This window comes from Haliotis rufescens, unplaced genomic scaffold (genome assembly GCF_023055435.1).
Source record: "Haliotis rufescens isolate VD_foot unplaced genomic scaffold, xgHalRufe1.0.p SCAF_6, whole genome shotgun sequence".
Lineage (NCBI taxonomy): Eukaryota > Metazoa > Mollusca > Gastropoda > Lepetellida > Haliotidae > Haliotis > Haliotis rufescens.
In genome coordinates, this window is record NW_025964334.1 from 35,094,378 (window position 1) to 35,166,466 (window position 72,089).

The following is a 72,089-nucleotide window of genomic DNA, read 5'->3' on the forward strand; positions in this document are numbered from 1 at the left end:
TTTCCTGAAGTATAACGACCGAGCGATACAGCGACATTTCCTGAAGTATAACGACCGAGCGATACAGCGACATTTCCTGAAGTATAACGACCGAGCGATAAAGCGACAATTTGTGAAGTATAACGACCGAGCGATACAGTGACATTTCCTGAAGTATAACGACCGAGCGATACAGCGACATTTCCTGAAGTATAACGATCGAGCGATACAGCGACAGTTTGTAAAATCTTTTGACCGTAGCGAAACAGCGACAATTTGTGAAGTACATCGACCGCAGCGATACAGCGACAATTCGTGAAGTCTTTTGACCGTAGCGATACAGAGACAAATCGTGAAGTATAACATCCGAGAGATATAGCGATAATTTGTGAAGTATAACGACCGAGCGATACAGCGGCAATTTGCGAAGTATTACGACCGTAGTAATAGACTGACATTTCGTGAAGTCTAGCGACCGAGCGATACAGCGACAATTCGTGAAGTCTAGCGACCGAGCGATACAGCAACAATTCGTGAAGTCTAGCGACCGAGCGATACAGCGACAATTCGTGAAGTCTAGCGACCGAGCGTTACAGCGACAATTCGTGAAGTCTAGCGACCGAGCGATACAGCGACAATTCGTGAAGTCTAGCGACCGAGCGTTACAGCGACAATCCGTGAAGTCTAGCGACCGAACGATACGGCGACAATTCGTGTAGTATAGCGACCGAGCAATACAGTGGCAATTTGTGAAATATAACGACCGAGCGTTACAGCGACAATTTGTGAAGTATAACGACCGTAGTGATACAGCGACAATTCGTGAAGCAAAGCGACCGAGCGATACAGTAAACATTTGTGAAGTATAACGACCGAGCGAAGCAGCAAACATTTGTGAAGTAAAGCGACCGAGCGATACAGCGAACAGTTGTGAAGTATAACGACCGTAGTGACAGACTGACATGTATGAATGTATGTAGTTACTTCATGGACTATAAGGTGACAATACAGATATATTCGTGGAGTATAACGATCTTATATCACTAGATGTTTCATGACGGAGTTATCTATCTTATACCAGCAAATGTTTCATGACAGAGTTATCTATATTATACAACTAGATGTTTCATGACACAGTTGCTTACCTTATATCACTAGATGTTTCATGACGGAGTTATCTATCTTATACAAATTTACTAGATGTTTCATGACACAGTTGCTTACCTTATATCACTAGATGTTTCATGACGGAGTTATCTATTTTATACAACTAGATGTTTCATGACATAGTTATCTATCTTGTATCACTAGATGTTTCATGACGCAGTTATTTATCTTATATCACTAGATGTTTCATGACGGAGTTTTCTATCTTATACCAATAGATGTTTCATGACGGAGTTATCTATTTTATACCACTAGATGTTTCATGATGGAGGTTTATATTTTATACGTCAACTAGATGTTTCATGACGGAGTTATCTATTTTATACCACTAGATGTTTCATGCAGAGTTTTCTATTTTATACCACTAGATGTTTCATGACAGTGTTATCTATCTTATACCACCATATGTTTCATGATGGAGTCATCTATCTTATATCACTAGATGTTCCCTGATGAAGTTGTCTATCCTACATCACTAGAATTTTCATGACATCTAATACAGAACTTCAAACCTATCCGGATGTACTTATAAGACTAAATGTAGTTATAGGATATCGCAGAGGATAATACGGAGTAATGTTAGAACCAAGGTCGGTATATACTTTTTCATTGATTGGTGAAGCAGCGATAAGCGAGCTCGATGCTTGGTAGATATGAAATACCACACCCGGAAATATATAACAGAATGAATTTTTTATTGAAATCTTCATGTATTTTTCAGAATAATGGATAAAACAGGAGACAAGTATGAAGGAAGTATGTCTATTTATGATAAATTTGAACGGCAGATATCACGATAATTTGCATATTTCATCATATATTGCTTTGAGCAGATAAAACGGAACTGAAAAGTTCTTCATCTAGATCAAAGTCAAAGACGTGTCTGTATAGATATTTCTGAGACACGCTTTTGATTTACAAATATAAGATAGCTAGCTATACGATGAATTCCAAAGAACAAAGAGCGAAGCGTGGTTCATTGCACGATAAAGAATTGTTCTTTCATGACGTCATTTCTGGAGATTCGAAAAAGCGCTCAAAACTTGATGACGTCGTCAATCGGACGACGTTAATTTTGAGAGGGAAGTGTCAAGTGAGTTAGTCAGCAGAGGTGTCGCTGGGCAACGCAGATAAACGCAATGACCGAACGATCGCATTCAAAAGTGAGAACGATATGACAATCTGCGTTTGAAAAAAGGTACAGATCATTAATCGACGTGATAAATAAGAGGATATCGGGGAAACACCAAACGTAACCCCCCTGTTCATAAAATAGACTTGTCCGACCTTACCGAGGTCGGATTGTATTCAGGGAGTCATCATTATTTAAATACGGGTAAATATATTTAAAGCTTGTACATCTCATTTACATCCTTAAAAAGAAATACACGATTCGTGGTCGTTGTTTATCGTACAATAAACACTGCAGGGAGAATAAACAAGTCGGGGCTGCGCCCCTCATGGTTTATTCTCCATGCCGTGTCTTATTGTACGATAAACAACTCCCACTCGCTGTGTATTTCTTATATGAGATGTGGGGCGGTCGGATAGCCTAGCAGTTAAAGCGTTCGCTCGTCACGCCGAAGACCCGGGTTCGATTCCCGACATGGGTACAATGTGTGAAGCCCATTTCACACCGTGAATTTGCCGTGATATTGCTGGAATATTGCTAAAGCGGCGTAAAACCATACTCACTCACTATATGAGATGTCAACATTTTGTTATGTAGAATAACATCCGCTTGTGTTATTACAGCAACATGCGATTTACAAATAATGGAATTAAGTCCTGTGTTTGATACAGAAGTGAGTGAGTGAGTTTGAGTGAGTAAGTTTGATTTAAAACCGCTGTGAAGTTTATTTCAGTTATGTGACAAGGTGTGAACTCGTTGCGAGGGGACAGCATGAGGCTATGCAGGTTTACACGTTACCATTTTAGAGATACCAACGAGCACGGCTGTGGTGCTGACAAACCGATAAGTGAGTGAGTGAGTTATTATTTAACGTCACATGGGCAATATTTCAGCCATATCGTGACGAGAAGTTACATTTATGATACATTTATGATACATTTATGATACAATTATGATACATATATTTAAACTGAATTAAAAGCTGTCAACGAAGGACAGTAGAATAACTAGAATATCACAGACTTGATTTAAAACTAGTTGAGAATATTAAAAGGCAGTAAGCATTAATGAACACCACAATATAAAAATGGGCTAGAAATCGTCAGCAACTGGAGGGAGATCACCATACTGGGGACCATGGGGACTTACAGTACTTTTGCTTCCTGCATGGACACAAACCGATAAGCATAATCAAGATGAATGGTGGATTCGAACATACGATCAATGGTTTCGTGTAGGCCAAAGACACCAACTGTGCATAGCGTGGAATTTCAGATCCTCCTCGATTCCGATTCTTGATCCTACTTTAGCCCTGACACTAGATTCACTAACATGGTAAAAGGGATACTTTGTGCTTCTCCCGCACGGTGTAGTTAGCTCCGTGACATAACGGGAACATTGTTAACTTCTGAGAAAAATCAATGCCCCTCAACCACGAATTAAAGAAAAATAAACTCATCTGAGCTCAGTGTCCAAAGCAGACTCTAAATCAGCTCTGTCAGACCATATCCGTGACAACCCCAGCCACAGCATCCATTGGGACAAATTCAAAACCTTACAACCAACCTTGAAGACTTTATGATTAGAACATTCCAAGAAGAAATCCACATTTAAAGACTCCAACCATCAATGATCCGTGATCAAGGCTGTTACATATCTCATGACAAGCTCGATCTCCTGAAGTTAATGTGTTGTGGTTCCTCCTAAAATTGTTTGCGTTTTCCTTTCAGATTGTTTGTCTTGTAACCAGTACCAGCTGTAGTTACCTGATACAAATTCCAGCAACTGCACCCAGCCCCAGAATATTAAACTATTCTATAACACAAAATAGATCTAAACAAATTCAAAATCTATTAATATTATGACTAATCTCTAATGACCACACACACAAAAAGCAATCTTACTCTACCCATAACCATAATACTGAAGTGTTTAATACATTTGAATATGATATATTTGAATATCAATATATTAATTGGTTGACTATGATTTTTAATAAATTTGATCGAAATAAACGAATTCAAAATCGACTAATATTATGACTAGTGTCTAATTATAATGGCCACACACACAAATCTATCGGACTCTTCCCACCACAAGGTAATTGGTTCACTATGACACTGATATTTTAAATAAATTTGATCCATCTTAACAAATTCAAAATAGATTAATATATTATGACGAGTGTCTAATGACCACAAAAAACAACAACAACAAAACAATCGGACTCTACCCACCACAAGGTAATTGGTTGACTATGATACTGATGTTTTTAATAAACGTACTTTGTACGTAATATCTTAGCAGACACTTTGTTAAAATAAGTCAATATTTGTTGCGGTACCAGGTATCATTGTACAACGATTGGCACTGTCGTCAAAATACACCATGATTGAAATAATAAATCATCATCGGAATTAACCATCGATCTGAGTTTCAAGTCTTATTTGACTTCGCTTGTATATAATAATTAAGCTTATTGTAATTTTACCAAGGTAAATGATTATTCATGTACCATATGGCAAAAGCCGCTTTCTCGGCAGCTTAATTATAATAAAGACTGATTTAATAATAATAATAATAATAATAATAATAATAATAATAATAATAATAATAATAATAATAATAATCATCATCATCATCATCATCATCATCATCATCATCATCATTATCATAATCATTATCATAATAATAATCATAATAATGTCCATTTGTATGGCGCCAAACATAGTACAAGGGTAATACAAGAAATGTTTTTAGTCCAGCCTTAAAGACAGATAGGGTCTCTGCAGTTTTTGTTTTGTTTCTGGGAGTGTATTCCACAGCATAGTGCTTGACAGGAGAATGATCTGAAGCCATGTCCCTTTAATCTCCATCTTGGAACACTACACAAAAGCCGGGATTGTGATCGCAGTGATCTGGTAGGCTGGTGCACTTGAATGAGGTCACATAGGTATCTTGGTGCTGTGCCTGAGATACACTGGTAGGTAAATCTTGTACTGTGAAACGATCAAATACTTAAGACATTTTAGTATATATGGCTAAACGCGTGAAAATGAACTTTAAGGTAAAATCTTACTATCCATGACCCAAGATGCATCTTTCAACTTAGGGACAACCTATGAAAATAACCTATATTCACTTTGTGTTGACAACGTCCAAACCGTGTAAATGTAACGTCAGCAAGGGCTTAGTCGCATTCACGTGAACACATGTGATAATCTTAATTACGATTTCTAAAAGTTGTGCTCCATTCTCAAGTTACGGAGGTTCCGTAAATAAGGGGCCCTCATCAAACCTTGTCCAATGAGAACAATAAGTCAAAACTTGTTCTTGTTAGTACAGAAAGCAAACATGTATGCACTGTTACGGAAGCCTTTTAGGGCCATTTTTTTCGATACTATCTTGAAATTTCAAAATACTAAGTTGAAATTTCAAGATACTATCTTGAAATTTCAACTAAGTTTCTTGCAATTTCAACTTAGTATCTTGAAATTTCAAGATAGTATCGAAAAAAAACCCCCAAAACCAAATGGCCCTTAAAGACTTCCGTACACTGTAGCTACCACTGAGAACAGCGAAGCTAACAATACGTATGACTGAAAGCTGTTTGGAAATAATGTTTTAAGGGTGACAGAATAGAACACACGTTGATGTACATGTACTTAAATATTTATACCTGCTTTGTTTGACGGATAAATCCAAAATGATTTACATATAATCGATCGAGTGTTCTGATTTATTCATTCCCTATGAATAAACGATGATGCTTCGGTTTAAATTGACAATGGGTATTGCAATTTTTTGGATACCTTTTAATGTCAGAGAGAGAGAGAGAGAGAGAGAGAGAGAGAGAGAGAGAGAGAGAGAGGGGGGGGGGTATGCAAATTTTCGAGTGTTATGGAGTATTCGATGCATAATCAACGTTCCGTTAATCATATGTGCAAGAACGCCCTCACATCTGAAACACATGATGCTTCAATGCAATGTCAAACGTATAATGTCCTGTACAGATTTATATTTAGCATGTTTACTGTTCAGGATTTAGTGAGTGAGTGAATATAGCTTTGCGCCGCTTTAAACGGTATTCCAGCAATATCAGGACAGGAGAGGCCAGAAAAGGGCTTCGCACATTTACCCATGTGGGGAATCGAACCCGGGTCTATGGCGTGACTTTAACCACTAGGCTACCCCACCGCCCTTTTCAGGTTTTAAGTATTGACTACATTAATTGTATGTATTCACAAAATTCTGCCATGTCATTTTCCAATTTTAATTTCAGTATTACCATTATTTCGTTAAAGTAAATTCCGAACACATGAGTGACTGAGTTAAAATTAAACGAGACGTAGGTAACATTTCAGCCATATCACGAGGAGAAGGTGTACATAAATGCTAAATATATATATTTAAACTGAATAGAAACCGGTCATTGATGGGCAGTATAATGAAAAGATTATCACAAGATTCAACATAAAACTCGTTGAGAACACTTAAAAGAATAAATTATTAGTCAACAACAATATAAAAATTGGCTACAGATAGTAGCAGTTACAAACAAAAACTGAAGGTACATCACCATACGAGAGGCCATGGGGACTCACAATATTGTTTGCCCAGAATATGACAGGGAAATGTATTTAAGTCCACATGACGAAATCAGTTCTCAATCCCATCCAACTCTCGCAACCTTATTTGTGTATGACTGTTTTGCGTTTCAAGAACGCGAAAAATTGGTAACGAAAATACAGTCAAAGTGATACTAAATGAAACACGATGCGTCTTGGCAATTATTTTGTCGGTAATTATTTACACTAGTCGTTGATGCTTTGTCATCGTGACGGGTCAATCGTTAGGACAATACGTGTGAAATAACATCTGGATTGCTTCATATTTTATTACTCGTACTTGTTTCTCTGCAACGTTCTTAATCGCTATGTGGATGGCCACTGCATGCGGTCCCAATTTAGTCACAATATATAGGGTGATTACGAATTAAATTGTGTTTCTTATAAGAATGTCACCTGCAATTTTATGGAGATTGTCGATAAGCAAGGCGGAGTTCCTTCCCCTTGTGAAGTATCGATTCGGTACCCATAAATTGGAACAACTACACTATGACTGACAGATAATATTTAGCCTCGTCAACACTGTGACCAATTGTGATCAATATATCCAACGTATCAATGAATAATATAATACCATACACGTACATGTATCGGAAATGAGAGAGAGAGTGTGTGTGTGAGTGCGGTGGGGGCGGGGTGGAGGTATGTGTACCAGAAACACCTGACAAGAGAGAGCGAGGGGTGGAGGTATGTGTACCAGAGACACCTGACAAGAGAGAGCGAGGGGTGGGGGTGTGTACCAGAGACACCTGACAAGAGAGAGCGAGGGGTGGAGGTATGTGTACCAGAGACACCTGACAAGAGAGAGCGAGGGGTGGGGGTATGTGTACCAGAAACACCTGACAAGAGAAAGCGAGGGGTGGAGGTATGTGTACCAGAAACACCTGACAAGAGAAAGCGAGGGGTGGGGGTATGTGTACCAGAAACACCTGACAAGAGAGAGCGAGGGGTGGAGGTATGTGTACCAGAGACACCTGACAAGAGAGAGCGAGGGGTGGAGGTATGTTTACCAGAAACACTAGACATGAGAGAGAGCGAGGGGTGGGTGTGTGTACCAGAGACACCTGACAAGAGAGAGCGAGGGGTGGAGGTATGTTTACCAGAAACACTAGACATGAGAGAGAGCGAGGGGTGGGTGTGTGTACCAGAGACACCTGACAAGAGAGAGCGAGGGGTGGGGGTATGTTTACCAGAAACACTAGACATGAGAGAGAGCGAGGGGTGGGGGTGTGTACCAGAGATACCTGACAAGAGAGAGCGAGGGGTGGGGGTATGTTTACCAGAAACACTAGACATGAGAGAGAGCGAGGGGTGGGTGTGTGTACCAGAGACACCTGACAAGAGAGAGCGAGGGGTGGGGGTATGTTTACCAGAAACACTAGACATGAGAGAGAGCGAGGGGTGGGGGTGTGTACCAGAGACACCTGACAAGAGAGAGCGAGGGGTGGGGGTATGTTTACCAGAAACACTAGACATGAGAGAGAGCGAGGGGTGGGTGTGTGTACCAGAGACACCTGACAAGAGAGAGCGAGGGGTGGAGGTATGTGTACCAGAAACACTAGACATGAGAGAGAGCGAGGGGTGGAGGTATGTGTACCAGAAACACTAGACATGAGAGAGAGCGAGGGGTGGAGGTATGTGTACCAGAAACACTAGACATGAGAGAGAGCGAGGGGTGGGGGTGTGTACCAGAGACACTAGACGTGATAGAGAGCGAGGGGTGGAGGTATGTGTACCAGAGACACTAGACGTGAGAGAGAGCGAGGGGTGGGGGTATGTGTACCAGAGACACTAGACGTGAGAGAGAGCGAGGGGTGTAGGTATGTGTACCAGAGACACTAGACATGATAGAGAGCGAGGGGTGGGGGTATGTGTACCAGAGACACTAGACGTGAGAGAGAGCGAGGGGTGGAGGTATGTGTACCAGAAACACGTGACATGAGAGAGAGAGCGAGGGGTGGGGGTATGTGTACCAGAGACACTAGACGTAAGAGAGAGCGAGGGGTGGGGGTATGTGTACCAGATACACTAGACGTGAGAGAGAGCGAGGGGTGGAGGTATGTGTACCAGATACACCAGACATGATTGAGAGCGAGAGAGAGAGCGAGGGGTGGAGGTATGTGTACCAGATACACCAGACATGATTGAGAGCGAGAGAGAGAGAGAGAGAGAGAGAGAGAGAGAGAGAGAGAGAGAGAGAGAGAGAGAGAGAGAGAGAGAGAGAGAGAGAGAGCGAGGGGTGGAGGTATGTGTACCAGATACAGTAGACATGATAGAGAGCGAGGGGTGGGGGTATGTGTACCAGAGACACCTAGACATGAAAGAGAGCGAGGGTTGGTGGAATGTGTACCAGATACAGTAGACATGATAGAGAGCGAGGGGTGGAGGTATGTGTACCAGAGACACTAGACGTAAGAGAGAGCGAGGGGTGGGGGTATGTGTACCAGAAACACGTGACATGAGAGAGAGCGAGGGGTGGAGGTATATGTACCAGAGACACTAGACATGATAGAGAGCGAGGGGTGGAGGTACATGCATGTGTACAAGAGACACTAGACGTGAGAGAGAGAGCGAGGGTTGGTGGAATGTGTACCAGATACAGTAGACGTGATAGAGAGCGAGGGGTGGAGGTATATGTACTAGATACACTAGACATGAGAGAGAGCGAGGGGTGGAGGTATGTATACCAGAGACACTAGACTTAAGAGAGAGCGAGGGGTGGAGGTATATGTACCAGATACACTAGACGTGAGAGAGAGCGAGGGGTGGAGGTATATGTACCAGAGACACTAGACGTGAGAGAGAGCGAGGGGTGGATGTATGTATACCAGAGACACTAGACGTAAGAGAGAGCGAGGAGTGGAGGTGTGTGTACCAGATACAGTAGACGTGAGAGAGAGCGAGGGGTGGATGTATTTGTACCAGAGACACTAGACATGAGGGAGAGCGGTACGTGCACCAAAAGAACAATTAATTGTTTAGATTTTACCCAATAGAAAGTAAAAATAATCTAGGTTAAAATGCCAAAAACACCCACCAGTTGCACACATATGATAAAATAACTGTTCTCAATTTACCCCAATAAACCGTTGTTGCAAACAATATTATATTTCATTAAAATACTGTCTAAATCTGTTCTTGACATTTTCTTTAATCTGATCGTGATGAAATAGGAGCGCTTCAGCTGGGCTTGAAATATTGTATATCTTTTATCTATGGTGTTTACAGTGAGGTCGTTTTTACCACACCGACAGAGTCGACATCACAGGGACGACGGGCCACGATAAGCCAAGCCTTGAGGAGTTATCTCCCTTTGATAGAGTCAGCCTCAGTCGGCTCACAATTCATCTCGGCCATCATGGAAAGGAATCCAAACTGGCAATGGAATCGCTGTAGTTTCAGTCGTTCGCGTGACTATCGCTTTTGACACAATCAGGCGCAGTCGAAAGCCTTATATGTATATAAATGTTGCTCCACGTCACATGGTATTTCTATTAACTACGGAAAACACTTTGTCGAGCTCTTTCGTGGGTTACAGAATAAGCCGAGTGAACCCGAATGCCTCTACAACTGAAATAAATTTACTCACACAGCAACTGGAGCCACATGTCCTGCTTTTTCTCATGTTAAACACATCAACACTCTTCTTCCCGAGGCACGGGGGATAACTAACTATAAAAGCCCAGTTTCCACCCTTGCCGAACTAGGCTGGAATTATATGGAGTTTATGGCTGGATTAACGTGTCTATGCATAGTCCAATCAATATCGCGTAACACAACTGACACTCCGATTCGTAAACTGCCGTGCAGATTTCGGTCGATTGAAGGATTGGCAAAGCATGTGAACCGACAACTTAGCGTCAACATGTATTTTCCAAATCTTTTCATGTTTTAATCAAGGTGCTCACGTGATTTGATGCACTTCGTGGAGTCAGTCCCGTTTTATCACAATGTGGATTTTGATTATCGACCAGATCGTCCTCAATGGGCGTCGCCATATCATTTGAAGCAAATACAAGTGATATGAGAGGTGGAATCTGATTGGTCAGTAGGATGGATATAGAAGGGACATAACGTGTAATAACCACTGGTGGCGCTGCGACCGAGCCCAGAAATTCCAGCCTAGTTCGGCAAGGGTGGAAACTACTACTACTACTACTACTACTACTACGAGTACTGTAACTACTACTGCTGCTCATACTACTACTACTACTACTTCTACTCCTACTACTACTCACCAGTGAAGATCCGGGTTAGAATAGGTCTTAAGCAACCCATGCTTGCCGTAAAAGGCGACTAACGGATTCGGGTGGTCAGGCTCGCTGACTTGGTTGATGATGCATGTCGTCGTATCCCAATTGCCTAGATCGATGTGATAATGGCCCCGATTTGGATTCTCGGTTAAAAAGAAATGAAAACATGGAAAATAAAGAAAAAAACCCGATTTTTTGTTTGGTAGCATTATACCCGTACCCCTTGGTTCCACAAAAGTGGTCAGCATCTTCGACCTTCATCCTTCTGGCCTTACTGTTCCTAAAGCTGACACGCCGTCTTAGTACTATATATAGTACTTAGTACTTAGTACTATCAATACGTTAGTTAGTACTTCAAACTCCTCAGTCAAGAGGCGACCAACGGGATCGGGTGGTCAGGCTCGCTGACTTGATTGATGCATGTGATCGTATCCCAATTTCCTAGATCGATGCTCATTAATTCAATCACTGGATTGTCTGGTCAAGACTCGATTATTTACAGACCACCGCCATTTAGCTGGAATATTGCTGAGTGCGGCGTTAAACAACAAACAAACAAACAAAACATTGTAACCAACATTTTGACCTTAGTCGTACTTATGGAGATCCCGAACCTTTTCATTCACTTAATCAAGGTTTGTTTTAGGGCGCATTTGATCCTTCATAAAACGTCTTCATAAAATGCCTTGGGTTTGGTTAACTTCCGATTTCCTGGATGAGGTCACTGGCCGGTGTGAAAGTTTGAACCATCGTCCCTGTGTAGTCAGTGCAACATATATCCATTCATTTGGGAACTTTTAGTTCCTTTAATGACATATTAACAACTAGCCAAATTGTCCCTCCATAGACGTAAGGCTTGGGTCATAGTGCATGCGTATGTTAAGGCTAAAAATGACGTCTGAACAACATAGAAACCGTTACCAGGAGAAGAGCTCGTCCACGACCCCTTTTATTATCCCAATGGCGGAAGGTATCCGGGATGCTGCAATCAAACCCTTTCACTTAAATATTAATCAAACACAATACAAGACAAGTTTATTCAGTATATAGGCCATATGGCCAAAAGTACAGATGCAAAACACTACAAATGTCAGCTTCCAGCTGGGTTGCGGGAATACAGTCTAAAACACAGTAGGTATAGTTACAGTAAGAGCTGGTTCATGTTCAGTAAACAACATTTATAACGAACACGCTTATAACGAACTGACCGATATAACGAACTTATTTTTTAGTCCCGGCTATTTGTTGTATATATTATATATATATATATATATATATATATATGCTTATAACGAACTATGGTTATTACAAATTAAAATTGGTGGTTCCTTTGTGTTCGTTATAACCGTAGTTTACTGTATTTAAACATGCCTTGGTATTCAGTTCTAAAATATCTCTCTCTCTCTCTCTCTCTCTCTCTCTCTCTCTTTCCCTTTCTCTCTCTCTCATTAACGTGATGTACGGGTTATTTAAGGTCTTCCCACTTTAAGCGCTCGTAGAATAATCATGAGAAGTTGTATCCCTTGAAGCAATCATAAAATGCCTATTTGAAACTTCACATCTGAAATACAAATTTCATGAACAGAGCCATTTGATTAGGTCTACATTGTTTGATTTCAAAATATAATATGTTTGCACTGGATAATTTTGAAAAATGTTCGCTTATGTTTTGTTTCGTAACAAAGATTGTTACTTACAATTGAATAGAACATGGCGTTCATCTTCAATTTCTCCAAGATTACAGTTAGTACAAACAAAGTTTTGGACTTCATTTTATCTTTTGTACAGATTTATCTTTAAGTTAAGGAGTGATATTCTTAATTACATAGTGCTCTAATTAATGATCTATCCTGTAGTTCAACGATATATAATTCTGGGTGCAAGTGTGACTTTAAATCAGCATGATTACTTAAAAACTTTGATGTATTTTTTTATTCATGTCACAATTGAGAACAATATCCATTAAACTTTATTCAAATTAATACAAAAAATTGGTTTTATTACCGACCCGTCTAAGCAAAAAAACATTAAATATCTGACATCAGACACTCAAGTTCCTATATTTGTCCATACTTATCATCCCAACTTTTAAGAATCACATAACATTGATATGGGTAACGATGGGGATCCATTCCCATTAGCAACATTATCCAATATTTAACAACTTATTACTGGCATAGAACATATGTACTATGACGGCTGTTTTCTCAAGTACTGCTTTATTTGACGCAAATTTACCAATTCCAAGCATTTTGTCAGATATAAAGTCTGAATTCTGTCTATGGCACTATAATACTTGATACCCCAATTTTTTTATCCATAAAGAAGAATAGGAACAAATTTTCCATCAAACAAAGGTAGAGCGGTTTTAAAATGAAATATATTTGTTTGGCCTCAAAAGAGACAAAATAGGGATTGTGGCTTTAAACGCTTGGCCGTCAAGTGCTGAACAAGCTTTTAACCACTTTAAACTTGATGAAAACATTGTCCCATGTATTGCATGTAATTTATTTATACCTACTTCTTCTGCATTATATGTCTGATGAAACATCTAATGACAGGTTTATAATCACTGTAGGATTTAAGAAGTGGTGTCACCGATTTGTTGAGTGCTGCTTTTGCAGAAGCATCAGCCATTTTAGCAACAATTCCAACATGGCTGGGTAACCAGCAAAAGACGATGTCGTGTTGGCCAGTAGCAAGGTTATTATGAAGTTCTATGATATCGAGTAAAATTGGATGCTGACACGAAGAATTTTTAATAGCCCGAAGACAAGAGATAGGTTCTGAAAAAATTATGAATTCCTTATGCTTAGTCTGTTTATTATTATATTCTGAAGCAGTTAAAAAGACCTTTGATTCAGCTGTGAAAATGGATGAGTTATCAGGTAATCGAATTGATAAGATTCTGGATCCAATGATAGTGGCGCTGGCAACAGATAGATTTGTAAGTATCATATTCACTTCTTAACTGATTATATTCTTGTTGATATTGTCGTTGATAAGTGTCAGATTTCTTAAGTCTGGATAAGGTAAGATCCACCTGTGGCTTTACCAATTGCCAAGGAGAAGAGAAAATGAGGCGGAAAGGAGATATATTTTCAAGTTTAATATCGGCAGCAGAAATAAAAGGTTTTATTCTTCTTCCGAGAGGCTGAATAAGAGAGGACGTCTTTCTATACAGGTCCTCATAAAGAAGATTAAATACACAGTTGTATGGAGGGTTAGACTGATAAGAATATAACTTTGTGATGTACTGTAAAGATAGTTTAGTACGGCGCATTTTATGTGGCGCCTTATCGGCCTCAACGTAGACTGTCAATGGGAGAAGTTCTGAAAGATCCAAGACAAAGTCTTGGACCCTGGTGATGTATGGGATCGAGTAATTTATGGTTACTTTTACACGCTCCACCGCAGATGATGGAGCCATAGTCGGTCTAGGAACGGACAAATGATCTATATAAGTGAAGGAGGGTCGTTTGATCTACTCCCTACTTGGAATTAGAAACAACCTTTAATAGGTCTAGTGCCTTTAGCTTTCAAATATTTGATATGTGGTAAAAACGTAAGGTGATAATCAAAAATTATTCCTAAAAATGTAGCTTCTTTTACAACTTTAATCGGAGTTCCAGCTATATGTACATCTGGGTCCCTATGTGGTTTATATTTTCGACAGAAATGAATGCAATTTGTTTTAGAATTAGAAAACTTGAATCCGTTCTGCTCTGCCCAAACATTGATTTTATTAAGACAAAGCTGCAGCTGTCTCTCAATCGTGTGCACATTTTTACCTCGACATAATACATTAAAATCATCAACGAACAAAGACCCATCAACAGCGTCATTTAAAACCTTGGATAAACTATTTATTTTTATGCTAAACAACGTTACTGATAATATGCTACCTTGTGGGACACCTTGATCTTGATCGTAAAAATCAGACATGGTGGATCCCACACGAACCAGGAAATTTCTATCTGTTAAAAACTGAGATACAAAATGAGGCAAACGCCCTCTCATTCCCATTTCATAAAGATCTTTTAAAATTACGTTTCCAGGTGGTATCGTACGCTTTTTCTAAATCGAAAAATATTGATACCGCATGTTGTTTATTAATGATAGCATTTTTCACAAAAGTTTCCAGTCTAGCCAAATGGTCAACGGTACTTCTATTTTTTTTCTAAAACCACATTGAATATTTGTTAAAAGATTATTTGTTTCTAAATACCATATAAGTCGGTTGTTCACCATTCTTTCCATGGTCTTGCATACACAGCTAGTAAGCGATATCGGCCTATAATTAGAAGGATCAGTATGATCACGGCCATGTTTCGGTATAGGTATTACAACAGCATTTCTCCATGATGAAGGGACATTACCCGTTGTCCAGATATGATCGAACATATTTAATAATGTTTCTAAGCAGGACTCGGGTGAATGTTTGAGTTACTGATAATGAATATTATCAGCACCCATGGCTGTATCATGAGCTTGCCCTAGGGCGGTATGCAGCTCATGGATGGAAAACAAAATTCGTTATATTCCTCACCATTGTCAGAAGTAAAATTAATTAATTTAAAAAAAAAATTTTTTTGGGGGGGGTCTTTAAATTTTTGAAATTTTGGTGTATAATTTGATGAGGAAGAATGTTTAGCTAAAGTTTCCCAGTTTGTTTGCTATGTCACATTTATCGGTTCATCGAGTGTCACCCTCCTTAAGATGGTGAACACTAGATTTTGATCGTTTACCCTTTATCCTTTGTACCATATTCCTAAACCTTAGATATTGGTGTACGGGAATTTATTTCAGAGACATAGCTTTGGCATAATTGGCGTTTATTTTGTTTAAATGCACGACGAGCTTTTGCATTTAACATTTTAAATTTATCCAAATTGATGACAGTTGGGTGGCGTCGAAAATATTTCTCTGCCTTTTTCCATGCTTTTCTAGCTTGTTTACATTCGGTGTTAAACCATGGTTTACGTATATATGTGGAACTGTAGAGGATTTAGGTATACATTCGTCAGCAATTCCATTTAAAACGTCAGAACAAATAATGACTGTTATCGGACACATCCATGTCTACTAAGAATCCAAACTTATTGAACAGTTGGATCTGGCTGTCCCCTTTTGAGGATCTGCTCGTTTTGATATTTTTTGGATGATTCTGGTCTGGGGTTGATTTTGCTTTTTGCAGTTTGTTTCACATTTGTTTCTGATTTGGGTGCTTGAGCTAATTTAACTGGTTGTTTCTGAGATAGAGACGAATCAGTATCACCAGATGTCTGTGATTGATTGAGGATTGAAGATGTAGAGGTTGTTTGTGAGCTAGAGGTCTCTTGTGGGGGCCTCATCTGGACTGCTGCAGACAGCAAGGCAGGGACAGATGTCGTAGCCCACGTGTAGTCGGTCTGGCAACCAACAGAATGACATGAAACATGTTTGGTCTTTGATGACTGCAGAGAAGCAGAAACTGCAGAAGCAAAAGATGGTCCTGGTTGTTCCTGAGCAAGAACAACCTTCTTTGTTTCGAAGAAAGAGATGTTTTGTTCATGCCTTACTCTTGAAATTTTGGATTGTAGTTTCCAGGTTGGGCATTCCTTTGAAGAAGATTGATGCCTGCCAGAGCAGTTAACACAGAGAGGAGGTTTATCACAGAAATCACTGTCTGCACATGTCCCAGCACATCGATGGCATGCGACTGGTACATGGTATGACTTTGATCCGTGGCCGTATTATTGGCATGTTTTTCACCTTAAGGGATTTGGTATAAATGTATCCACCAATAAGCTGCAATAACCAGCTTTAAGGGATTCTGTGCGCACCGGAAGACAAAATGTGAATAGATAAGTACTATTATTTGTTTCAGTGACTTCATTGTTCTTTTTAGCTGTGAAGCGTTTGACAGCGGTAACTCCTTGGGAGTGCAACTCTGTCACAATGTCACTTTCATTCAGACCCGTGAAGATTACGGGATAGAATAGGTCTTCAGCAGCCCATGCTTGCCGTAAAAGGTGACTATGCTTGAAATAAATGGCGACTAACGGCATCGGGTGGTCAAGCTCGCTGACTTGATTGATGCATGTCATCGATTCCAATTGCGTGGATCGATGCTCATGATATTAATCGCTGGATTGTCTGGTCCAGACTCGATTATTTACAGACTGCCGCCACATTGCTGAGTGCGTTAAACAACAAACCATCCAACCAACCAACCAACTTTCATTCATGCCTGAAACGCAACGTCCGATGTCACGAACAGTGCCTTTACTGCTGTTCAATGTCCTGTGAGGAGAAACCTCAACAGGAACATTTGCCTGTGATTTGCTTGATAAAAGAATTTGGGATTGTATTGGCTTTCTACATTCAATTAATAGCGAACCAGATCTTAGTTTTTTAACTTCCTTCACGTCGCCAGCCAAACCTTCTATTCCCTTTGCTGTGGCAAACGGATTAAGTTTGTGAGGACCCCCATCTGGAGCAGACAGAATGAGAAATCGAGACCAGTAATGAGGATTGATGAGAGGTTTAGTAGAATCTTCATCCTCAGAAGAAAACGAATCATCAGATTCGTGTGAACGTTTTCGTTTGTGTGGGGGTGCCATGGTAGTAGTAAATGTGATTCAACCTCCTACCTCCCCACCCACAATGGAGTGTCTGCGTGGACCATGCCACACGTCTGTGGATCTCCAACAGGCGGCACCAAGGATACCAGGAGGGTATACTCAAGCAGTATTACTAATCAAAGATTAATACATCTTCCGGATTGGCCGTTGAGCCACCGCCTTCTGGCACTGGCATCTAGGCAAATTTTGTATTCATCATACATTCGATCATTTCTGTCACAGACTTCCAAGCCAAAAACATGAAAAGAGCAAGAAAAGTGCTCAGGGCTTGGCATGACCAGCCGATTGATAGAATCGGGCCCATTCTACCACCCGTCTTGGCAAAGTTAGGGCCAAAGTGATGTGTTTGGCTAAGGAACACTATTGCCAGCTCCGGCACCCTCAACCACCAGAGAAGAATAGGTCTTCAGCAACCCATGCTTGTCGTCAAAGGCGACCAACGGGATCGGGTGGTCAGGCTCGCTGACTTGGTCGATCCATGTCATCGATCCCAATTGCGTGGATCGGTGCTTATGATATTAATCACTGGATTGTTTGGTCGAGACTCGATTATTTACAGACCGCCGTCATATAACTGGAATATTGCTGAGTGCGGCGTTAAACAACAAACCAAACAACCAACCAACCATCAACCACCAGACTACCTTTCTCTGCCGACACAGGGACGCAACCCACGGCAAACAGGCTGTCCAATTTGGTCGCCTTTTACGACCAGCAATGGGGTGCTGATGTCAGATTCTACCCCGGGTCCACACGGGGGAAGAGCTATTAGCGTTACCCAGCACTCACCACGGGGAGGTTGCTCTTCACGAGTGCCTAGGGACATCCAGCATGTACGCAGAACCATAATTTCTTTTGAACCGGAGCTAAAATATTCGCCCGTTTTTATCTGGAACATCCCACTTAAATGTTCCAAAGTTAAATATCTACAAAACATACCGGCGCTTCACTTTCCAAGCAGTAACTGGAGGGCGTACATATACAAGAAGACAATTGTTATTGTGCAGCGTTAAAGCTATTATCCCTAAAGGTATTCATGAGGAAAGTTGGTTCAAAATAATATAAAAAACTTTGATGCGAGGCATCGAAACGGCGTCAAAGACTTTGTGATATTTTTTCCAAAAATATTTAATCAACAGAGGCCGGTTTAGAACAACATGAATTATATTGTTTCCAATTCATTCTGTTTTACATCCTTCTCCATGTTTTTGACTACTATGCGATTACCTACCCTACACACTGAATTTGATAAAAACGGTCTTTCCACGGCAATGGAACGCTGTAGCATATTCAGGTCGGAACAGGGTCAAGCCGCATTCTGCTTGTTATGATGAACTGGCACCGTCTCCCTTTGATTTTTGCTGTAAACTTTCCAACAAATGGCAAGCATTTCAGGGTTAAAATAGAAAAAGAAATTAACAACTGACAACATATTGGGAATTTTAGGAACACGCAGACCAAATATAACCCATGTTATGCAACCCAAGCTGGCTGTGAGGCACTAGAAGGTGAACAGTCACATCACCTTCTCATCCTACCGGGTACCCATTCACTGCTCTGTTAACAGTATCATATTTCGAACAAAGTCGCTTGTCTAAGGAGACACCACATGTAGTGCATGTGCTGTGCAGGACCGAACACGGTCACCAACACAACCACTCCCTGTGACCAACGTCGCTAAACTTCGCTTGATTTGTGACCTGCGCACTGTGCACAGGACCAAATGCCACCACGATTGACTTGCCGCTGCACGTGTTGGTGACTGGTGCCACTGGTGCCACTGGTGGGGCACCTGGTGATTAATGAACGCATAGTCGGAATCATACAATGAACCCTCACTTTTATTTGACTATATCTCGGAATATTTCTCATACCATTTGTTGATACAGGGGCGGTTAGATAACCTAGTGGATAAAACATGTTTGTTTCCCAAAAGTAGTTAAAAAATGACAATGTCATACATAATGCATCGCAACCCAGTATTTGTGTCTTAATGTCGAAGGGGCAGTCGGGTAGCGTAGTTGTTAAAGCTTTCGCTCGTCACGCCGAAGACCCGGGTTCGATTCCCGACATGGGTACAATGTGTGAAGCCTATTTCTGGTGTCCCCACCGTGATATTGCTGGAATATTGCTAAACTTGGCATGACACCCAACTCACCCTTGCAAATGTACTGCCGACATTGATTTGTTTGACCGATCACCACAGATTTTGAGGATGAACCTATTTAATGAAGACGTACTACATCGTTAATTTAATTTCCATCCAGTAAATATAACAACAGCGTAAATCGACGAACGAACCGAACATTAATCAAGTTACGTCCAGAAGAACACAGAAACCACATCTTAGTTGATTCTGTTAACTTAAACCCTGGAGAGATCCTTGCAGGAGCACGCACTGATTAACTGAGATGTACAATGTCCAGGTTCCGGAGCCGATATAGATCATGTCTTGTTGGTAGACGCACCGCCTACTCAGGGCTGCCGGAACTTGCACCGGAGAAACGTCTCTCTAAAATACACAGTGAAGGACTTCGGTCATACGGGACAAACACTATAGCTAAACGGCAGCATTGGATCTGATTGGATTAATCGTTAGAATCAAACATCATTGGAACTGTGCCAGCGTAAATGTCACGAGGTTGCTCAGCGAACAGACTCAGCTTGCCTGAAGTGATGGCATTAACAAAGCTGGGGTATCTCACAAGTAGAAAAGTCCTCAATGTCCAAGCATGGTGGCCTAATTTTGGTTTTTGGTGATGTAATTTGTTTATCAATCTTTAAATGCACTCCAACTAGTTTTAACTTTTCTGGTTGTTTGAATGTCCTGTGCAGAATTAAACTGATGTAAGTCCATTCATTCGAAGCACAATATGGCTGAAGTGCAATATATACAATATATTTGTAAAATGTGATTGAGTGAGTATGATTTTTCGCCGCTTTGAGGAAACATTCAAACAATACCACGGCGGGGGACACCAGCAATGGGCTTCACACATTGTACCTATGTCGGGAATATATGTTTACATATCTGGCTTATCAAAAAGACTTTTCATTATTCTTGACTGCTACGAAGTAACCCTTCACTGTAAGGCAGACTGTGACCAAGCTGCACTTCACCGTCAAGCAGTCTGCAGCACAGTAACCCTTCACAGCCAAGCAGGCTGCAGCATAGTAACCCTTGACCACAAAGCAGGCTGTAACAAAGTAAACCTTCACCACCAAGCATGCAGCATAGCAGACCTTCACCACCAAGCAGGCTGCAGCATAGTAGACCTTATACACCAAGCAGGCTGCAGCATAGTAGACCTTATACACCAAGCAGGCTGCAGCATAGTAGACCTTATACACCAAGCAGGCTGCAGCATAGTAGACCTTATACACCAAGCAGGCTGCAGCATAGTAGACCTTATACACCAAGCAGGCTGCAGCATAGTAGACCTTATACACCAAGCAGGCTGCAGCATAGTAGCCCTTCACCACCAAGCAGGCTGCAGCATAGTAGACCTTATACACCAAGCAGGCTGCAGCATAGTAGACCTTATACACCAAGCAGGCTGCAGCATAGTAGACCTTCACCATCAAGCAGGCTGCAGCATAGAAGACCTTCACCACCAAGCATGCAGCATAGTAGACCTTCACCACCAAGCAGGCTGCAGCATAGTAGACCTTCACCACCAAGCAGGCTGCAGCATGGTAACCCTTCACCACCAAGCAGGCTGCAGCATGGTAACCCTTCACCACCAAGCAGGCTGCAGCATAGTAACCCTTCACAGCCAAACAGACTGTGGGATATTTACGCTTTTCTCCCGTCACAGCCAACTATCACCACCCAGCAGGCAGCAACACTTCGTCATCGAGGTGGTCAGGTCAAAATATATTTGACTTTACTTTGTCTTTAGTTACGTCTCGTAGAGAATTGTAAAACCGGGCGACATTTACTGTATGACCTTTGAAAACAGGCTTGATATTTAACAGAAAGGGGAGAGTGAATAAAACAGTAGTAACTTTTAATGAAGCTGCTTGAAAAACATAATTGAACTATGAAAAGTGACTGCAAGAGAACAATTCCTGTCTAATATCATTTTCAGAAGGATCAACTGTCAATTCAATGAAGGCAAATACACGCCGCAATCCTGTAAATACCTTTGAAATTGTTTTTTTATGAGCCATATCGTGTACAACAATATTCAGCAAAAACACAATCAATCAGGCATCATATAACTCAAAGTGAAATTAATCAATACCACTCATTCACTCACGTCATATTGTACATCAGTTGATGAGGTATAACGGTATGTGAGTGTGGTTGCTTGTACTTGTCCGGACTTATGTTTTGTAGTGCTAGCACAATGAGAAATATTTGACAGTTTAACATGGACACCCAACCCAGACATACAGACTCCGAGCCGACCATGTTATATCATCACCCCCAAAGGCAGGGTAATATCAAAGACCACCTTTAAACGTATTTTGGTATGAAACGGACGGGGTTTCGAACTAACGACCTTCCGCTCTCCGGGCAGATCCTACATCAGCTAGACCAAGCTTTCGCAGTTTACCAAGGACTTTGCTCTCGTTAATGTTGTCCGTTATGTGTTTTCCACCAGAAACAATCTGATGTTCATCTGACTATAGATATTGGTATAATCGATAAATGAACGTGTACTTTTATCAGCTTACACTTTTCTCTTATATTCGTAGCGAGGTTAAGAAGAACACAGAACTGAAATATTAGTAAGTGAGTGAGTTGGCTTTAACGCCGTTTTGAACAGTATCCAAGTGATATCACGTCGTGTCAGCATAATGTGGGAGAAACACCCGAAGTGCTGTAGGTCTCAGACATGTACCACTTTGGTGATTTGACTCCACGATGGTAGGCTTTTGGCTTGCCCAATAACGCAACACTACACAGCAAATTGTAGCGCCTAAGACGACTGGGCCACCCATGACCCAAGAACATCATTCAACAGACAATCAAATCATTATATCAAGATAGTCATATTGCATTATCATTTAGAGATTTAACGGTGGCACGGGTGGCCCAGTCGTCTTAGGCGCCGCGATTCGCGGTGCAGAGTTGCGTCCCTTGGGTAAGCCAGAAACCTAATATGATTGTGGGTTCGAATCCCGGTTCGCCCCGATTATGTTTCAAGGTTTGTCAGCACAATACCCGTGCTCATGGGTTTCACCGAAGTTGTAAACGTCTGAGACCTGCATCACCTCGGGCTTTCCTCCCACATTAAGCTGACACTCCGCGATATAACTTGAATAATGTTAAAAGCGGCGTTAACCCAACTCACTCACTCACTCAGAGATTTAGCACCGGATGTTACAATCTTGGACAACAACATTATAAAATCCCTTTTGGCAAAACAGCATTACTTAAGGGGATTGGATGGTAAGGTTCGCTGACTTGGTTGATGCATGACATCGTATCCCAATTTTGTAGATCGATGCTTATCTTGTCAATCACTGAATCGTCTTGTCGAGACGCGATTAAATACAGACCGACGCCATATTGCTGGTATTGAGTATCGACCAGACAATGCAGTGATCGAGATCATGAGCATAAATCTACGTGATTGGGAAATGATGACATGCATCAGCGAGCCTGACCACCCGATCCCGATAGTCGTTTTTGTCTGTATGACGTAAATAAATTTCAAGCGTAATTACTTATATATTTATAATTACGTATGGTAATCATAAACCACCAACACATCCCAAATCACTGATCCCATATTTAGTATTTATATCACCTCAGTGGAAACAATGTTATTTAATTTATTCATGTTTTTTAATGATTCACCTTTGTAGTTTAGCTTCAATGCGTTATTGATAACCAACGAAATATGGTGAGGTGAAGTTTAACGTCGCGTTAAAAAATATTGCACTAATATAGCGTGCAATATCTGTAAATAATCGAGTCTGGATCAGACAATCCAGTGATTGACATCATGCGCATCGATCCGAGCAATTGGCATACGATGACGTGCATCAACCAAGTCAGCGAGCCTGACCACCACATCTCGTTAGTCGCCTTTTACGGCAAGCATGGGTTGCTGAAGACCTATTCCAACCCGGATCTTCGCGGGTCTATTGTAAATGTACACCTCAACGATAGCTACATTCATACGTTCCCTTATTTTGTTGGTAGTATATATGATAATACAAAAAACGCAGATGAATAAAGTAATAAGCAAAAACTACTCATCTCGACCTGTATACACTTGAGTAATGGAAATGTTCTCGGGCATCGGCGCTTCACATTAAATCCTGCGCGTCAGTCATTTTTATTACCATACTCTGTTAGGCATAAAATGACATGCTTGACAACCGACATTACATTCAAAAGCAGAGTTCAATATGTGCTGTGTTTTTTCTCAGTGGGGTAAATATGAAATGTGTTCTTCTCACTTCTCCCCAGAGGCGGTGAGGTAGCCTAGTGGTTAAAGCGTTCGCCCGTCACGCGGAAGACCCGGGTTCAATTCCCCACATGGGTACAATGTGTGAAGCCCATTTCTGGTGTCCCCCCACGGTAATATTGCTGCAATATTTCTAAAAGCGGCGTAATACAATATTCACTCACTCACTTTCTTCCCTCCAAACCCCCTTCTCACTTTTGAAAAAATGGTGTCTTGGAAACATTAATTTTTGTGTGCAGCATTAAAAAACATCATCTTGAACTAGCCAGCTTTTGACATTTGCCCGTGAAACACACAATCGTTAAGCGTCGCCCCCGGAGATTTCCGTGCGCTGATAATACAACGGCATCTTTGTCCCCAGTCCTCTATCAGTGTTGTCATAGATCATTTTGAACTCTCTGACCTTCCAGCAGTATATTCGAGTACAATTAGTATCGTTATATTTGATTACGCCAAGTGTGTGCGAGTCAGTTCCACTGAAAGGCAAATCCAGTTGTACGACGACTCTCTCTCTCTGCACAGAAGGTGTCCAACTCCTCGACGGGGGTTGCGGGTTAGAGTTGATCCCCAGAGACCATTGCTGGTCGAAAGGCGACATCAATTAATTGATCAGCTGGTCAGGCTAAGTGACCTGGTTGATAAAGAACTGCTAGAAAAAAAGCGTTTTACCCGTTAAAAAGGATACAATTTTTCACAGACTGTTGCTATTGAAATATCGAGTAACTGCCGATCTACCTACCTGTGGTTTGAAGTATTTCAGTCACAAGGAGATATAGCGACAATTTTACAGGAGAAAAATTCGAACGAAAACAGCAAGTTCAGATTTGTTCTACAAATAATGAGGGAAGTCTGAAACTGTAATGAAGTATTCATAAAACATCTAATCCAGAAAAAACAAGTGAAAAAATACAAGTGTATACAAGTTGAAATAATTATCGATTTGACGCTGCATTTGTTTAGTCAACACTACTTCCATGATGCATGTTGCATTACACATGCATCGCCATAGCCATGCCACTTGAGAGCAAAAACATTTATTAGTTTAAATAGGGTGTATTACCGAACTGCCTGCGGTCTGCGGTATGATAAATAAAGCAACGACGGCAGGGGTCGTCTCAAAAACAAAAGCGGGACGTAAAGGGATATGAGTGAGTGAGTGAGTGAGTTGGGTTTTACGCCGCTTTTAACAGTATTCCAGTTGTATCACGGCGTGTCAGCTTAATGTGGGAGGAACGCCCCAAGTGATGCGGGTCTCCGACGTTTACAATATCGTTGAAACATACGAGCACGGGTATGATGCTGAAAAACCGAGAAACATAATCGGGACGAACCGGGATTCGAACCCACAATCATAGGTTTCTGGCGTGCCCAAGGGACGCAACTCTGCACAGCGAATCGCGGCGCCTTAGACGACTTGGCCATCCGTGCCCCCTCGGGATATGAAACAGCTTTGATACAGTCGTAGTGTGTACAAGCTTTATGAACAATAGGTACCCTCGACTTGTAGTAGAATTCGGGAGGAAGTTAAAGACACAATCACTGTTTCTCGGACTACATTAGTTATTGCTCTCCACGAGATGGGATTTCGATACACCGTACATGGCGATGGCCGAGTAGTAGGGGGAATATATTCCATCCTGCATATGTGGTCACATTATCTCCGCATCATTCATGACTATCGCAGTCAGGGCTTCCACGCCATTTGCCTTGATAAAACCTGGGTGAATAGGTGAGGTGAGGTGAAATGGGGTTTAACGTCGCGTCCAAGATTATTGCACTTATATAGCGACGTGTGTGTATGTGTGTGTGTGTGTGTGTGTCTGTGTGTGTGTGTGTGTGTGGCTGCTTGTACTAGTCCGGACTGATGCCGATTTATAGTGCTAGCACACTGAGATACCATGCTGCAGTTTAACATGAATACCCCACTCAGACACAGTATACTGACTCCGAGCCGACCAGTCCTTGTTTTAGCCCCTTAATGCCGAGCGCCAGACAGGGTAACAGCAAGTACCATCTTTTAACGTTTTTTGGTATGACGCGGCTAGGGATCGAGCCCCGGACCTTCCGCTCTCCGGGCGGACGCTCTACCATTAGACCACGGATGCGGTCTCCTGGGTGAATAAGAATCATTAAACTGACTACATAACATGTGGCTAACGCAAGACTGACGAAATTTAAACGCACCAATGGCACCATCAGGTAAAGGTAATCGTGTCATTGTTTTGTTCGCCGGAACCCGTGATATGTGGCGTATTGATGTGAGATGTTTTCGAGGTGATTATCTGGTGATTATCATGAGGAAATAGATAGTGACGTGTTCATAGCTTGGTTGGAACATCAGCTCCTGCCCTGTCTAAACAACATCGTTGTCATTGTCATGGATAACACCAGTTATCATAACGCCCGGGAACCAGATACTGTCGCGACAACCATGAGTTGTCTGAAGGATTTATTGAATGAATATAAGAGACATCTTGCAATGACGATTTCAGACAATCTGAAACGAAAGTTCAACTCATGGAGAAAATTTGCTCGTAAATGAAACCAGTAAAGTACAAGACAGATGTCCTGGCGGCACAACACGGTCACTGTGTCTTACGTACGCCAGTCAGACATTGTGAGCTCAACCCTATTTACCGTATGTGGGCTAACTGTGAAGGGTTCGTGGCAAGACATAACACAACATTCAAACTCACACACGACAAAGGGTTGATCAACGCAGCCTTCGCTAGAATAACAGAGGGACGGTAAAAGGCTGAAAACCACTTTTGAAATAGAACGTCAGTGCTGCCAACGGCGAAGATATCAACCTTGTTGTACTAGTTACCATACATTTGAATGAGTGAGTGAGTGAGGTAATGCTTTACGTCACATCGGCAATATTTCAGCCGTATCGTGACGAGAAGTTAGACATGAAATATACAAATATTTAAACTTGATAAAAATCTGTCATCGAAGGACAGTATGAGAACTAGAATATCACAGATAAGATTTAAAACTAGTTGCGGAACATTTAAAAGCAGTAAGTATTAAGGAACAACACAATATTAAAATGGGCTAGAGATCGTCAGTAACTAAAGGGAGATCACCACACCAGGGACCATGGGGACTTACAGTACCTTTGCTTCCTGCATGGACACATTTGAATGAATGATATAATAATTACAGATTCAGACACGTCATCAGCTGAGTCAGATGCCGGCTACAGATATCATCTGTAGAACAACAAATACTTCATGATTCCAAAGCCCCTGCCTTCCAGTACTCATCCCGTTTAATAGCTGTTAACTATTCCAACATATTTCCAAGCGAATATAATGCAGTATATATCTTAATTGATATCCGGTCAACGCATATCTAAAAAGAAAAGTACGACCGCCCGGATCGATCCCCGGCCGCGTCATCAATAATGTTTTTTTTATGGCTAATCACAGTTTCAGATTCTTATTTATTAAATGATGCCAGATCATGAAAGTGACAGTCGGAATGTGTTTTCTAATCATGCAGCCTCGAAAACGTTAACACGGGGTATTCCGAACGACAGTTACGGCCCCTACTGACGAGGGAAGCACTCCCATTTAATCGCAACCATATATCAAACATTCTGAAATGTTCGTTTGTTCAGTTTTCAAAATTTTAATCGAGAACCTTGTCAACATAGTTTTCAAGCGTGGTCTGAAATGGAAGTCGCCAGGAGTGAAACAAGTGCCGTAAGGCTCGAGAAAGGTGCTTTCCAATTAGCTGATGTCGACTTCTTGTTCGTCGTTTCTGTGGTCGGTCAAAGTTCGCTATAGGTCGTACGGACGTGTCCTCAGATCTTTGTTTAGCGGCAGCGAGAGCTAAGATCTGATTTTAATGAGATTGGAAATATTGCTGAGTGCGGCACTATAGGAGCTAGTATGTAAGACTCAAATCTCCTCAGAGGGAATGAGGCGTTTGACCCGCTAAATATCGAAGTAAACGAATGAAGGTAATTATCAAGCAGAGATTATCCTTAGAAGTGAGTGAGTTGGGTTTAACGCCATTTATTCAAGTTATATCACAGCGGGTCAGCTTGATGTGGGAGGAAAGCCGAAGTGATGCATGTCTGAGATGGTTATCACTTTGGTGAAAGCCAAGACCACAGGTATGGTGCTGACAAACTCTGAAACATAATCGGGTTGAACAGGGATTCGAACCAATGATCATAGGTTTCTGATGGGCCCAGGCACGCATATCTGCACAGCGCATTGCAGTACCTTAGACGACAGGGCCACTCGTGCCCCCTAATCCCCAAATTTCTCACGTTATGGTAAAATCTTTAGCGTGACTTTTTCGTTCTAACTATAAGTCCTAATTGGTAGCACGGACTTGTATGGTTATATAGGTCCGTGTTGGTAGTAATAGCAGTGTTCTCGGTGAAAAAGAAAGGGAATTCTATTGTGAGGTATTTATGTATTTAAGCATCACTCAACTCAACGTTTATTGTTGTCCTATCCGGCGTAGAATACCCCCCTGTTCCAATGCTTGTCGTGACTAAAACGAATCAGGTGATTGCACTCGTCGCAAGTGTTTGCGTGTCATCGTTCACTTACGGCATGTTAAGGGAATGATTATTGCTTAACGCCGCATCAGGAATCTTGCAGCTATTCGAGGCGCCTGGGGCATGGGCCGTTACTAATGGTATAAACCACTGATTGTTCTGCTCAGATCGCAGTTATTTACAGGCCGCCGTAAAATCGCTGCGAAGCGACAAAAGAAAAATACTTCTTTCACTCGAAGTCGTTTCCCACGAACATCGACATCAACTACATGCCCGTGTTGCTTGATATGTCTGTAGAAGTTGATTGTGCACCGCCTCCTTGAACAAGTATGTTTATTGTTGAACGTCGCACTCAGCGATATTACAGCTATATGACGGCGGTCTGTAAATAATCGAGTCTGGACCAGACAGTCTAGTGATTGACATTATGAGCATCGATACACACAATTGGGATACGATGACATGCATCAAAAAGTCAGCGAGCCTGACCACCCGATCCCGTTAGTCGCCTTTTACGACAAGCATGGGTTGCTGAAGACCTATTGTTACCCGGATCTTCACTGGTCCCTTGATCAAGTGGATAGAGCATCTGCCTGGAGATAGGTCGATGGCTCGATCCCCGGCCGCCTCACTCACTCACTCACTCACGCACGCACGCACGCACGCACGCACGCAATCTGTAAATTAACCGGTGGTTACACAATTTACACCAAGCATCTGGCACTGGAGACATGCTTGGTTAAAAATCCCCATTCAAGATCATACTTCAAATACATCACCTTTAATTGTGCACACGCTAAATCACGGTGAACCGGTGATAGTTCGGTCTGGCATCGACTTCGTGCTTATGAGACAGAACACATCGCCTTGATGAACACGCAATGACCTTCATCAGCAAATTGAACAACCGCGAGTTGGTAATTGAATACCCCACGGGCCAACAATTACCAACTTGTCTCATTTACTAACTGTAATCCCTCTGTATAATGATGTAATTTGAGAAAAAAACTTTACTGGGCTCAGTGATTCGTGGTGTAATGTTACGCCCCAAGATCACGGGATCAGATAATTCCAGATTCGACTGATTGTGATTCTTTGTTTGTCAGCACCATACCCGTGCTCGTGGGTTTCACCAAAGTGGTAAAAATACCTGCACCGCTTCTGGCTTTCCTTTCACATTAAGCTGACAGGCCGTGATACAACTGAAATACTGTTGAATGCGGCGTTAATGGCAGTTTTGCTCCGTTCTTTGCAGCGATGCCTATTTTCAAACCTAGGATTAAAATATGTCATGAGGTTCGTACTGACTGGTTCAATTAAACATCATTATTTTTATATGTTAGGATGATAAGTGCCACAAAACAACATTAAAACGCTTGTGACTAATTATAAGACGATGAACTTAAGTAAAGACTAACTACAACACGCAGGTAGCTTAACGAACGGAAAATTGTTACTATCCTGTTTATAAGGTGAGGTGAAATTGGGTTTAACGTCGCGTCCAAGATTATTGCACTTATATAGCGACGTGCATGCACGTGTATGTGTGTGTGTGGCTGCTTGTACTAGTCCGGACTGATGCCGATTTATAGTGCTAGCTCACTGAGATACCATGCCGCAGTTTAACATGAATACCCCACTCAGACACAGTATACTGACTCCGAGCCGACCAGTCCTTGTTTTAGCCCCTTATACCGAGCGCCAGACAGGGTAACAACAAGTACAATCTGTTAACGTCTTTTTGTATGACGCGGCCCGGCATCGAACCCTGGACCTTCCGCTCTCCGGGCGGACGCTCTACCACAAGACCACGGAGGCTGTTTATAAAGTAGTATAAATGTTATGCTATTGAAAAAAACAACATAATATGTGGTCATTCTTCTGATCAATGTTTTCTCGAAACAAATTCAATGACATTACTCACACCTGGTAACAGGAGACGGAGAGATATGCCCTGAAGAGGTGTGGTGTAACAACTGACTTAACAATATCGGATGTGATTGGCCCAACTGAGCTAGTGTTACTGGCTGGTTCTGTTCCTGGAGTTGCGTCAGTTGAACACGCCAGAAACCTATGATTGTGGGTTCGAATCCCGGTTCGCCCCGATTATGTTTCTAGATTTGTCAGCACAATACCCGTGCTCGTGGGTTTCACCGAAGTGGTAAACGTCTGAGACCTGCATCACTTCGGGCTTTTCTCCCACATTGAGCTGACACGCCGTGATATAACTGGAATACTGTTAAAAGCGGCGTTAAACACAACTCACTCACTCACTATCATGCAATTATCTTGAACTATTTCACCTCACCTTCTTCAAATACTCGAGATTTGAAGTCATATTTGTTTACAGAAACTTCCACGCATCTGGTATCTATGCATAGCGGGAATGTTATTAGTAAAGATTGCTTGACATAAAAGTAAAGTTGATTATTGGAAAGTTGTGATAAGAAACTATGATAAGAAACTAAAATTAAGATTTCCTAATGTGCAAACATTCGTAAATGCTTCCTGAAAATAACAGAAATCAGCCATTTTGACGCAATTTGTTCTGTTATATCAAGTCCTTATGCATGCCTTCAAATAACATTTAAACACTTCTTGAGCAAGACATACTGATTTGTTGTTGTTGTTGTTGTTGTTTGTTTGTTGCTTAATGCCGCACTCAGCGTTATGCCAGCTTTAGGACGGCGGTCTATAGATAAATGAAACTTTGCACGCCCATGGGAGAAGTATTTAAATAACGCTAAAAATAATTCGAATTTAAAATGAATTAACTTAGACACTCGTTCAATTTGAAATTTATTTTTGGTAATTTATATATTATTAGATAATAAAGGGTTGTTGATGTGTTACTTGGGTTGATGCTTGAGCTCTAACTTCAATTTCTGACACTGGCTTTGGTGTGTCTCTCACTGCTCACGACAGATCTGATGTAACCGTTCTAACTATATTTACAACAGAAGCATAAGAATGTCCGGTTGTGTCCGGTGCGACTAATTTTGCTTGTTCTCCTGGCATAGGCGAAGCTAATTTTTTCCTCACATACAATGAATTGAAACAATCAGTTGAAGATGACATATGATCACCTTGAGAGTTTCATAGGTTTAGTGCATGTATTTCCATCAATTTTTACCACATCTTAAGCAAGTTCTCACACCTGTACATGAATTCTGCCCATGTCCAAACTCCTTGCACTTGAAACAGCGAGTAGGTTGTGGGATGTAGAGGTCCACTGGCATAGATAAACAACCAACTTTAATAGAACTTGGAGGAAATTAAGGGTCTTGTGTGTGAACAGCTAAGGGAAATATCAGCCAATTTTTGTTGAAGTCATCAAATGTTTTTTTTTGTTTTCCTTGTACATTCTGTCATAAAAGCGCCAGATCGAATGTTTTACATCCTTGACGTACGTTTGAGTCAATTTCCCAAAAGAAATGGTGAATATGAAGCTAGTGTACGGCCACCCTTAGCTTCCATGACAATGAACCGTGGTCAAGTTTACATTTGGAATTTGGAAAAACAAAATTTGGCCAAGACTAAAACAAATTATTTTTAACATTTTGACAAACTTATTCAAAGCAATAATGACGCACAGGGCTTGGCATAACCAGCCCACTGATAGACCATCCTACCACCCGTCTGGGCAAAATAACTGTCAAAGTGGTGTGTTGGATGAAGGAACACTATTGCCGGCTCCGGTGTCCTCAACCACCAAGCTCTCTTCGAAAGCTGACAGGGACGCAACCCACAGCAATAAGTTGCCCAATTCGGTCGCCTTTTACAACCAGCCATGGGGTGCTGCAGCTGGGGACAAACAATGGTAAAGGAAGAAAAGAGTAAAATCATTTGTACTTTAACGAATTTCGCCAACACGTACGCGTCAGTATAGCTTTATGTCAACATGGTTTCATCATTTGTAGTAGAATTTCTAGAATGACATTGATAACAAACAACATGATATGAAAACAACTTTGACCATGTTGGTTTGAATCAAACATTTCGCCTCAAACACCTTTCTGCACTTCGAGGAACAATAATGTTTCATATCCAGAATTTGACTATATACAATACTGTTGCTTTCGGAAGAAACCTCCCATTTTAACGACGTTCAAACAAAGACCTGTCATTGAAGATGACTTTCTGACGGAAGTTCTTCCATCTCCACATGATCAGTATAATGTCTTCTCTCGTTGAAGTGCCAAAGCCAGGTGTAGCATCGATATCAGAAGGACACAGCTGTCTTGGCGGACACATGATAATTGATACCCACATTGACTCTGTGAATATTCACTGAAAATGAAAGGTATGACGAGCAGTACAACCGTAATGCTTTTCATGATTCATTCTTCATCATTGCAACGTTTGTGATTTAAGTGGAGTGGTCATTAGTGGAGGTGTCTATTTCTCGCTTTGAGAACGTTTTCAGAAAATGTACTCGCACGCAATGACAAATAATTGTAAGGGAAAGGAAGGACGTTGCAAGTGGAAATAAATGAGAGAGAGAGAGAGAGATATTTTATATGTTGCAAGAATGTCAGGTGGCGGTCAAAAATAACTTGGCCTCCTCAACTACTTTGATGGGTGTGCCAGATAGAAATAGTTCTGGGTCTTTGTGCTGTATAACCTTTTTTCCAGAAGTGTATACAATTAGTTTTAGTTTGAGAAAGTTTGAAGCCGTCAACAAGCGACCATTTGTGGATTTTATTGAGACACAATTGCAGTTGTCGCTCAATAGTGTGCATGTTTTTACCGCGACAAGAAATGTTAAAATCGTCCACCAAACTAATCTATTATTTACCATCAATCCCATGGTTTTACACACGCAACTGGTTAAAGATATAGGTCGATAATTCGATGGATCTGTTTGATCCCGGCCAGGTTTTGGTATTGGGACTACAATGGCATTATGCCACGAAGGAGGAAAATTCCCTGAAGTCCATATTTGATCACATATATCCAAAAGTGTCTCCAGACATGATTCAGGTAAATGTTTTAAAAGCTGGTAGTGTATGTTATCAGCTCCCGTTGCTGTGTCACGAGCTTGCCCAAGGGCAGTATGTAGCTCATGTAATGAGAAGACTTCATTATCGTCCTCACCATTGTCAGAAGTGAAATTTACCTTTTTCTTTTCCGGTTGCTTCTGATAATTTGAAACTCCGGGACATAAATAGACGTTGAAAAGTGTTTTGCTAATGTTTCTCCAAGCTTATTGGCAATATCAGTTTGATCGGTTAATAGCGTGTCACCTTCCTTTAGATGGTGAACAGATGATTTTGAACCCTTGCCTTTCATTTTTGTATCATATTCCACACCTTGGATATGGGTGTGCGGGAAATTATTTTGGAGACATAGTTCCTCCAAGGCTGACGCTTATGTTGTTTAAAAGCACGTCATGCCTTGGCATTTGTAATTTTAACCTTATCTAAATTATGGACTGCAGGATGTCGCCGGAAATGTTTTCCCGCTTTCTTCCTACATTTTCGTGCTTGTTTGCAGTCATTGTTAAACCACAGTTTACGAATATGTGGATTTGCAGAGGACTTGAAAATTGTTTCATCAGCAATGTCATTCAGCAGGTCCGAAAATATCTGTATCGGATCTTGAACATGTTTAAAAAATGTCAGGTCATTATATAAATTATCATGTACTGAAAAAATAAAACCTATCAGCCTTTGTAAAATTCCACCTGGTTGATGGTGGATCGTCAGTAGGGTTGACAGTTTTAAGAATAATCGGGAAGTGGTCACTCCCACAGAGGTCATCATGAACTGACCATTCAAATTCGTTGTAAAGGTTTGAATTTGTGATTGAAAGATCAAGTGTTGAATATGTTCCTTTGGCAGGATGAAAATAAGTGTTTGAGTCATCATTAGATATACACAAATTATTGTCAGAAATAAAATCTTCAAGGATTTCCCCTTATTGTTTGTATTTGAACTTCCCCACAAAGGGTTATGCAAAAGGTGCAGAATATGTAACTGCCACAGAAAAATTGATATGTAATTGATTAGTGGATTGTTTGGTGAACAGCTTTCTTGCATCTGCATAAGAAATGTTGTCAATTTACTGATTTTTGATTCCAGTTGCCAAACAGGACATTACCTAGAAGACAAATGTTGGCCACCACAGTTAACACAAACGATGTCCTCCTCACATTCTCTGCCTTCATGGCTGCCAGCACAACGATGGCATTTGACAGGTTTATCACATGATTTTGAACCATGGCCAAATGTTTGTCATTTATAAGATCGGAGTAAATTTGGGATATACATATCCAGCTTTGAGTGATTGCGATAATGAGGAACGCGCAAAAGTGAACAGACACGTATTTGTATTGCTGACAACTCCTTCTTTGATTTTGGTCAAACGTTTTACAAACGTAAAACCTTGATCATCTAGTTCAGCAACACTTTCCCGTTCCAACATATCTGACAGGCATCGAGCTCTGTCCCGAACAATTCCCCGACACGAGTTCAGTGTTCTGTGTACGGACACAGCAACAGCAACAACAACAATGGCAAACTGAGTAATTGATAAAAGATTCAGAGATTGTTGTCTCCGTGCACATTCCACAAGTAGGGAGCCAGACCGAAGACGGGTTGCATTTTTGACTGCACAAGGGATTCCAGAAACAGGTTTTGAAAAGGCAAAAGGCCTAGGGTGAAGTTTTAATGGTTGATAATCAGCAGCCTCGATCACCAGGAAGCGAGCCCAAGAATCAGTGTTTTGAAACACATTTTCAGTTCCTATCTTTTTTTCATGACGAGTTGAACCAGATAGTTGTTGCGCCTAAATAAAATTTATTCAGCACCTCTGTTCCCCACACGCGATCGAGTGTAAAAAAAGGACGATGCTGCAGAGGAAGCCAGCATACAACACCAGGGCTACAGGGGTGGGTATACTCCAGCAAACACAACACGAAAAGTTGCATTTGTCTACCAAAGCGAAATGCTCAGCTGGTTCGGCCAATGACAGAAGATTGGAGACATATAGAATTCGGAGGTTGACATCAACAGATTGGCCCATGAGCCACCACCTTCTGGCATAAGTCTGTTTAACATATTTCATCATCATAAATTGTTTGATATGATGTTTCTAAAGTGACACTTTTACCATGCACAGGGCATGGCGTCACCAGCCGATTGAAAGAATCGGACCCATTCCACCACCCGTCTAGGTGAAGTAAGACCCAGAGTGGTGTGTTGGGCAAAAGGAACACCGGTTCCTGGCTCCAGTGCCCTCAACTACCAGAATCCCGTCCTCCACAGACACGGGCGCAACTCACGGCAAACAGGTTGCCAAATTTAGTCGTCTCGTACGACTAGTAATGGGGTGCTGAGGACACATTCTTTCCCGGGTCAACACGGGGGAAGAGAGATTCGCCTTACCCAGCACTCACCACGTGGAGGTTGCTCTTCATGAGTGCAAATTCATATATGAAGCACATAAAGTCATGCAATTAAAGTTGAAATATATTAATGCCTTTTCACAATAATAACATGAAACAAGGTTTTCCAATATAAACATGTCAATGTCTTATTACAATATTTTTAAACATGACACTGACATATTTACAAACATTATTGAAATGGCTACATGCACATAGAACATCTTGCGAAATGTCGACATTGAAGATTAACTGTATGCATATATCAGTAAATAAGGTTTTCAATTAAACTTACATAAATATCAATTTCAAATATCAATATCAAAAAAAAAATCTATTTAGATAATCATTTTTTATAAGACCTGGAACTATTTACATAATGTATCACAAATCAACTATATGCACAATAGAGAATCTTGCGAAATGTCGAACGTCAAAATTAACTATGCATATATTAATAAAAAATTTAATGACACACTTCCATAAATATGAGCATATTTAGATAATACATTTTCAATATGCCCTGGAACTATTTACAAAATGTATCACAAATCAGCTATATGCACAATAGAGCATCTTGCATCTTTTTTATGACAACACCCTTATACGTCAATGTACATGTATTTACACAATAATTCCATATGACACTGAACTATTTACACAATTTATCAAATCAACTGTATGCAGAATACGGCATCAAATTCAAGATTAACTGTATACATGTTGGTAAACAAGGTTTTGAATGACACACGTACACATATAAATGTATTTATGCAATACTTTTACCAATTTACCATTGGAGCAAACTAAAGGCTTTTCATTCAACTTTGTGTTTGAATTTATGTACACCCTAATAGATAATATTTTGGTAGTGATTTCTCATAAATCGAATAGTAACATTAAAATAGCTACAGTTGAATAAAAGAAAATGCATAGAAATGCTTTGCTGTCAACAATCCATATCAAATCGTAAGCTTCAGGGTGCTTTTGGTTTCAGATATTTTGGATTGCTATACAGCTATTCTGTCCTCCTTTTCCTTTGGACGGATACCTGAAATATTGAACGATATATCATCACAACGGGGATCAGTCAAGACCCATGCGTACACGTATATCAGCAGCATCAGATGTAAAATTTATTGTGAGATATTACGGAAAATCCTTCGAAGCCGTGAAAGCAATATGTCTGATGTGTTGGTAAGGATCAGAAATTGGAACAAAGGTTGTATTACTTCACTATGAGGAAACAACACATGCAGAACAATGATACAATTGATTTGTTCAGTACAGTTTCAATGGATGAACGAGGACCCATCACATAAGCTTTATGTCTTAATGAACTTAAATATAACATTCAAGCTATTTATTGAATTAAGATACATGTATAACATCATAATAAGTGCATAATGCATATAACATTGTATTCACGTACCTTGTACTTCCTGGTTATTTTCTTTGACTTTTCTGAAGTGCTGCCATCAGATTTTCAGGTAGTCGTCCGTCCATCTTCTATTGGTGCAGCATTGTAGTTTTCAAAGTCGTTGAATTCTGTTGTAGACAATAAGTAGCGTTCCCAGTCATTTGTCTCAGAAGGCTAAGGGGGAGCTGAATCTTTCCATTTGGGAACATTGCTGTTCTGATGTCATTTATCGTGGTTCACATTGGCCTTAGAACAACCAGTTGTGGGTTCATACCGGTCAAGTTCATCGGAATTTCCCTGTTCACTTCACTGGGTAGAGGCCAGTCTTTGTAGGCCAAAGTTCGCTGGTTGCCTTTCATGTAGATTTTGAACACATGGAATGTCCTTTTAATGCATCGCATCCCGAAAACATTGCCCTGAAGTCCCAGGCAGAACGGAGAAGTTCTGAAATGGGGTTCCCTGGCCGATAGGCAGATTTCACGACGTCCCACAACTTATCTACAGTTGGAGCAGACGTGTTGTGGAGGGCCAAGGAAAAGTTGGAAAACATCAGGTCTATGTCTTCATGTCCCACCATTAGGAAGTTCAACTTTGCCTTAAATGAATAAAATTATTAATTTTAGTGATAAGTTACAAATATCACTTGCTTTACATGTCAGCTGTGCTACATAAAGTATACAAAACCTCAATGCAAGAGAATAAGCTTGCACGCATGCATATGCTTTACTGCTACTTCCAAAATGTCTCAACTTCTTGACCAATTTTAGCTTCACAAGACACCCGAGGTAATAAAGCACTGTCACGTTTTTGTTATCCTTTGGACTGTTGTCCCCTTGTAAGTCGAGCACTTCTGGTAGTCGACCTCCATTTCTCTATGGAAAAACATATTTTAGTGAATTGCACATGAAGTGAGTGATCATTGTGAGCACTACGATTAAGCTATAGTATTCATTAATGGATGCAGACTCTCATGGGAAAAGGCTACAAGGATTAGTGAGACACAAGGAGACAGCACTGAAATTAGTTTTGGTGTTGAATTCACCACCCTTCGTTGTGTGTTCAATTTGTTTTCCATAACGAATTGTTTAAATTATGCACATATAGTGTACTGGTAAACTGATATGCTGAAAAAAGTTTATCATGTGGTTTATTTTAAGGAAGATGTTATTCTTTAATGAACATGACATGCTTGTTATGTTTCATGATGAGTATGCAAGTTCCATTTAATAGATATCCGTTAATCTTTCTTTACAAATAAGTAACCAATTTTCATAAAGACAATTCAGAACTGTGAGAAGGACGGTTCAGGTCACATTACTGTCTCCAGGTAGTGCAGCGTTCCACACATACGCATACGACTTGTCATTACCATGGTCCAGTACGCCTGTCACATGATGCTTCATTCTGAGTAACCCAACATCAGTCTGAGGGGTAAATGTGGATTTACTGTTAAATTAAATTGTGAAGTACTTTTTTATTAATTCCTTTTGAAGACCCTCGATAATATCATTTCATTAGACTGTTTGTTCATTGTACCCCCGCAACGAGATTGTAAAATGGAATCAACGTGTCAGCCTGTGTGTCGGTCTGTCCGCAGAAAATAACTTCTGTCAATTCCTTCTGAACTAATTGACTGATTTTAATTAAACATTGTACACGTGGCCACTTCAACATGTTTGTTTCGTTTGTTGTTTAACGCCGCACTCAGCAATATTCCAGCTATATGACGGCGGTCTGTAAATAATCGAGTCTGGACCAGATAATGCAGTGATTGATATCATGAGCATCGAACCACGTACGCGTCAGTATAGCTTTATGTCAACATGGTTTCATCATTTGTAGTAGAATTTCTAGAATGACATTGATAACAAACAACATGATATGAAAACAACTTTGACTATGTTGGTTTGAATCAAACATATTGCCTCAAACACCTTTCTGCACTTCGGGGAACAATAATGTTTCATATCCAGAATTAGCCGATATACAATACTGTTGCTTTCGGAAGAAACCTCCCATTTTAACGACGTTCAAACAAAGACCTTTCATTGAAGATGACTTTCTGATGGAAGTTCACAGGGGTGGTGTACTCCAGCAAACACAACACGAAAAGTTGCATTTGTCTACCAAAACGAAATGCCCAGCTGGTTCGGCCCATGACAAGATTGGAGACATATAGAATTCGGAGGTTGACATCAACAGATTGGCGCATGAGCCACCGCCTTCTGGCATAAGTCTGTTTAACATATTTCATCATCATAAATTGTTTGATATGATGTTTCTAAAGTGACACTTTTACCATGCACAGGGCATGGCGTCACCAGAAAGAATCGGACCCATTCCACCACCCGTCTAGGTGAAGTAAGACCCGTAGTGGTGTGTTGGGCAAAAGGAACACCGGTTCCTGGCTCCAGTGCCCTCAACTTCCAGAATCCCGTCCTCCACCACCAGAATCCCGTCCTCCACCGACACAGGGGCGCAACTCACGGCAAACAGGTTGCCAAATTTAGTCGTCTCGTACGACTAGCAATGGGGTGCTGAGGACACATTCTTCCCCGGGTCAACACGGGGGAAGAGAGATTCGCCTTACCCATGCCAGCACTCACCACGTGGAGGTTGCTCTTCATGAGTGCAAATTCATATATGAAGCACATAAAGTCATGCAATTAAAGTTGAGATATATTAATGCTTTTACACAATAATAACATGAAACAAGGTTTTCCAATATAAACATGTCAATGTCTTTATACAATATTTTTAAACATGACACTGACATATTTACCAACATTATTGAAACGGCTACATGCACATAGAACATCTTGCGAAATGTCGACATTGAAGATTAACTGTATGCATATATCAGTAAATAAGGTTTTCAATGAAACTTACATAAATATCAATCTATTTAGATAATATTTTTTTATAAGACCTGGAACTATTTACAAAATGTATCACAAATCAACTATATGCACAATAGAGCATCTTGCATCATTTTGATGACAACCCCTTCATACGTCAATGTACATGTATTTACACAATAATTCCATATGACACTGAACTATTTACACAATTTATCAAATCAACTGTATGCAGAATACAGCATCAAATTCAAGATTTACTGTATACACATTGGTAAACAAGGTTTTGAATGACACACGTACACATATAAATGTATTTATGCAATACTTTTACCAATTTACCATTGGAGCAAAATAAAGGCTTTTCATTCAACTTTGTGTTTGAATTTATGTACACCCTAATAGGTAATATTTTGGTAGTGATTTCTCATAGATCGAGTAGTGACATTAAAATAGCTACAGTTGAATACAAGAAAATACATAGAAATGCTTTGCTGTCAACAAACCATATCAAATCGTAAGCTTCAGGGTGCTTTTGGTTTCAGATATTTTGGATTGCTATACAGCTATTCTGTCCACCTTTTCGTTTGGACGGATACCTGAAACATTGAACGATATATCATCACAACGGGGATCAGTCAAGACCCATGCGTACACGTATATCAGCAGCATCAGATGTAAAGTTTATTGTGAGATGTTACGGAAAATCCTTCGAAGCTGTGAAAGCAATATGTCTGATGTGTTGGTAAGGATCAGAAATTGGAACAAAGGTTGTATTACTTCACTGTGAGGAAACAACACATGCAGAACAATGATACAATTGATTTGTTCAGTACAGTTTCAATGGATGAACGAGGACCCATCACATAAGCTTTATGTCTTAATGAACTTAAATATAACATTCAAGCTATTTATTGAATTAAGATATAACATCATAATAAGTGCATAATGCATATAACATTGTATTCACGTACCTTGTACTTCCTGGTTATTTTCTTTGACTTTTCTGAAGTGCTGCCATCAAATTTTCAGGTAGTCGTCCGTCCATCTTCTATTGGTGCAGCATTGTAGTTTTCAAAGTCGTTGAATTCTGTTGTAGACAATAAGTTGCGTTCCCAGTCATCTGTCTCAGAAGGCTAAGGGGGAGCTGAATCTTTCCATTTGGGAACATTGCTGTTCTGATGTCATTTATCGTGGTTCACGTTGGCCTTACAACAACCAGTTGTGGGTTCATACCGGTCAAGTTCATCGGAATTTCCCTGTACACTTCACTGGGTAGAGGCCAGTCTTTGTAGGCCAGACCGCCTCCGTGGTCCTGTGGTAGAGCGTCCGCCCGGAGAACGGAAGGTCCGGGGTTCGATTCCCGGCCGCGTCATACCAAAAGACGTTAAAAGATGGTACTTGTTGTTACCCTGTCTGGCGCTCGGCATTAAGGGGCTAAAACAAGGACTGGTCGGCTCGGAGTCAGTATATTGTGTCTGAGTGGGGTATTCATGTTAAAACTGCGGCATGGTATCTCAGTGAGCTAGCACTATAAATCGGCATCAGTCCGGACTAGAACAAGCAGCCACACAAACACATACTCGTACATGCACGTCGCTATATAAGCGCAATAATCTTGAACGCGACGTTAAACCCCATTTCACCTCACCTTTGTAGGCCAAAGTTCGCTGGTTGCCTTTCATGTAGATTTTGAACACATGGGGAATGGAATGTCCTTTTAATGCATCGCATCCCGAAAACATTGCCCTGAAGTCCCAGGCAGAACGGAGAAGTTCTGAAATGGGGTTCCCTGGCCGATAGGCAGATTTCAAAACGCCCAACAACTTATCTACAGTTGGAGCAGACGTGTTGTGGAGGGCCAAGGAAAAGTTGGAAAACATCAGGTCTATGTCTTCATGTGCCACCATTAGGATGTTAAACTTTGCCTTAAATGAATAAAATTATTAATTTTAGTGATAAGTTACAAATCTCACCTGCTTTTCATGTCAGCTGTGCTACGTAAAGTATACATAAAACCTCAATGCAAGAGAACAACCAGTCTTGCACGCATGCATTATGCTTTACTGCTACTTCCAAAATTTCTCACCTTCTTGACCAATTTTAGCTTCACAAGACACCCGAGGAAATAAAGCACTGTCACGTTTTTGTTATTCTTTGGACTGTTGTCCCCTTGTAAGTCGAGCACTTCTGGTAGTCTTCCTCCATTTTCTATGGAAAACATATGTTAGTGAATTTCAAATGAGGTGAGTGATAATTGTGAGCGCTACGATTAAGTTATAGTATTCATTAATTGATGCAGACTCTCGCCAAGATTCTGAGGGTCATGAAAAAAGGCTATAAGTATGAGTGAGACACAAGGACAGCACTGAACTTAGTTTTGGTGTTGAACTCACCACACTTCGTTGTGTGTTCAATTTGTTCTCCATAACGAATTGTTTAAATTATGCACATAAAGTGTACTGGTAAACTGATATGCTGAAAAGAGTTTATCAGGTGGTTTATTTTAAGGAAGATGTTATTCTTTCAATGAACATGACATGCTTGTTATGTTTCATGATGAGTATGCAAGTTCCATTTAATAAATATGCGATATCCGTTAATCTTTCTTTACAAATAAGTAACCAATTTTCATAAATACAATTCAGAACTGTGAGAAGGACGGTGCAGGTCACATTACTGTCTCCAGGTAGTGCAGCGTTCCACACATACGCATACGACTTGTCATTACCATGGTCCAGTACGCCTGTCACATGATGCTTCATTCTGAGTAACCCAACATCAGCCTGAGGGGTAAATGTGGATTTACTGTTAATTGTGAAGTACTTTTTTATTAATTCCTTTTGAAAACCCTCGTGAAGATAATTTCATTAGACTGTTAGTTCATACCCCCGCATTCTTCCTCGTTTTTAATAGTAGTATATGTGTAATTTTACTGTTTGGCTAAATTTGTCAGTCATCGCCAACATCTGAAGGGATGATGTAAATCCGACTGGGGTCCATGCAGGTGGCAAAAGTACTGTAAGTCCCCATGGTCCACAGCGCGGTGATCATCCTTCAGTTGGTGGCTATCTATAGCCTGTTTTTATAATGTGTTGTTAAATGATTAGTTAGTTATCTATTTTTACTTGTTCTCAAACTAGTTTTACGAATGTCTGTGATGTTCTAGTTATTATACTGCTCTTTGTCAGCAGAATTTTTAACAGTTTATTATATTGTTCATATGAAATTTTGTTTCGTCACGATATGGCTGAAATATTGCCGATGTGACGTTAAATTTTAACTCACTCACTCATACCCCCGCAACGAGGTTAGGGTGTAAAATGGAATCAACGTGTCAGCCTGTGTGTCGGTCTGTCCGCAGAAATAACTTTTCGGACAATTCCTTCTGAACTAATTGACTGATTTCAATTAAACATTGTACACGTGGCCACTTCAACATGTAGTTGGGCACATCGCAATTTTCTTTTTCATTTCGCCGAAATTATTGCCTCTTATTACTTCGTCATTTCAATTTGTCTGGACAACTTCTAAACTACTACATCGATTTCTTTCAGATATGTACGTAGGTGTAGCTACGGATATGTACGACATGCCTTCTTTAATATCCTATAGGACAGTTCTAGTAAGCTTACTTTTTATCCCTACATGCAAGATGTTCGAAAGGCTTATGTGACATATTGCTACCGTCTTTGTACGGCGTGCGTCATCTGCCATTCAAAATTTATTCACATTTCAATACGATATTATTCATAAAATATGTCGAAAGATAGCATTTACAGGTCACCTGGTACAAAGTTTCTCGGTTAACTTATGTCAGCTCCCCTAGAAGATCGAAAGGTCGGTACCTATCTGACATGAAATACTCTACAGGTCGTATACTTATTGTTCTTTTTTCGCTCTTTTCAATCAACAAGGGTCTTACTACAGGATATACTAAACTGCTATAGAGTCCAGACTCGAATATTTTACAGACCGTCGTCATATAGCTGAAATATTGCTGAGTGCAGCATTAAACAAGAAACAAACCATCAAAATCTATGAAAACACTATTGTTTCAAGAACCAATTTCTCTTCTTCATTCACGCCGTGATAAGTTTCGCTTAAAGTATTCCGTGTGACCATCCCCCACATACCCCCCCCCCCCCCCCCCACCACACACACGCACACACGCACGCACACACGCACACACACACACACACACACACACACACGCGCACGCACGCACACACACACACACACACACACACACGCACGCACACACACACACACACACACATTGATTGTCCAAGGCCTGACTGATTCACGTTGTTGAGCCAGTTTCATCAGATGTGAGATGTGATGTTTGTTGGCACTCAAACATATTAATATATTCCAGCTATATGACGGGTGTCTGTAAATAATACCATTTTCAATCTATTCTGGCATCGACTGCGTGTGTCATCAGTACGCCTTACTGGAGTAAACAGGACTGGCTGAAGACTACGTCTACCGCCCGGATTAAGGGGGTATTCCATTGCAGCAGTAAGCAGGGCGTTGTCGTGTGGCAGCATCTGCACCTTAAGGGTGGGTGTTGTGTGTTTCCCCGTGAGAACCATTTTTATAGGTGTCCTACCATGATTTATTCAAGGGGTAAGGCGGGTAAAACAATTTGGTCTTGAAAATACTGGAAAAAATAACTTTGCCTCATGATCAGGTATATAACACCACTGAATGTTCACTTTATGCGCTGAATAAAATGTGTAAAAACTCTTCATTCTCTTGAAGAAGGGACTTGAAGAAATGTTTTGTCCTTTAAAAGAAATAGCAGCACCCAGAATATTAAACAGTCGGTTCCGAAGTGAAAGAGCTCATGCATGTTTTTTATCATTTAGCTAAAGCATCTATCTACGATATAAGCTCAGGACAGGAGATTAGCCCCGAGAAGATCCGGGTTAGAATAGGTCTTCAGCAACTTATGCTTGCCGTAAAAGGCGACTAAAGGGATCGGTTGGTCAGACTCGCTGACTTGATTGATGCATGTCATCGTATCCAAATTGCGATCGATACTCATGATGTCAATCACTGGATTGTCTGGTCCAGACTCGATTATTTACAGACACCCGTCATATAGCTGGAATATTGCTAAGTGCGGCGTTAAACAACAAACCAACCAACCAATCAACCCAATTTCATGGATCGATGCTCATGATGTCAATCAGTGGAATGTCTGGTCCAGATTATTTACAGACCGCGGTCGTACAGCTGGATTATTGCTGAGTGCGGCTTTAATCCGGGCGGTAGACGTAGTCTTCAGCCAGTCCTGTTTACTCCAGTAAGGCGTACTGATGACACACGCAGTCGATGCCAGAATAGATTGAAAATGGTAGCTCACCTGATTCGATATGACCACATTCACTTACAAATTGCCAAAATATTCTGTTAAGTTCAAACATTATAATGCTTGTCGTAAAAGGCGACTAACGGGATCGGGTGGTCAGGCTCGCTGACTTGGTTGATGCATGTCATCGATCCCAATTGCGTGGATCGATGATCATGATTTCAATCACTGAGTTGTCAGGTCCAGACTCGATTATTTACAGACCGCCGTCATTTAGCTGTAATATTGCTGAGTGCGTCGTAAAACAACAAACCAAACCGCTGCTTATGACATCAATCACTGGTTCGTCTGGTCCAGCTTATCGAGAAAAACATCAATCACAAACGGTAGCCATTACAGCCCAGTCGGTACAGGACGTGGTATGGGGGGTCTGCATTTGGATGTTACTGACATGTATCAAGAAGCTGGGCTTTGCTGATTTCGTCATAATTAGGTAAAGTAGTGCTATCATTTCTTATACAAATTGCGTATTTGTCGGGATAGTGTACATTAAAGGAGGATCCCAGCTTCCATTTTGCAGTTTCTAAAGCCCGCTCATGGCTCGTGTGCACTGTGACGTTCACTTTGAATTTCTATCAAATCCCAGTTGAGGAACAAATAGCACATAATCCCCAAATAGCAAAGAATGTCAAAAGCCAAGACGTTATATGCAGGAAGAGTCAAATGCATTTCGTCAAAATGTAGATATCCTACACGTAAACAAATTAACAGAGTCAGTTCATGAGGCCCGCACAAATGACCTAGTTACTCTTGATAGTCTTGTCGAGGACATAGCGCACGTGCTGACGCAGGCTGCACGCAAAACATTTGGATACTGTATTTGAAGCAGAAGAGTGAGTGAGTGAGTTGGGTATTATGCCGCTTTTAACAGTGTTCCAGTTATATCAAGGCGTGTCAGCTTAATGTGGGAGGAAAGCCCGAAGTGATGCAGGTCTCAGATGTTTACCACTTCGGTGAAACCCACGAGCACGGGTATGGTGCTGACAAATCTATAAACATATTCGGACCCACAATCATATGTTTCTGGCGTGCCCAAGGGACACAATTCTGCACACCCGTGCCCCCTGAAGCAGAAGAAAAATAAGCCGTGGTTTTAGAAAAGACTGTAGAAGGTTAGGAAATAAATTTAATAAATCGAAGAAATTTAAGAGTACACTAAATATCATATCGACGAGAATCTAAAGCCTGTAGAAAGTGCATGGATACACTAAACGTCAGCATAGAAATGAATTTAATTAAAATTAATGCGTCGTTAAAATCTTAAACATTTCCCAAGAGAATTCTGGAAGTTGTCAATAAAAATAACACACAATCAATGGCCAAATGCCAGTTATTGATACTTTCTATAATTTCTTTAAAACATTAAACAAACCAGGAGAAAAATGACACCGATTATCATTCAGACGAAATTCTGACAAGAGTTTGATTTCCAAATATTAAATAAAAGTTTAAAAATTGAAGAAATTAGGCACGCTGCAAAGGAACTTGAACGAAATAAAGCCTCAGGGTCAGTGCTTGTTGAGATGATTATATCATCGATACCGTTGATATTTAAGCTCCTCTTTACTTTGAATGATTTAATCTGACGTTCATTGTTGGCATGCTGCCAGAGAGATATAACAGGCATAATAAAACCTATTTACAAAATAAGGGCAATCCTTTATATCCAAACAATTTAGAGCAATAACAATATTAAGTTGTTTCGGGAAATTATTCACCAAAAATTCAGAACACACGTCCAATATATTTCCTAGAAAATAATTGTATTTAATCCACAGCTCTGGCGGGTTTCCCACGAAAGTTTATGACAATATAACATAGTTGTCTTAAATACACTAATACATATATTAAATTTCCCGGAGACGAAATTGTATTGTTTTAATGTAATCGAACCCTACCTAAAATACCGAAAGGCTACCGTGAGGTTTACATTGATATTAACTGTTCCTGATAACTGATAACTGATATTTTATTTTTGTTTCAGTTTGTCATTCTTTCTTATGTTGATGACACTGTTCTATTCAATGCAACGCCCCAGGGACTGCAAAATACTCTTGATACATTTTATGATAATTGTAAAACGTGGACACTCAACGTAAATATCTCCAAAACGAAGACAAACCGAGGGGCAGCCAAAGCCAAATTTCTCTTTTGGGAAAAGGGGCGGTCGGGTAGCCTAGTGGTTAAAGCGTTTGCTCGTCACGCCGAAGACCCGGGTTCGATTCCCGACATGGGTACAATGTGTGATGCCCATTTCTGGTGTCCCCCGCCTTGATATTGCTGGAATATTGCTAAAAGCGGCGTAAAACCATACTCACTGACTAAAGCGTTTGCTCGTCACGCCGAAGACCCGGGTTCGATTCACGACATGGGTAAAATGTGTGAAGCCCATTTCTGGTGTCCATCGCCGTGATATTGCGGGAATATTGCTAAAAGCGGCTTAAAACCATACTCACTCACTCACTCTTTTGGGAAAAAGCTTCTCGAAGTTGTTGATAGACTTACATACCTATAAATCCAATTGCATAGGAATAGAAGACTTGTCTATGGACTAAAGATATTAAGTGAAAATGACACAAAAGCTATGTGCTTTGTCCTGAAAAAAGGACTTGAACCTGCCCTGGATTGTGTACTATCGGCTTTTAATACCTTGGTTGTACCTATTTTGTTGTATGGTTCGAAAGTATGGAGTTTTGAAAATGTAGATATCATAGAGAGTACATGTAAAATTCCGAAAATGCAGCCGGACTCAGAAAGTCAACACCATACTTTATGTTATTGGGTGATTTAGGTCGAAAACCTTTAAATATTAGAGTTTCAAATCGAGTTATATCCTTTGGCATGAACCCATGCTTGCCGTAAAAGGCGACTATGCTTGTCGTAAAAGGCGACTAACGGGATCGGGTGGTCAGGCTCGCTGACGTGGTTGATGCATGTCATCGGTCCCAATTGCGTGGATCGATGCTCATGATATTAATCACTGGATTGTCTGGTCCAGACTCGATTATTTACAGACCACCGTCATATAGCTGGAATATTGCTGAGTGTGGCGTAAAACAACAAACCAACAACCAACCTTTGGCATGAGCATACTTTTGAAATTGGTCCTCCCAAATCTCGCATCACATATGCTGTATAATTATATTGTATTAGACAGTGACGTAAATGCTAATATGTAGCCATGGTTACACTGTTTAAAACAAATTTAAAATATTGGTGGCCTTACACATATATTGTATGACCCTTTGTGCAGCACGCCCTGTTTTGTCTCGAATCTTGAACAAATACTAAAAGACTAATTTTTTTAAAACTGGAGAAATAATATCACCTCGGGTACTAAGGGACAATATTATCAACATTGTAAGGCAAACTCAAACCGTGAACGTTATCTTCTTCCATAAACAATTTCTCTCCCCATTCTAAAATTCCGAACTTCTAATCATAACTTACACACACTGAGACCGACCGATGGCATGGTGTGCCAAGAGACGTTGCCAATTATGTAACTCTACTGCAGTTGGAGACGAGTTTCATTATCTCTTTAGATGTGAAGCTCGGATTTTATCCCCCAAAAATATATTGTTCCCGAAAATTCTTGAAAAACATAAGTATGCTTCAGACTGTTGAAGAAAAGAAGAAATTGCTTGCCACAAAAATGATATCTTGTGGCAAGGTGTTTTTCATGCTCCCCTTTCAAACACGATGTATTGAAAAACTTAAACCTGACAATTTCAGGAATGTCCCTGATCCCAAACAACTATTTTCAGACCAATTAAATGCTACTGGTGACGAAAGCATTCCTTAGAAATCTGCAAACCCTGATATGACTAAACCATGGTTTGATAATGATTGCAAACCAGCAAAAATAGGGAAAAAGCTGAGACATCCTGAATAATGTTAAGACATAGAGCGCCAACGCAAGACGTTATATTAACTGTGTGGAGGCTCTGCAACACACTGGGCTTTACAAACCGTTTGATGTGATATGATGATGATGATGATGATGATGATCCAGTGATTGATATCATGAGCACATATCCACGCAATTGGGATTGATGACATGCATCAACCAAGTCAGCGAGCCTGACCACCCGATCCCGTTAGTCGCCTTTTACGACAAGCATAGTCGCCTTTTACGGCAAGAATGGGTTGCTGAAGGCATATTCTACCCCGTATCCTCACGGGTGGCCAAGTCGCCTAAGACGCAGCGATTCGCTGTGCAGAGTTGCGTCCCTTGGGCACGCCAGAAACCTATGATTGTGGGTTCGAATCCCGGTTCGCCCCGATTATGTTTCTAGGTTTGTCAGCACCATACCCGTGCTCGTGGGTTTCACCGAAGTGGTAAACGTCCTGCATCACTTCGGGCTTTCCTCCCACTTTAAGCTGACACGCCGTGATATGACTGGAATACTGTTAAAAGCGGCGTTAAACCCAACTCCTCACTCACTAGTCGCCGTCTTACGACAAGCACGCCTAACGATAATCCTTGGTGATGAAATCAAACCACATAGAACTCGGCAGGATTTACCTCGCGTTCTATTCCGAAAGTTTGAGAAGAAAATAATTCAATTTAAAACATTAATTAATTTCTAAAATAACATAAAATATATTATCATAAAAGACATAGTTCCATCAACAGAAACCGAGAGAAAAGATTTATTTGATAAAATACTTTATCTTAATAAATATTCAGGACAAACTGAGCAACCATTTCTAGTGAGATAGTTTAAAGTACGTTACCTGTTGTATTTTATTCAGATACATATTTTTAATAATACGTTTGTTGTGCATTAGTACCATTGTTAACTGTCATGCGGACGAATTCACTTGAAGTATGTGTCTTATAAATTACAAAGTAGAGGGGGCACGGATGGCCCAGTCGTCTAAGGCGCCGCGATTCGCTGTGCAGATTTGCGTCCCTTGGGCACGCCAGAAACCTAAGATTGTGGGTTCGAATCCCGGTTCGCCCCGATTATGTTTCTAGGTTTGTCAGCACCATACCCGTGCTCGTGGGATTCATCGAAGTGGTAAATGTCTGAGACCTGCATCACTTTGGGCTTTCCTCCCATATTAAGCGGACACGCCGCGATATAACTGGAATACTGTTAAAAGCTGCTAAAACTCACTCACTATAAAGAAGAGAGCACTTTTTTTCACAGTATTTTACGATGCTTCTTTTCTATGTTGTATATAAGTATAATATCGTGATATCAATATGTATAGAAAACGCACAGGTTCGTGATTAAGATTGTCTCGTCGCCTACGCTTCATCCCGCTTCATATGACATGAACGGTTTTTTCATTTGTCCTGAATTGACCCTTTATGTGACAAACAAGAACACTCCTTCTCATATCGATCGCTTTTACGTGCGAACAACCATCTTGATAATCCAGTATTATACAATTTATATCCATTCTGTTGTGATGAATACACTTCATCCGTGTGTCACTAAAGCTTCGTTTTTAGTCCTGTAATACTCGATAACAACAGTAGCCGTCCAATCAAATTACAGCCATGAGAGCGAAATAACCCGTTGGAGGCGACTTTACTCACTACACGAAGGAATAGTATTTCCCGTATTTATTCATGCTTGGAAATAACCCGTTATCCGAGGTCCATGTGACCAACGTTTGAAACATACGTCTCATTTGGCCGCGCATGTTAAGTCGGGACTAGAACTGAAGAATATTCAACTAAAGTCAATATGAACATGTATACTACTCAAAAGAAGTTAAGGATCACCTGATTCTTTCATATTACAATAGTTAATCTCTCATGCCATGACAGATTAACATTACCAATATGAAAGAATCGGGTGATCCTTAACTTCTTTTGAGTAGTATTTTACAGAGCAGTGTTATAATGGTTGTCGTTTTCATCATGTAAATAATAATCGTAAATGCTAAGTGTGCATGATATGGATTTCAGTACCTTTGAAATCTATTATGACCGGGTTTAGATCGTATGCGCCATACACTCATGCATGTTCAGTCATTGGTAAATGGAAGATTGCGATATTGACTAAACTGGGTAATATTCCAGCGTGTGCTGGACAGTTTGCAGCAACAATGTGAGTGATGTAATAAGTTAATAAGTAACACATGGCGAGGACAAACACTGTGCACTGTTCGTTTGTTTGTTTTTTAAAGCCGCACGCAGCAATATTCCAGCTATATGACGGCGGTCTGTAAATAATCGAGTCAGGACCAGACAATCATCATGAACATCGATCCACGCAATTGGGATACGATGACAGGTATCAACCAACTCAGCGAGCCTTACAACCAGATCCCGTTAGTCGCCTCTTACGCCAAGCATAGTCGCCTTTTACGGCAAACATGGGTTGCTGAAGACCTATTCTATCCCGGATCTTCACGGCTCACACTGTGCTCTGACCATCACCACATACTATTGACGTTTATTGTGTATACTGCGTATTTCTTCACCCAAGCTTTATCGACGCTTTGAATTGCTATCAGTATTAACATAAGAGTGGGGGCACATCTCTATGTGCATGGGGGTTGTGTCGAACCATTTTAAATAATCAAAATGTGCAATAGAGTTGCGTTTTATACAAATATCACTCATCTTGTATACATGTTCCATGAGGGAGCTTTTGATATTTTGGCTGGGATTCGTGTCTGTTTGAAACAAATAATTTTTTCTCTTAAACATGCTCGAAAAGCAGCGGGTTTAACAAAAACAATGTTCACTTGATGGACAGTGTCGACTGAAGATACTTCGAAAATAGCATATTTTGAATACAAACAAGGACCTACTTATGACAATCTACACAAATGACTAATGAGTATTTGCATCGAGCTGGAATATTGCAGAGTGCGGCGTTAAACAACAAACAAACAACCAACAGATACTGCTACAGGAGCTGATAATATACACTATCAACTCCTGAAGCACTTACCAGAACCATGTTTAGAAACCATTTTGCTAATTTCTGATGATATATGGACATCAGGTAAATTTCCTTATTCTTGGCGTGATGCCATATTTGTACCCATACCGAAACCTGGACGAGATCATAGTGATCCCTCATCAAATTATAGACCCATTTCATTGACCAGTTGCGTTTGCAAAACCATGGAACGCATGGTCAATAATAGATCAACACGGTACTTGGAATCAAATAATTTAATTACAAATATTCAGTGTGGCTTTCGAAAGAATCGAGGTACTGTTGACCATTTAGTTCGTCTGGAATCATTTGTGAAAAATGCTATAATAAATAACCAGCATGCAGTGTCTATCTTTTTCGATTTAGAAAAAGCGTATCACACTACCTGGAAACACGGGATTTTAAAAGATTTACATGATTTTGGATTGAGAGGCCGTTTGCCTTCAATTCATTCGCATAAAATTGTCTTTACAATATATCTCTAAATTATATTCTAATAACTGGAGTCCAGCATATGACTGTGTTTTGAAACCCCTTTACGAAAATCTCTAAAATAAAAAATCATCTCTTATCCCAACACTTATGAATAAGATTACAATACCATATTTCTGCTGCTAAAATAAATCTTGAAACTATAACCCCTACTCAGCTTTTGTCTTCTCCACCATGGCAGTGAAACCAGAGGTGGACCTAACCTTAACTAAACTAAAGAAATCTGAAACAAACCAGCTGATTTATCAACAACAATATAATGAATTAAGAAACTCATATGATACTTACAAATCAATCTTTACAGATGGATCCAAGGATGATGACACTGTTGCCAGTGCCACCGTCATTGGATCCAAGACTATCTCATCCAGATTATCTGATAACTGTTCTATTTTCACAGCAGAAGCCAATGCCATTCTAGTAGCTCTCAAATATATCATTTAACAGTCAAAATATGAGAGGTTTATAATATTTTCTGATTCTCTTTCGTGCCTGCAGGCTATTCATAACATGTCATATAAACATCCACTTTTAATCGAAATTATTGAATTGTATAATTCTCTAGCTACTGGCCAATACGACATCGTTTTTTGTTGGTTACCCAGCCATGTTGGAATCATTGGTAACACAATGGTTGATGCTGCTGCAAAAGCAGCACTCAACAAATCTGTGCCACCACTTCTCATCCCACACACTGATTATAAACCCTTGATTAGATCTTACATCCGTGATCTTATGCAAAGGAAGTGGGACACCCAAGTAGATATCAATAAATTACATGAAATTAAACCAAATATCGGTTATACCTACTTGGGTTGTCAGTCCAGATTTGATGAGGTCATAATACGATGATGTCGTATTGGCCACAGCAGGTATACAAATGAATATTTATTAAAAGGTGAGGATCCTCCATTTTGTATCCCCTGTGATGAAAGAATCACGGTCAAGCATGTCCTGCTTCACTGTTTTGATTTTGCCATCACAAGGGATACATATTTAAAAGCATCATCCATAAAGGATCTTTCTAATAGTATTAGTTCTGTTTTATTATTGAATTTTTAAAAGAAATTGAACTTATCAATAAATTTTGATGTACATAGTTGTTTTTTTAAATTGACAGTGTATAATTGTTAACTGAGATTGTTAGTGGCTGTACCCTTGACGGGGGTTAAAGTACTGTAAACCCCCCCCCCCCCCCCCCCCCCCCCAGCATAACATATAAAGCAGAGAGCCAGGCAGGGTAGCAATAGGTAGCTTTTCTTAATGTCTTTTGGTATTACTCGGCCGGGGATCGAACCACCGACCTTCTGCTCCCCAGGCACTTTATCTACTTTTCCACAGAGGCGGGGCGGTCGGGTAGCCTAGTGGTTAAAGCGTTTGCTCGTCGCGCCGAAGACCCGGGTTCGATTCCGGGTACAATGTGTGAAGCCCATTTCTGGTGATCCCCGCCGTGATATTGTTGGAATATTGCTAAAAACGGCGTAAAACCATACTCAATCACTCACTCACTACACAGAGGCGATCCTTTTCATTTCTGATATTTTATGATGACATTTGTGTAATTTAATGTAAAGAAGTTAATTTCAAAACGTGTTATAAATAAACGTTCCTTCTGGAAATACATGTATTTGTGTAGTTCATATGGAATTTGTGATGTTATTACATCTTTGCTGACGCTTGACTTGTAAAGTAAATTGTTAAGTTACCTGAAGTCAATACAGATGAAATATCATAATATGCAGACTGTTTCAGTTGGTCAGTATCATCAGTATGTCATCAATATGACAATATATGGACCAAATGTTTTGGCTAAATATTCCTTTATTGCACCGAATATTACACTATATTTTTGTCTACTTTAAATTGCACCAAAACCAAAAGCTATTTTCACGAAGCAGTAAGCACCATAAAATCATCAAGTCGAAATTGCTACGATAATACTATTTGGTCAGTACGTTAGCGCTGTATCGGGTTGGAATCTCTTAACTCCGAATACTATACAGTAAAACCCTGTATTTCATAAGTCCCGACGTTTGTTTACCGCCGATTTCACCGGAAACGGTTTTATTTGGATTAACGGGATTTCACGTAGTATTAACCAACAATGCAATACCCATAAACGATGATGAATGCGAACGTCCATCCATTTGATGCATATTACTCCAGCTGTGAACTATTACCAGGACCACACAAACAAGTGGGGACTTCAACAAAGACATAATATATCCATGCCTTTCAATGCACATATCCACCAGACACAAATGTAGGGTCATCATTGTATGCTAGAGCATAACGCGTTTGCTACGCTGTGAGGAACAGTAGTGTAAACTCGGCCTCAGAACGACGTCGATTATTGTTTGAGTTTGAATTAACATAGTGCGTTTCTTCTTGCCAGCTCTAAGACCGTTCAATAATGGTACATCTCGCTGATTGTTCCCTGTCCTGACCAATATCGTGGGAATGAAGGTTTCAATGTTAGGTTGTCCGTGGATATAGAGACCCGTGAGGATCCGGGTAGAATAGGTCTTCAGCAACTTAAACTTGCCGTAAAGGCGAATATGCTTGACATGTCGTAAGAGGCGACTAACGGGATCGGGAGGTCAAGCTCGCTGACTTGGTTGATGCATGTCATCGAATCCCAATTGCATGGCCCGTGAAGATTCCGGGGTAGAATAGGTCTTCAGCAACCCATGCTTGCCGTAAAAGGTGACTATGCTTGTCGTAAAAGGCGACTAACGGGATCGGGTGGTCAGGCTCGCTGACTTGGTTGATGCATGTCATCGATCCCAATTGCTTGGATCGATTCTCATGATATTAATCACTGGATTGTGTAGTCAAGACTCGATTATTTACAGACCGCCGTCATATAGCTGGAATATTGCTGAGTGCGGCATTAAACAACCAACCAACAAACCAACCAACCCAATTGCATGGATTGATGCTCATGATGTCAATCAGTGGAATGTCTGGTCCAGATTATTTACAGACCGCGGTCGTACAGCTGGATTATTGCTGAGTGCGGCTTTAAACAACGAACAACCAACACCTACCATGGATATAGAGGTAAAATTTGATCACGTCAGAAACATTCTACGCAAGAGTTTCTTAAGCTTGGACACCAAGTCAGGTTTCTTTCAGCCGTCTATTTCAGTCGTGTCGATAAAGCGATAACCCCATTTGGTCCTGACAGATCTCTAGTTGAGTGGAGAAGTGTTTTGCTGGATGGAGAGTTTAAGAGTAGTGGGTCTTTGGCGCAACTCTTGGACAACCAATTTGCGGTGCTTAGACAACTGTGAAACCTATTCGCCTCCTATCAATGATGCAGGATGCATGTACATGCAGGTCCCAAAGATACTCAGCAGTGTCTTTACGATAATATCTTGACGTAAATAATTCCCCCATCGCTTTGGCAGATTGATTGCGGTAGATCTATGGCGCTCGTTCAAATCTATTAATCTTAATGGTTCAGATAGCATACAGACGGTCTATCAGAATCACCTGTGGGTCTCATATTGACGTCGTCCTCGTGTGTCAGACTGTACCATCTTGATCAATACAAAGTTGCATATAAGGATCTGAATCAGAAGAGGGGGACTCATATTGGAAAAGTAAATATAACATCTCGCCGGGCGAACAGTCATGGACAGCATCAGTACATTGTACGGACTATTTTTTCTCTTTCTTGTTTGTTGTACTTATCTACGTAAATGTGTTCATGAAAGGGTTAGCTATGATGTATTTCTACTCAATTCTGCCACCATACCCGTGCTCGTGGGTTTCACCGAAGTGGTGAACGTCTAAGACCTGCATCACTTCGGGCTTTCCTCCCACATTAAGGTGACACGCGCGCCGTGATATAACTGGAATACTGTTAAAAGCGGCGTTAAACACCCCTCACTCGCGACCAGTGAAGATCCGGGGTAGAATTAGTTTGCAGCAACCCAAACGTGCAGTAAAAGGCGTCTATGCTTGTCGTTAGAGGCGACTAACGGTATCGGTTGGTCGGCTGGCTGACTTGGTTGATGCATGTCATCGTATCCCAATTGCGTTGATCGATCACTGGACTGTCTGGTCAAGACTCGATTATTTACAGACCGCGGGCGTACAGCTGGATTATTCCTGAGTGCGGAGTTAAACAACAAACAGACAAACTCACACTCGCTCAATTCCGTCTCATCTTCAGAGAAAAATGCATGGATATTGTCAGTGTAAGTGTTATCACGTATTTCACAGAAGATCCTTGCCGTGCTATAAAGAAGCCTAACACGTGAAGACTTTAAAACATCTGGCTGAAAGCATCTTCAGTTTGTTTCTGAACACATGTTTCTGAAAGAGGTCAATACATTATTTATGCACACCATACTCGTTTAGATTGGCTACAAAGTTCATGTCGGTTGGAAAGGTTCCACATATCAAGGTGATTATTTGGACATTTTTCGCAGCTGTCATATTGATATCACGTTTAAGTGACCTGTTACACTGATAATACATTTTTGTTTCAGTCTTACAGTTTTGTTCCAGTCTAACAATGATGTAACATGGCTTCAGTGCATGACTTCTTGTGCACCGTAGACTTGCATGGTGTTTCAAGCACGACGTGAATGCATGTATATTTGTTCTGGCCACAAAGTGTTCGTGTAGCGATGCTATCGGTAAACGCTGTCTGGCATTAGCATACACTCATGCGTGGTTTATGATGGTTCTAGGGGGCGCCTATTAACGAACAGACTGTACGCGATACTTATTCGTGACAAGATACCCAAACATAATCAAGAAACAGGGTCATTCTAGCATCTGGTTTGTTTGTTGTGTCACAGGCAGTTTGGTACAGGTTTTATTAGGGAGTCTCTATATTTTAACAGGGAGGCTATATATGTTTTATATATTCCCTCAGTTAAGTAAGTTAAAAATATCTATTTAAATATTTACAATGTTGCCAATACAAATCATAACAGCAACTGGGGTATCATTACCATGGCAAGCAGCTCAAAGTCATGCGCAGGTCAGCAGCTTGTAATTAACGAAAGAGAGAATTGACCCTCGGAGGTGAGGTGAAATGTGGCTTAACGTCGCGTCCAAGATTATTGCACTTATATAGCGACGTGCATGCACGTGTGTGTGTGTGTGTGTGTGTGTGTGTGTGTGTCTGCTTGTACTAGTCCGGACTAATGCCGATTTATAATGCTAGCTCACTGAGATACCATGCCGCAGTTTAACGTGAATACCCCACTCAGACACAGTATACTGACACCGAGCCGACCAGTCCTTGTTTTAGCCCCATCTTTTAACGTCTTTTGGTCATGATGACGCGGCCGGGGATCGAACTCCTTCCGCTCTCCGGACGCACGCTCTACCACCAGGCCACGGAGGCGGTCTGACTCTCGGACAGCGGCTGGGCAGGTTGGAACGCTTACGCCTCCCAGAGGCTAACTTCATGTGCTGTCAAATGCAGAAGTATCCGTTAAGGCACCAACGTCTATATGGGATAGTTGTTGAACGCCGCACTCAGCTTTATTCCAGCTATATGACGGCAGTCTGTAAGTAATCGAGTCTGGACCAGACAATCCAGTGATTGACACCATAAACATCGACCGACGCATTTAGGATCGATGACATGCACCAACCAAGTCAGCGAGCCTGACCACCCGATCCCGTTAGTCGCCTCTTACGACTAACACAGTCGCCTTTTACGGCAAGCATGGGTTGCTGAAGACCAATTCTACTCTGGTGGTTGAGGGTGCCGGAGCCGGCAATAGTGTTCCTCAGCCCAACACATCATTTTGGCCATAACTTTGCCAAGACGGGTGGTAGAATGGGCCCGATTCTATCAATCGGCTGGTCATGCCAAGCCCTGAGCACTTTTCTTGCTCTTTTCATGTTTTTGGCTTGGAAGTCTGTGTATGACAGAAATGATCGATTGTATGATGAATACAAACTTTGCCTAGATGCCAGTGCCAGAAGGCGGTGGCTCAACGGCCAATCAGGGAGATGTATTAATCTTTGATTAGTAATTCTGCTTGAGTATACCCTCCTGGTATTCTTGGTGCCGTCTGTTGGAGATCCACAGACTTGTGGCATGGTCCACGTAGACACGGGTCTTAATTCTGGTATCACAATACATGTATGCATTAAACTATTACATATGCCAACTTCTGCCTGGGCATAAAGAAAGTTTCAACAGTTCTGAAAACCATGTTGTTGACCTATAATATGAATAAGCTGTTTTATTCACAAAATGCAATTTATTTGCTGAAGAGAATTACAAGATGACTTAACCTACAAATTGCCAAAGATTGAGAGAGTTACGAAGTTCAACTTATTCGATGATTGGTTGGTTAGTTTGTTGTTTTACGCCGTACTCAGCAATATTCCAGCTTTTTGACGGAGATCTGTAAATATGTTTAGCGTTAGAAAATATGAAGTTACAATGAAAGATTAACCCGTGACATTTTGGCGACCCTCTTCTTACATTGTAAATAAGCGGTACATTTGGATGGTTGATGTCCAATTTATTGCTGACTAAGTCTTTACTTCACGTTCCTCACAAATGTTGTCCGAAATGAGCAGATTTGTTGTACGCTTGTCTGATACACAAAACGTTCAATGGAATGATCACAGCCTCAAAATATTTATGTGTGACTCTTTTTCCCTGGCTTTCTACTGTTTTATTGAAACACTGTATGGGATGTAAAATAATGAAACCTATCTAACTTATGCAGTAAAGGTCCTAGTTAAATCGTCAGGAATAATATAAAGAATCATTTGTTTGTGTGTTGTTTTAAGCCGCACTCAGCAATATTCCAGCTATATGACGGCGGTGTGGAAATAATCGAGTCTGGACCAGACAATATAGTGATTGACATCATGAGCATTATCCACGCGATTGGGATACGATGACATGCATTAACCAAGTCAGCGAGCCTGATCACCCGATCTCATTAATCGCCTCTTACGACAAGCACAGTCGCCATTTACGGCACGCATTGGTTGCTGAAGACCTGTCCTACCGAGGATCTTTACGGGTCGAATCATTGGTACAAAGGTAAGTGGTTGTAAATATATTTAGACGTTCGAAACACGATCGTGCGGAAACCGAGGTTTCCAGATCAACACGATTTCACTGTACATGCAGACACATATAGGAAATGACGTGAAGCGGATATCTGCCAAACAGAATCTCTTTATTGTATAGGGGGCACGGGTGGCCCAGTCGTTTAAGGCGCCGCGATTCGCTGTGCAGAGTTGCCATCCCTTGGGCACACCAGAAACCTATGATTGTGGGCTCGAATCCCGGTTCGCTCCGATTATGTTTCTAGGTTTGTCAGCACCATACCCGTGCTCGTGGGTTTCTTCGAAGTGGTAAACGTCTCAGACCTGCATCATTTCGGGCTTTCCTCCCACATTAAGCTGACACGCCGTGATATGACTGGAATTCTGTTAAACCCAACTCACTCACCTTATTGTATAGTTCACAATTTTCCGCAAAAAATGCAAAAAACAAATGTTTCGGCATGGATTACACAACTGTTCATTCGAAGTGTTCATGGTAAGAGGCTTAACGTGAAAAAGCTACAAGCGACTACTAAGATAAAACAACTCGTTTAAAAACCCTAAAACTTAATTCATCGGAAGAAGATCTAATAACTGGTATCATATTACCATTTCCCACACTATTCGTAAGGTAATGATGGTAATATAGATCGTAATACACGCCAACAACAAAATAATCTCTGGATACAATCATTTCTGACATTTGTAATCTACTATGTGAACTCCATTTTGTAATATCAGTGTACGTCGCTACATGGCAGAACTATACTTCTTTTCGTCAGATGGATGTCCCTTAAAATGCCGCTGTCACAATGTGTTTCAGTTAAAATTACATTTGACTGGTGAATGGCGTTTCCACTTTTAAAATGACAACGTAAGAACTGAAACTGGTATCTCTTTCATATCAAAAGTAACATGACAATATCGCTTCTAAGATTAAAACATTCGACCCTACCAAACAGAACCATTACAACTTATGATAAAAGGTGTTGGACGAACGAGTGAGCATTACCCATCAGAACTATATGCATGGGTTATATATTTGTACACGGGTCTCTTCACGTTGTGGCTGTACCCTTGGTGGGGTTTGAAGTACAGTAAACTACGGTTATAACGAACACGCTTATAAAGAACTAACGGATATAACGAACTAACTTTTTAGTCCCGATTATTTGCTGTAGTTATAATGTATATATGCTTATAACGAATTACGGTTATGACGAACTAAAATGAGTAGTCCCTTTGAGTTCGCTATAACCGTAGTTTACTGTAGTGTAAAATGATTGTCCCCCGGAGAGGGTATGTAAGACCACGTCATTCGAAGTATTTTCTTTCTGTCATATGTTTTATTCGTAGAATATGTGTTTATTTAACTTTAGCTGGCTTTGACAATAACTGCCAACACTAGAAAGGATGATGTAAATCTGGCTGGGGTCTATGCAGGTAGCAAAGGTTCTGTAAGTCTCCATTGTCCCTAGCATGGTGATCTACCTTCAGCTGCTGGCGATCTGTAGCCCTTTTTTTATTATGTATTGTTTCATATAGTGATATCTTTTTATGGTTGTATTCTAGTTTCAAATATTAATCTGTGATATTCTAGTTATTTTACTGTCCATAGATGACAGGTTTTTATTTAATCTAAATACATGTATTCTTGATGTGTAACTTCTCGTCACAATATGACTGAAATATTGCCGATGTGACGTTAAGTATAAACTCACTCTCTCACCCACTCTTCTCACCCACTACATGTATGTATAAATCATTTGTATGATGAAATTTATTTTAATTTGTTTAAAATCAAGTGTCCGCTGACATGGCCTTAAAGATGACTAAGCTTTTTAAAGCTGAAGCATCCTACTTTATATGAACTATGTGGGCAGGTATTAGAATAACAAAAGAAAACAAAATGATGCTTAATTGGCATTTTAAAAATTTTTTAAAAGTACTCTGTAAAAGGAGAAACGCAAAGCCAGATTTGTGTAAGTTAGGAAAATACAAGGTATTGAGCCAAAATGTTGTGGAGAGAACACTTGGTGATTGTAGTCGTCTCAGTTATCGGTACATAGGAAAAGTCCAAGGTGAAGGTCAGCTACCATCAATAACGCCTACATTGTATGTCCCCCGTTGGAATCGATAGCGGCCTGACATCTCCTTCACATGGAAGAGACGAGTATGCGAATCACTCGGCCTGCAACGCAAAAGCCAACTGCTGCAACGTCTGGGGTTGTGGTTGACGCCGGCGTGGCCGTCATCCCACATCCAATTCATCCCACAGGTGCTCTGTCGTGTTAAAATCCGCGGATCTGGGTGGCCAGGGGAGAACATCAACGTTGTTATTGTGTAGACAGGCTCTTGTGTTTGCGATCGAGCGTTGTCCTGCTGGAATACAGCGTTGTCGTTGGCTGCAATTAGGTGGACGTGTGGTAGGAATATTTCGTTGATGTATCGTTGAGCCGTAAGATTGCCCTGGATATGGACCAAAGCTGTCCTGCCATGATGAGAGATAGCCGCCCACATCATAACACCACCCCCACCAAACCTGTCCACTTCCTGAACGCATTTTCCGGCGTAACGTTCTCCCAGAGGTCGCTGATTCGTCGCTGAACCAGACATCTCTCCATCGCAGTTGAGGCCATACCGTTAGTTGACGATACCAATGCAGTCGTTGTTGACGATGTTGTCGACTCAATACAACGCGTCGAACAGGACGTCTTGCTCGTAGACCTGCTGCTCTAAAACGGTTTCGTACGGTCTGGTTGGAGATTCTGCGCAGTCCGGGTATTTGGGATGCGGTTGAAGTGGCGGTGGTCGTTCCTTCACGTGGCGCAGTCGGATGTCGCGATCTTGGACGGGGTTGGTTACTCTTGGTCGTCCTGACCTTGGCCGATCACGTGTTGACCCATGCTGTTGAAACCGATCCCATAGCCTTGTGATGGTGCTGGGCGCTACATTGAAAAACCTGGCTACAGCTGATCGGGATTCCCTTGCCTGCAAGCGGCCTATGACGCTGTTTCGTTGCACTTATGTTAATCTTGGCTTGTTGTTGAACTGTCACTGTTTGATTGACGCAGATACCAGGCAATCAGAAACCCTGAACTTTAATACCGTTCATAGTGCTGCTGCACGTGCAGTACGTGCAGCTCCATTGCCCTTTTGTGAACGCACTGAGTGGTTTTTTTCCGAACGTGTTTCCCGACTAATGGTTTGCATGTCCTTGTTGCGATCATTTTGATCCTGGAAATATGACACTATTACACATTAAACCTCTTCATATTGCACCTCTTGGTTCGCTAATTTTGCTTTTATGGCCACAAATATCCGCTTGGCCTTTTTTAAAGAGTATATTTAATTCCCAGTTGCCAGACGAGTCATAATGAACTGTTATGATTTAAAGCGTCGAATGTATATCAAGGCCTTCAATATACCACTGGCTCAGTAAAATTGCGACATGCAAGGTATTGTAAAAGTTAGCTCAATTTATATGTAGTGCACATGGACTGGTCGGCTCGGAGTCTATACTGTGTCTGAGTGGGGTATGCATGTTAAATTGCGGCATGGTATCTCAGTGAGCTAGCACTATAAATCGGCACTAGTCCGGACTAGTACAAGCAGCCACACACATGTGCGTGCAGGTTGCTATATAAGTGCAATAATCTTGGACGCGACGTTAAACCCCATTTCACATTTCGTAGATCGCAAAAATAGTTTATTGTTCCTGTTTTTTCAGTGATTTTGTTAATGACTTGATGACTACCCTCATTTTGGAAAATGCAATTGAATCGGAAAGTGCGAAGCCTTAATCTTTGCGTTTGAAGATTTAAACTGCTCCTGAATCTCAATGAGTGAGCTTGGTTGGAAAAGAAGTAAACCAAATGCAGCCATTGAACAGTTTTAACGTCTTTGTGGTGAAAACTGTCATAGGTGAGCGACAAGTCCCTCGTTTAAGTCTACGTGTGATTGCTGAAAATGTGACTTCAGTGTCTGCCACGCCCAAATATGTTGGTCTTAGTCAGTCATTTTTGGATGATTTGAGTGATGATTTCTTGGATTGTCCGAATAACGTCCCTGGTGTTCCAAAACAAGCAGAAAGATTTGTTGATGTTGTTGTTTGTTGTTTGTTGTTTAACGCCGCACTCAGCAATATTCCAGCTATATGACGGCGGTCTGTAAATAATCGAGTCTGGGGAGGACAATCCAGTGATTGACATCATGAGCATCGATCCACACAATTGTGATACGATGACATGCATCAACCAAGTCAGCGAGCCTGACCACCAGATCCCATTAGTCGCCTCTTACGGCAAGCATAGTCGCTTTTTTATGGCAAGGATGGGTTGCTGAAGACCTATTCTACCCCGGATCTTCACGGGTCAAATGTATGATTAAGGTATGACGGTTAGCATTTATGACGTAAGTAGTAATATCACTTCTTTGGGGATTCGGAGAAATGTACCTGATTCTTGTCGTAAGAACTGACTAAACTCGGTATTCGGTGGTCAGACAACGATGGCCATAATCGTTGCTAATACTGGTTTGCCTGATCCAGATGGTGTACAGTTAAACAACATTCTCTCAGTTACTCTCTAAATTATAAATACATGTAGAGCAAATTCATATAACTTGGGTACAATGTGTGATGCCAATGTCTGGTGTTATTTGTTTATTATACAGCTCTATTTCTTTAAAAAAAACAATAATTAAATGAGAACTAATGTTATTTGTCATTAGATTCAACGTCACAATCAGGTGAAATTTGCCTACCTGTTATTCCTTTTTTCTAAACGCAACAAATTCAGATTTATACCAACAACACACATGGATCAAATCTGTTGCAAAATATTTCAACATTTTTGCAAATAATAATACATGAGTCATCATGTCATCCGCAAAACAAGCGTGTTTCACGCCTCTGTTTGAAAGTTAAACCATGGCATTTGTATTGCAGAATAAAATGCCTGTTTACAAGGATGTTTACGCAATGCATGTTTTATATTTGTCAACGAGACGTTTGCCTGTCTACTTTTATAAGATTCCGAGAGAGCAACAATAAGTTTTTAAGTAAATCTGTTTTAAAGGCACGGGAATGAACTTTTTTCTATCAATAGTAATACTTAGGGAACTGTAACGCACGTATATTCTATCTCCTTTAGATTCCATTAAGATATTGCACATACGTTGAGAGAGGAATTAACAACATAGCTAAAACGACAAAATAGATACGCACGCGATTGGTGTCAGGTGGTACATATGCGTCCTTTGCTTTATAAACACACGTTATAACCCTGTGGGGATTCCGGGGTCTCACCTGTCCAAGGTAATCTATGTTTGCCGTGAGATGATTTCTGGTTGGAATAGGTCCGCAACCCAGGGTTGCATCTAGAAATTGTATAAAAAGAGCCAATTGACTCGCTCACCTTGCTAAAATGAGCCAACATGTTTTCTTTTGAGCACTTTAATTGTAAGTGAGTGAGTGAGCGAGTTAAAATTTAACGTCACATCGGCAGTATTTCAGCCATATAGTGACGAGAAGTACATTACTATTACATATAGTCTGGAAGTTAATTTAAGGTACCGACGTTTACTACAATATCTGAAAAACTATTGGACCTACTCCAGTCAAAGTTGGTATGAGATTATCAAACAGTCATACATAACTGGATATTACATTTAAAGACAATCGGTGCATGAATAATAATCTGTCTATTTAGCTATCACTATATTTCATCAACAACCAGACCTGTTCGTCACGGGTGGAACGAGCATTCATTGAAACAGCCATCTGCATAACGCACCCCTGCGTCTGCGTCACAGGGCCATATGACACAGTTGAACCAATCAACTCAACTCGAAAAGTTGCACGGGAATCACGCACGCACGAATACGGTGTTAGCGTTGGGCGTCTCAAGCAGTTATTTAATAATATTTATCCAATTATTTTTGCATTCTTTTTCAGGTTAGTGTTATTGATTTGAATGTATCATTCCTTGCCACATTATTATATTTCATGCATCATGTTATTAGGTGTAATATATCATACGTAATTATTCATTTAGACAAATCATTGCTTTATAATTTCGAAGAAAATATTATAATATTTTCGTAGATGATTTGAGACTTTCGGTGCTGTTTCGGGTGAATGAGAAGCAAATTCTGAGCCAAGAATTGCACAAAATGGACAAGATCCGATACGACATGTACTGCAAAGCACGAACCTGAAATTCGTAGACGATTCCTAGAAATTCTTTGATAAACACTTTTTTTCTCACGAATCCCAAGAACTACAAGAATGTTTTGGAATCAATAAGATATATTTAAGATTCTTAAGAAATGATTAAGAATATGTACGAATATGTAAGAATTCATATCCATGGTAATTCGGGCTATTACATGTCGTAGTGAAACAGGGGTATATGTATTGCACTATTTTCGGTCCCACGAAATGCCCTCGTCGTCAGATTCTGAGTCTGTGCTGTCACCTAAATGAACAACAGGCTGGACAGTATCTGGTCGGATACAGTCTTGTTTCCAATACTCTTCCTCAACTTTGATAACATGTTGGACACAGTTTGCCCAACGTACATCTGTAATTTCTCCCATCCCTTTCAAGACAATCTGCTTGACGTCGGCAAGCTTGAAGGTCTTATTTGGCCGTGCGACCATATTTTTCAAATCACTTCGCACTTCGTGACCGTGTTCTCTCAACATGTTGTCAATCAAATAAGAAAGCGGGGGTTTGTTCTGAAGAACCAGTTGGTAGAAGTCAGTTTTTTTGGCTTTCTCGGTCCGAGCAATGCGGTTGTTGTCCAACCACTGACATATCTCACCTTTGGTGGAATTTGAGGTTGGACAACGGTTAATAGGACCTCGACAACTGTGATAGGGAGCATTGTCCATAACCACCAAGGATTTATCAGGCAGTGCTAAGAGGAACTGCTCCTCAACATAAGCAGTGAAAACCTGACTATTCATCTCGGTATGGTAGTCTCTGCTACATGTATCTGTAGATCTTGATCTGAACACTAGATTACACCCAGGGAGGAAACCTAGCCTCTGTGGGAGCCTGCATGGAGGACAATCAGGCGCTCCCCTTACCAGGGGGGATCTTGCGCTGTGGCTCTCTGGTATCTGGGTGAGACCATTGGTAAGCCGCTGTGTGGCAGGCGTTAACCCAGGTTTCGTCCAAATAGACAGGTTCATAGCCTTCTTCTCGTTTCTTTTTAATAGTGCGCAAATAATTGATAGTTTCGACCCTTTCGTCTTTTTGTACTGATATCCAGATTTCGAAAGGAGTTTACAAATGGTCTATTTGGAAATATCAAAGTCGTGCTCTGTAAGGAGAATTTGTTTCAGTTTTCGTGTTGAAATAAATTCATTTTCGACGTGTTAACCGCCGAATCACGTCCCTGACAACTTTTTTTATCAAAGATATTTAACTTGAATTGTTTTGAGATGCTCCCTAAGAGTTGTGCAGGGGAGCATGTGTTTTTATGAGAGTTCAAAATCTTAACTACGGTTTGTTTGGGAAGCTGTAACGCATGAACCGTTCTTTTCATGTTCTTTGAAATGTCAAAGAAGGGCTAACGTCTTTCACTTTCAGCCTTAAAGTATTCCAATATTTTAACAACGAAACCCTTGCATCAGCGGAAAAATGCTTGCGCTGAGACTTCATGAAATCTAATGCTAACACCGTATTCGTGCGTGCGTGATTCCCGTGCAACTTTTCGAGTTGAGTTGATTGGTTCAACTGTGACATATGGCCCTGTGATGCAGGGGTAGCATTATGCAGATGGCTGTTACAATGAATGCTCGTTCCACCCGTGACGAACAGGTCTGGTTGTTGATGAAATATAGTGGTAGCCAAATAGACAGATTATTATCCATGCACCGATTTTCTTTAAATGTAATATCCAGTTATGTATGACTGTTTAATAATCTCATACCAACTTTGACTGGAGTAGTCCCAATAGTTTTTCAGATATTGTAGTAAACATCGGTACCTTAAATTAACTTCCAGACTATATATTTAAACTAAATAAAAAACTATCAACGATGAACAATAAAATGACAAGATGTATCACAGATTATATTTAAAACTAGTAGATAGCTATAAAAATATAACAACATACATGACAATTCAAGATAAAAAAAAGAGCTATAGATCGCCAGCCACTGAAGAGAGATCACCATGCAAGGGTCCATGGGGACTTACAGTACTTTTGCTACCTGCATGGGCCCCAGCCGGATTTACATCATCCCTTCAGCTGTTGACGATTATTGATAAAGTTAGCAAACATTAAAACAACACATATGCTACGATTAAGAGTTTAAAACTTTATACTTTTAAAACTTTATACTTTAAAAGACGTGGTCTTACATACCCTCTCAGGGGAACAATATTTCATTGTAACATTAAATGACGTTTTTCTTCTATTATAGTCTTAACTGGTCTTTTAAAAACAAATACAGTAGTTTAAAGTTTCTCATACCTGAAAGCAGTTATGGAATACACGTCCATTCTTCTTCTTCCAGTGTTGGACTACTTAGACAAAGTCAAACTGATCAACTGGAGGTCAATTGTCACTACCATCAGCTGCTGCAGCAGCTTTGCTTTCAGTTGGTTTCTTGGGGAAGTCCCGCCGTGATATTGCTGGAATATTGCTAACAGCGGCGTAAAACCATACTCACTCACTCACTCTTGAGGCAGATTCGTTTCGATTTGGGGCTGAAAACTTTCATAATCAGCAGTCTTCATTGACAGTTTCAGCAGATTTGGGAAGGTATCCCTGTGATGTGTACACCAGTTACCACAGTGTTATCAGCTTATCTCTGGGGTCCATCTGTTGAAGGATTACTCGTTTGCTGGTCCCAATTCCCCCATACAAGCATCACCATCAATCTTTGCTTCACTCACAATGTCCTTTTTCTTTGCTTCCTTTCCATAGAAATCAGACAGTCTCTTGATTTCCCCATTGCCATGGTTGTCCTTTTCCTCTGCAGATAGAAAAAGGGTTCCTAAACCCAACACCTCAAAAGATCTGGTTACTGGCGTGCTCTGGTGGGAAGCGCGTTTTCTGGTTTTTGTCCAGATTGTCAAGGAAAGACTTCCTTATTTCCTCAAACTCTTTGTAGGGTTCCCGTGGGATCAGAATGTGAAAAGAATACACTGTGCCCCTGAAACTCTATTTTCTTCTGCTTGTCCACTTCAGTGACGTTCAGTCCGCCCCCCCCCCCCCCCCCCCCCCCCCCTCTCTCTCTCTCTGATAATGTGTCTTTTCAGTCCTTGCTTTCATTATGCCGTCTTCAACAACAGACAATGCAGTATTGACGGCAGCAACATCCAGATCCTCAACTGAGCTAAGGCATGGATAACATCCATGAGCATATGTTCACAAGCAATAAACCTGTAGTCCTCAAGTTTCCATACAACTCAGAGTTGACTTCGTTGTCCTTTCTGTGATCCTTGAAGTAGCGAAAAGAGTTTTCTGGGATTTTGTACAGCATACAAAGCATAAAATTCCAACCACCAATTCCACACTGTTTCTCCCAAAGTTCTACTGTATGCTTGCCTTACTTGTTGAAGTAATAGAATTAAGTATTTGTGTTTTTCAAGCAACTGACTTGTTCGGCTGCTTGCGAAGTACAGAGATTTAGTGTTTGTGCAACACAGTGCATGCTGATACAGTGGGGGCTGATTTCCTGAACTCCTGTGACAACTTCACTCTTACGACACATCATGACAGATGCACCATCAGACCCGACTTCAACTGCTTTCTTCAGATCAATACCATTCTCTGTTAAGTAGTTCTTGAGACGACTGAACAAAATTTCTGCAGTGCACTTTGTTCCCCAATGGCCAAGTTGCCAATTTAGTAAAAGGTTCCTTGGGTAACTTCGTCTGTCATAACACATACACAACCAACTTTTCTAAGTGTAAGTCCTCTATTTAAGCAAGTAGACATAGCACAAATAAGTCATTCATAAGTTTTGTTTACTGCTGTAGAAGATGCAGCTTTGAACGAAGTCTCAAGCCTTCTTCCTTCATAGGATTAATGTGATCATCACATTTCCCTCTCTAAAGTTCTAAAGTTGAAACTTCCTGCATCAGCACACGTAAATTGTTTTTTCCTATTTGCAGTAATGCAAATTTGACACATCATCCCATCGCTGTCCGATTGCATGAGCAAAATATTTTCTTTTCGCCATTGATCCTGGAAATGGTGTTCATACATTTTGCAGCTTGGTTCACCTAAGTTGGGTCGATCTCGAGTGCACGTTTCGTTAGACACATCTGCGGGTCTTGCGCACTCACTATCGGGAGGCTTAGCGGTAGCAGGCGATGTAGATGTGGACGGCTGATTGGTTTTTCATCGGTGTTTATTTCAGTAGAATTATCGCCATCTTTGGTAACTACGCTACATATTAGTGATACATACTTGCATGCGTGTTTTCAATGCCATTGTACTTCTTTAAAAAGTCCACAGTTATCCTTTTACGTCCAATTGTGTCACTTGCTAAGGGACGAAAAGCCATCTAATCGGATGTATCGTCTCTATCAACAAACTACCCTGGAGTTAGTGAGTGAGTGAGTGAGTGAAATTTAACGTCACATCGGCAATACTTCAGCCATATCGTGACGAAACAGTTATAATAATTATATTTTGATTTAATTAAAAAGCTGTCAACGATGGACAGTAAGATAACTAGAGTATCACAGTTTAGATTTTAAAACTAGTTGAGAACAGTTAAAAGAATACATTTTCATTCAACAATACAATATAAAAAAGGGCTATAGATCACCAGCAGCCAAAGTGAGGCCACCTCACTAGGGACCGTGGGGACTTACATTACTTTTGCTACCTGCACGGCTCTCCAGCAGGATTTACACCAACCCTTCAGCTGCTGGTGATGGGATGCAATTAAGCCAACAGTTAAAATAAACAAATATACTACGTTTAAAACCGATGTAAGAATAAATGTACTTGGAATGATGTGGTCTTACATATCCTCTTTGGGGGACAATATTTTTACGCTACTTCAACCCCCTTTGAGGATATAGCCACTAACAATCTAAGTAACATATTATACATTACCAATATAAAATATAGCTATGTACACAATTCAAAATTTATCAATAAGTTAAAAAAAAATGAAAAGCCTATAATGAAATGAGAATTGATTCTATTAAAAAGATCCGTCATTGATGATGATTTGAAATATTTATCCCTTGTGATGGCAAAATCAACACAGTCAAGCAGGACATGCTTGACCGTGATTCTTTCATCACCAGGGATGCAGAATGGAGGATTCTCACCTTTTAAAATATATTCTTGAGTATAACGTGAATAGCCAATACGACATCGTCGTATTATGACCTCTTCAAATCTGGACTGACAGCCAAGTAGGTGTAGCCAATAGTTGGTTTAAGTTCATGTAATTTATTTATACCTACTTGAGTGTCCCACTTCTTTTGCTCGCTGTGCAGAGTTGCGTCCCTTGGGCACGCCAGAAACCTATGATTGTGGGTTCGAATCCCGGTTCGCCCCGATTATGTTTCTAGGTTTGTCAGCACCATACCCGTGCTCGTGGGTTTCACCGAAGTAGTAAACGCCTGAGACCTCCATCACTTCGGGCTTTCCTCCCACATTAAGCTGACACGCCGTGATATAACTGGAATACTGTTAAAAGCGGCGTTAAACCCAACTCACTCACTCACTCACTCACTTCTTTTGCATTAGATCATGGATGTAAGATCTAATCACGGGTTTACCCTGGAGTTACCTTTCATCCAATCAGAATTCTGACATTTTGACCCTCTATTATCCGTGCTATATCAAACAACAAAGCGAGTGT